The sequence below is a fragment of the Miniopterus schreibersii genome, assembly GCF_964146895.1.
Source record: "Miniopterus schreibersii genome assembly, chromosome: 9".
Classification (NCBI taxonomy): Eukaryota; Metazoa; Chordata; class Mammalia; order Chiroptera; family Miniopteridae; genus Miniopterus; species Miniopterus schreibersii.
Genome location: NC_138118.1, coordinates 16,342,935 through 16,413,871, shown reverse-complemented (window position 1 = coordinate 16,413,871; position 70,937 = coordinate 16,342,935). Strand labels below are relative to the sequence as shown.

Here is a 70,937-nt window from a genome sequence, read left to right as displayed (position 1 = left end):
GTAAAGTAACTATAAAGATAATCTTTTTAAAAAACCCTAGAACCCAGAGAAAACTTGGGGGGAAAAACCTCAGAGGTGCTTTCGTAAAGCAAAAATTAATTAAATTAAGTAATAAAAATATACAGCCCCCCCCCCCCCCCGAAATTAATCCTTTGGAAAACACTCCAGACTTCCATATTTCAGTTTTGCTTAAAGTAGACCTGATCTGGAGTCACTGCCACACTGGTGCTGGCAGCTGTGACCATTGCTGGCGAGATGTGAGTCAGAGAACTGAGCAAAGAACCTTTTCTGTAGCCCATGTTAGCCCAGGCCTGACTCTGGAGTAATAAGCTGGGAAACAGTGGTGAGGTTTTAGAGGCCTAGAGGTGATGATAAACGCTTCTTCATTGCAAGAGAAGTGGGCTTAGGAACAAAGTTGGTTTGGCTGCTCCAGTTGGGCTGCTGGGCAAGGGCCGCCTGCAAGCCCCCAGCTGTAAGAATCTACTGAGCCACAGGCTCAGGGATGACCTTGGAATGTGCTTCAAGGGTTAGCGGATTTCCCTCAGCCTCAGCTCTGGCCTCCCTCTCTCCCCGGTCCCTGTCAGCAATACAGAGGTACCTCGAATGGTCTTGTGGGACTGATTACATCTGAAAACCGAGGTACCACTGTATCTCTGCTTGTAGAGTCCCCGTAAGTCTCTTGATCACTAATGAGGTTTAATCACTAATCTCTACACTGGGACTTAACAAAACTCTGGTGCTTGCCCTCTCTTGAGGGCTCGCCATGGTTTTTGCTGTGTCATCACCAAATCAACATGAGGGAGTGGAAAGGGCAAGATGACTGGATAGAAGATGCCTAAAGTGACCACATCTCTAACCATGAGTTTAGGCTTGGACCTGGCAGAGCCAGGCAGGGTAAATCAGGGACTGGAAAAGAGTGGCTCTTTGCCTTCTCTCCAGCCCCAAGACTCAGCTCCAGGCTGTAGGAGAGGGAAAGGGACAGTGGATGGGGTGGCATTGGCTTTCCAGTGGAACTTTCTGTGTTATTTTAGAATTCCAAACTTAAGAGAGACTTACACCTTCCTTCTAGTTGTTTATTTGCATTATCACTTTAGGTTGGCCACCATATTTTGCACATCAGTGCAAAGTCCTTCATAGTTTGCCTGTGTTTGCATGTGAACACTAGTACAGGCCAGCAAAAACCAGAGCATCTGATCAAGGAAGGATGTCCCAGAGCTGTCTGATTTGTCTAACCCTTCCCTTCAAAGAATGAAGCAGACTTCCAGGTTGAGAGACCTGGGCTGGTTTCTGTTCACAGAGACATTCTCAAGCTTGTGGGGAGTCAGATGGGACAAGGTGAGTGGCAGAGAGAACTAGTCTAGGATCAAAATTCAGAGTGGGCAAACTACTGGAATAGAAATTTGCCCCTTTGAAACATAGACCTGGAAGCTCCAGAGATCAGTAGGTCTCCTGGTATTAATTCAAGTTTGATTTCACTTAATGGAATTGTGGTCCCTTTCTCGGGTCCTCTTTAAAGCTCAGGCCATGATGTCCTGGGGCTAGGGGTTGGGGAGTGGAGACTCTAAAAGTGGCATAGGAATGGTGTGGAGGGGCGCGGGGCAGGCAAACCCGAAGGATTCTCAGAGGGTGCCAAGATTGCACACTCTAGCACAGCCCATACAGAGCCAGGAGCTTCTGAGGCTGGGCTAGGATTTAAGGAAGAAGAAAGATCTCAGAAACAACAAAATAACCTTTGAAATGCAAGGAGGCTGGCAAATGCAAAGTGGCAGATTTTGTTCTGGGTGTTAAAAGTGCAAGTCTGATTCTGCATGGCATGGCCCTGCTGGTACAGGGACAAGCCTGATTGGCCAGGCTGCTCTCTGATAGCTCTGACCTCACCAGGACCCAGCTTCCTCTCAGTAACTGGAGGAACCAAAAAGGTCCTTCGTTAAGGACAAAAATATTTCCCATCACAGATCTGATGCTTTTCCTTAATGGGAGTGTTTCTGCCAAACCGGATCTAATGTCCCTGTTAAAATACAAATACATATTTGGAGCAGTGGTGGGGGGTGGGGGGCGGGTATAAACCTTAGCAACTATCAGTACTTTAGCATATATTAGTTTAGAAACAAAGAAATTCCCCTAAGAGGACAAGCGTGTGGGGTTTTGTTGTTGTTGGTGGTGGTGGTAGTTGGTTATTTTGGGGTGTGTGTGTGTGTGTGTGTGTGAGATGTGTGATGGGGAGGCGACAGGTTGAAGGAAAGCTCAGAACCAAAGTCGTGCTGAATAAGGTAGGAGACAGTCTGACATATCATAGTCCTTGCCCTCGAGAGATACATAATTCAAGCCCTAGTGAGACAAGATAAACCACTGACATCCTAGTTTCTCAAGGTAGTCGTTGGAAATGGAAGGAAGAGCCAGGATGTACTAGAGTCATACAGAAGGGGCCTAGTGGGTGAGGGGTGCTTGCTGGAGGAAAGGGTTGTAAAGTGGAGGTTGAACTCAGCAAGAAAAATTCTTGGGCCCGTCTCTATTTGCTAAATAGGGCCTACTGGCTTGGCCTGCCAAGCCCCATGCAGCCACGTCTCCAGGAAAATGCCAGGCTCCACTTCCCTCTGTTCCAAGAAAGAATCTGACATCTGTGGTCTCCCAGGCCACAGGGTTTCCTGATCTATTAAGAGACCAGCACTTTGTGAGTGGTCAGGCACTCACCCTTCATTTAACCAACTAACCACCACCAACCAACCACCTCTTAGAAGTGGTCCTCTTAGAAGAGGGAGGGGCTTGGAGTCTCTGGGGACAGGCAAGCTCAGCTCTGTGTTCCCCTTTGCTAGGGGAGGACAGGGACTGGAAAGGGGCTCTCCTCTGCACACCCCAAAATAGCAGCAGGGCTTATTAAAACCCACCAACTTGCTAATAAATTAGTCTCTTCTGGCTCTACAATTCCCCAAGCCATAAACCCTCAGAGCTTTAAAGGCCTTCAGAAACTATCAAGGCCAACCTCCCTGGGGAGCCTCAATGCCACCATTTTACAAAGGAAGAAACTGAAACACAGAGAAATTAAGGGGCTTGTCCAAGCCACACAGCTACTTAGTTGCCAGAATTGGAACTAGAACCCAGGCTTCACCTCCCACGCAATGTTCTTTCCTCTAGAATATAGCCTCTGCCCCCTTCTTATTTTCGGCATAAGATAGAAAGATTATATTTGAGGCTCTAGGAAAGCTTTGCTCTCGGATTGAATTCTGATTTTCTCCTCTCAAGGTTCATTGAGAGCCACATAAAAAATTTCGCCACTGGATTTGAGTTTCTAAAAAAATGAATCTGAAGGAAAAAATAGCAAATCAGGTTTCCTAATGAGATAATGAATGCACAAGTACTTTGAAAGAGGTACAGCACTACAGTGCTTTTCAAATATAAGGTATTATTATGCCCTTGAAAGAAATGCATAGGCCTTACTGCTGCGGGGGTGGGGGCCTGGTAGAGATGGTGAATCACAGACTGTGGGAAGGAGGGTTTTCTCCAGAAAGCTGACTCATTTCTGGGTTGTCCCCAACTTAGAGAGCCAAACTTCTTGGGGTTATTTCCCACCTCAGTACAGAACTGGTGGTGGGTTCTTTCTGGAGTCTAGCACCACAGGAAAAGCTGCCCACAGTATAGGGGTGTGTCATCTGCCTCAGGACTGCCCAGGCTAATTGTGGTTACCTGAGTTAACTGCACTTAGCTGTGGGCATCACTCGCTTTTGGGATCCACATTTTAAAGAGCCCCACTGTGCTTCTCTCTGCTGGAGCTGCTGAAAGGAGGTCATCAGGCAATGATCAGAGGCAAAGAAGTCGAAGGCTAAGCTGTAAAAACAGGCGTCCTAGATCTGGCTATATCACGGTGATTTTGGATGTGGGATGAATTCCTAAGAAAAGGTGAACATTGTTAATGATCACAGCTGCTGGGAAAATTTCCCAAGCTGTACTGGAATCAACCTCTGAAGGAAGTTGGGGCTGAGAGACCAAAACGAGGCTGACAACTCCAGAGTTAAACAAAGAGTTTATTAAGGAAACTTATGGTGAATCTTCTCATGGGGTTGCGGGCTTAATATATATAGCCTCCAGGACCACAGGCGCCTGTAGCCAAGTGGCAGGAGCTTGTTAAGAGCTGTATGTTCCAAAGCAGTAAACAACCTAATGGGCCTGCTTATATCTATGTAAGAGCCTACCTTTCAGGAGATATGGCTCACCCCTGGTTTGGGGGGTGGGGGTGCTGTTTGTCATGAGAGCAACTTGCTTCTTAAGATGGCATTGGTCACATCAAGCACCAGAAACCATTTTGCCTAACAACAGCACACAACTGGGCAGGATGGTGTGCCAGTCAGTACTTGTCTTAGCCTATTTAACTGTTATAACAAAATACCACAGGCTGGGTAGCTTATAAAAAAAGAAATTTATTTCTCACGAGGGAAGCCAAGATCATGGTATCTGGTGAGAATCTGCTCCCTGATTCCTAGATGGTTATCTTCTCGAGGTGTCCTCACAGGGCTGAAGAGAGGAGCTAGCTCTCTGGGGTGTCCTTTATAAGGACACTAATCCCATTCATGAGGGCTCCACGCTCCTGTCCTAATCACCTCCCAAAGGCCTCACCTCCAAATACCATCACAATTGGCATTACATTTCAATATATGAGTTTGGTGGACACCATTATTCAGTCTATAGCAATACTTTTTCAGTTGCAAGGTGACTGGAAATTCATTTCAATTTGACTTAAGCAAAATAAGTGAATTCATTGACTCACATAACTGAAAAGTCTAAAAATAGGGCTAATTTCAGGCACTGTGGGACCTTGGGGCTCAAACAATGTCATCAAGATTTAGTTTCATCTCATCCTTCAGCTATGCTTCCCCCTCAGTGTTACCTTCGACTGTGTGGTGGCTCGCAGCCGCAGCAGGTCACCTTTAGTGCTCGGGGTCCCAGTGAAAGAGAGAGGCAATCTCAGTAATGTTCCTCTCTCCAACCAAACTCCAGAATTCATTCTGGTGGGGACAACTTGGATCACATGTCCATCCTTGTGTTCCGATTGGCCAGAGCAGAGTCATCTACTACAACTCTAGAGCCCAAGAGTAGATGCTCCCCTTTTATACTTAACCTGAGACAGAAGGTGGGGTGCTTTCCCAAAGGAAATATAGAATGCTGGTATCAGCAGGGGAAATGAATGATGGACTTGAAAAAATAAAGGACAGGGATTCAGTTCTACTCACTTAAACATTTGAAACTCTTTCTCCCCCAAATCAGACTGATGGAATTTCAAACTCATGAGATTCTATCCCAGCTCTATCCTCAAGGCCCTGCTATTTCTTTGTCTCTCCTCCCCCCAAAAGGCACACCCGGTCTCATCTCGTCACCTCTGCCCATGCTGCCCCACTGAGTTCTACATGTTATATCTCCTCCACCTGCTGGGACCTAGAAGAATGGCATTGTCAGGTTGGCTACAACTGGAATTTTTAACTGAATTCTAAAGAACCTCACTGCTTTTGACTTCTCGAGTGAATACAAAAACCTGAAGCTTCTCATGTGCTGGTTTGTAGTCTTTCTGCTTAAAAAAGAACTCCAAAATCTCCCAGGACCTTTTACCAAGTCACATGTTCATCAGGACCATCTTTTTACCATTTCTACAACATGTTAGATTTTTTTCAGATTCTCCTATAACTTGTTTCTATTCTGTAGATCTTATCTCTCACTAATCTTATCCCCATTAACAACATGCTCCTAGTTACTTTGCATCTATCTTCATTGGCTTCTCATTGGCTCTATCCGCACAAATCCTATTTCTCTGTGTGTCTTGCTCTTCCTTAGTGAGGTATAGTTCTAGTACTGAGACTATAATCTTAAATGCCTACTGGGGCCAGGGAGGTAATGCAATGCTTGAAGCTGGCTGAATATATAATTAGGAGTGGTGGAGACTGTGGTTAACTGGAGAGGGTAAGTCAAAGCTAAAGGCATTCAAATTCCAAATTTTTAAGACAATGTGGGACGAGGAAAACTCACTTATTGTCCAAAGAGGCTAGTGTGCAAGCCAATGTTTAAGCTTGTGTTGAAGTCTTTCTGTTTTGCAAGACTTTTCCTGGGCCAAGCATTACCTTCTCACCTGGTGGAGTTAGAAGGTATTATTTACAAATCTTGCAGAAAATGGTAGCAATTAGAAATGGAGACTGGGGGTGGAGGTATGCAAATATTAGAATATTATTTCTTTACCTTTTTTTTTTCCCATTAGCAATATATTCTGTAATCATAAGTGAGCTATATGAAGACTTTAGTACAACCTGAAAATATTGCATATTTAATAGCAGCTTCCTTTCCATTCTTCAGAATTAGATTCTGGATCCTACATGGATTCAGTCAGTTTCAAGTACTGTATGAAGCCTTTAGCAGATCCCTATAGGTGAATCACAGCATAGAGACTTAGGACTTTGGAGTAAAGCTGTGTAGCCTCTGCAAATAACTACTCTCCTCTGGAAAAATAGCTCTGACTTACTTCTGGGCCACAGTAAAGATTGAATTCTTGATCATGAACTACCTGATCTGTCAATCCACCAAGCCATAAAGTTAGGTATACAGAGCAGTAGTCTATTAGCAATTGGAAGTGGTGTATACAAGATTGGGGGACTGAGCTCAAGCAGGTCCTGAAAATGCAAGTAATTTAAGTGAGCAAACAGCACAGATGCCTCTGCCCAATCTCTTACCACATCGCCTCCTCCTACTCTACCTGCATATGACTTCATGGGAAGTTCCCTATGACCAGTTCACTAAGGAATAAAACCTGGAAATATTGCATATATAGGGTTAGTTTAAAAACGGTCCTGTAAGATAGGCTAGCTCTACTCAAAAGTGGGCTGCACTATAGCCCATTCCAAGGTGGCCCTAAGAATAGTGTGAAGGAACTTCCTCCCAGTGGGCAGAACTGCAGTCAGTGTACCTGGTTATTCATTATGTCTGAAAAGAGAGATGGTCAGAGGTACATATATAGACTAACTCATGAATAGAGGCTAATGATTTGGCTGGATGGTCAGGACCATGAAAGTAACCTGATTGGAAAGCTGGTGATGAGGTCAGGGGAAATGTTATGTGGTTAGGGGTATATGTATATGGTTAGAGGTCACAGAGAGTGAAAGACATTTATGTTGCACATGGATGCTTACAAAGAGCAACCTCAGTAGAAGCGGGTGTTAATTTATATAATTAACTAATTTATTTTCTTTTTTTTTTTTTTAAATATATATCTTTATTGATTTCAGAGAGAGGAAAGGAGAGGGAGAGAGGTAGATACAAACATCAATGATGAGAGAGTCATTGATCTGCTGCAGCCCACAACCCGGGCATGTGCCCTGACTGGGAATCGAACCCCGATCGCCTGGATCCTAGGTCAACGCTCAACTGCTGAGCCACGCCAGGCCGGGCAACTAATTTATTTTCTCTTGCCCTCTCCCATTCGCCTACTATCTAACATAAAATGTGTTAATGGCCTTAGCCTTACATCTCAGTATTTAAGGTACAGAATATGAAGGGAGGATGTGAATCAGGTACAAAAGGAATAAACGATATCCAGAGATGGATGGACTTTGTATCCCTTTGGGGGAGAGGGTTAGTACATTTTCTGATGAGCATGAAATAGTTGTATTGTTAGGTAGAAGTATGGTTTTGCTTTTGTTCTTTATCTGAAAGTTAGATAACCAAAAGAGGTATATATAAATGCTTAGATGTTTATTATACATGCCATATGGTCAACCAAAAGAGGTGTGTATGGATGCCATGTACACAAGGGGTAGACTGTGGTGATGAATAGCACTTGCCAACTTCTCATTTAAATGCTTATTACAGATGCCATTTTGTCACATGGCTCTGTTTTCTGCAACAAAAATTCTTTACCCAAATAACCTAATAAAAATGTATCAATTTATATATCTTCTTATCATAGTTAACTGTCAGAAGTCAATGTTATCACAACTCAATCTATTCTGCTATAACAGAACAGTTCACCTCATTTATTCAACAACATTTCTGGAATACATAATATGTGTTGGAACAACAGAGATACAGGAATGAGCAAGACCCAGCCCTCATGTCTTACAAAACATACAGTTTACTCCCCTCTCAATTGGTTGAGAAGAGCTATGAAATGACCTCTTGAAGGGTAACATCTCAATGAGAAAAAAGGAATTGGGAATTGGAGAATTTCAGACTCAAAATAACAGCTTTCCTGCAGAAATTTCAATAATAAAAGTTTTTATAGTTATAACTGTATAGCTATAAAGTGTAAATACACCGAAAAAATCCATGGCTTGGTCACATTCATGGTTGCCTCTCTTTTCCTATCATCATCAGCAGGCACATTAGCACAGGCTTCAAACAGTCTCATCACCTTTTCGTCCATCATTATGATTAAAAGAGATCAGAGCTATTAAAACAAAGCCTCCGTGAGCTGATAGTAAAGCTCTTTTTACACACAGAGTTAGTTCCCAAAAGAGATCAGGTAATAAGTAACCGACAGCAGTTAACATAGTGAAAACAGTTTCCATAACTAATTGTTTCTATCATATGTAATGTGTGTAGTGGAAACTTACAGTGTAAGAAAAATGCCTGAAATCCTGTCTAGATAGAAAGTTCAGAATGCAATAATGATAAGTAAATATATAATTCAAAAATATCCTCATTTTTGACATGATACAATGTTTTAGATTTATTTAAAAATAAAATAAAACAGTGGTAGGAGGTAGTAAGTGGGAGTGGTGATGAAATAATAAGAGCCACAAGTTGATGGTTGTTGTAACTGAGTATTGGGTTTATGGGGGTTCATTGTATTATTATATTCTCTCCCCCCCTATATATATATACTATATATATGGAATATAATCATTTTTTAATTCACTTTTTAAATATGTTTTTAATTTATTTTTGAGAGAGAGGAAAGGAGAGGGAGGGAGAGAGAAATATCAGTGTGAGAGAGAAACATTAACCAGTTGCCTCCCGTACACACCTCGACTGGGGATTGACCCTGAAACCTGGGTATGTGCCCTGACTGGGAACCGAGCCGGTGACCTTTTAGTGCACAGGACTATGTTCAAGCAACTGAGCCACACTGGCCAGGGCAATATACAGAATATATTTTCTTTTATTTTTTTGGAATATATTTTAAATCAACTTTATTTTCCTACTTAAGCCTGTTTATTTGACTCAATGAATTCAAGTTGCCTATTATTTCAAGTTACTTTGATCTTATTTTGCTGTTCTTAGCTTGAATTTTACTATATGCTATGCTTAAACATGTAGAACCATGATGAAAAGAACAGATACACTTATCTTCTTACCCTAAGGACCGTTCTGGTGCTAATCTCCCTCGTCAGCCTTGCCTGCCACTCCTTTCACATTCCCTGTGCACTGTACGCTGCTTCCCAGTGAGCTTGTACTTTCACACCTCACCCATTAGGCGCAACAGGGCCTTCTGAATTAATTGAATTAATACATACAGACCTATTCTGATAGACACTCTGACGTATGATAAACACTTTGTGGCAGACATTGTTCTAGATCTCTACCCATATCCATTCTTCCCTTTTTTTTTTAAATCCTCACCTGAGGATATGTTTATTGATTTTTTTTTTTAGGGAGAAAGAGAGAAAGAGAGACACTGATGTGAGAGAAAAACATCAATCGATTGCCTCTTGTACACGCCCTGCCCAGGGATCGAACCTGCAACCTAGGTATGTGCCCTGACTGGGAATCAAACCTGCAACTTTTTTGGTGGATGGGACAATGTTCCAACCCCAACCAACTTAGCCACCCAGCCAGGGCTCCCCTTCCTCTTTAATAATTGAGTTTGCCCCCCATTTAGTTAGTACATTTAGTTAGTAATACTACTTTCCCAGACCCTTTGTAGTTAAGGTAGCAATGTGATCAAGTTCTGGCCTATAGATATTAGCAGAAGTTGCTGGTAAAGCACCTATGAACACTTTGTAAAAGCAGTAAATGTGTCTGACCTATATCTTTTGCTTTCCTCTTTCCCTACCTGGAGCGTGGATGTGATACTTTGATGAGCATCAGTCATCTTGTGACCATGAAAATTAAGGTTTTACCCTAAAACAGTCTACCCCCAGCCCTGGACAGTTTAACCCCACTGTTCTTGTTGCCTGAGATAAAAACAAACAAACAAACAAACAAACACTTACTTGTTTAAGACTGTTGGTGGTGTTTTATGTTACTTGTAGCTGAAGATAGTTTTAACAAATTGACAAAAGACTATTTTAAACTACAACTCATTTTTAAATTGTACCAGTTTTATTCCTAGATGAGGAAAGATACTAGGTTCTTTAGAAAAGTTTCTCAAAGGGTGGTCAATAAATAATCTGCATCAGAATTACATAGACTCCTTGTTTATGAAGATCAATTTCCCATGTGTTTGTTTGTCCAACCTGTCCTCTCAACCAAGAATCAGAATGGATGGGGTCGGGGCCTGGGAATCTGCTTTTTTACAAACTCCCCAGATGATCCCTGTGTTCAGGAAATCTCAAGAACCACTACCAAATAACCCACACAAGCCTGAGTCATTTGCTGGGCAGCAAGGTAAATGTAGCTGGTTTTTTATTTTGTTTTGTTTTGTTTTCAGTTCTGCACCAGTCCCCACATCTAGCAACCTTAACTTGAATATAATTAAGGAGGGCCCAACCTCCTTCTGGAAGGGGGATTATCCGTCAAGCTTCAGTAAGAGTACACAATTTCCTATGTGGTTTTCAGCAAATGTTCTGCTTTATCGAGTTTATTTTAACTAAATTTGCTAACACTGCCAATCATATTCCCATTTTATATGTGCAGTTGTGCTCAGTATCATATTTCAATTGTCTGGCAAATTTGAAATGAACATGACCCAATATAATTCTGATTTAATATTCCTTTCTCGAGTTTTTCATTCTTTTTAGGCTGGGAATAATCTTATCCAATTCTGTCTTTCTTATTGTACTAAAAGTTCTTGTATGAAAGAACACAGGTAGATACAATTTTAAAAATCCCAGATCTTGAATTCAAAGGTGATCAGAGGTCATTTATTGAGTAATAATAGAGATCCTTGAACAATATTGGACTCCCTAGGGTGATCAAAGGTCATTTTTTGAGTAATAACAGAGATCCTTGAACAATATTGGACTCCCTAAACCATTCCTGACCTTGTCTTCTGGAATCTCATTTCTCAGAGCACCCAAAGTGCATTCCACTCACTTGTCATGCTCTCCTCGGCTCCTTCCTGACTTCATCTTTGCTTGTGTTGTTTCGACATCTAGCCAAGCCCCACTTTCTCTACGAAGTCTTCCTCAATTGCTCCAACTCATTTAGATAGATCACTTCTCTCAATTCTTATTCTATTCACCATCATTACCAAGCAATTTTTTAAATCTTTCCAAAAGAGATTTATAGCTTGTTAGTCTCCAACTAAAAATCCTCCAATAACACCATGTGAGCATCCACACGGTACACTCTGCTGGGTGCCAGGGATACACAGATGTATAAAACACAAGCACTGTCCTGCAGGCGTTATGGACTGATGGGTTATCCACATCTGGGGCACACTTAAGTTCTCAAGTGCTCCACAGAGTGCACTGGAAACAACTTCAAGGCCCTCCATGACCTGTCTCCAATTGATTTTGCTTACTTTATCCCCCAATATTCCCTTTCTTTTGATCCAAATAGCTGGGCTAAGTACCACTCTCCAAATACATCAGCTACCTTTCAGTCTCGCTTTGATCTCACTTTGATCTCTGTTCCTGAAATGACCTCCTCACTTCTCTACCCATGTCAATTCTGACATATCCTTAAGGACCTAGTTTCAAATGACACCTTCTTCATGAAATGTTTTAATTGCTCATGAAGTTCCAATTAAGTCAGTTTTCTTAAAAAGAACCCCCATAACAGCAAATGCAATGAGTAGTTCTTGATTAAGTCCTGGTTTGAACAAACCAGCTCTAAGAGATATTTTGGGGTAATTTAGGAAAGTTTGAGTTTGAACTAGGTACAAAATGATATTAGGGAATTATTGTTAAATTTATCAGGAATTATAATCTTATTGTAATTATGTAAAAAAATCATTATTTTTAGATATAAAAAGTGTGTTGGGGTGGAATTTACCATGCTGTAACTTAAAAACGGATGAAGCAAACATGGCAAATTATGAAAATTTGGTAATGGGAATATAGATATTTTCAGATTATTTTTTCTACCTTTCTGTGTATTTGAAAATGTTTCTAATAAAAAGTGAAAACAAGAACTCCGAACATTTTTTTCCTATAGAAAGTAAAACGTTTACTAAAGAAAACTTAGGGAAAAAGAAATATAACACAACCCGGCTGGGCGTGGCTCAGCGGTTGAGCATCGACCTAGAATCCAGGTGATTGGGGTTCGATTCCTGGTCAGGGCAAATGCCCGGGTTGTGGGCTTGATCCCCAGTCGGGGGCGTGCAGGAAGCAGCCGATCGATGACTCTCTCATCATTGATACTTCTATCTCTCTCTCTCCCTCTCCTTTCCTCTCTCTGAATCAATAAAGATATATTTTTTTAAAAAGAAATATAACACAAATAAAAAGCAACGATTATCTTAACATACAGAGATAATCATTATTTATATTATAACACATTTGAAAATGAGTACCCATTTTTTGCTTGCCATTCACCGCTTAACCTCTCATAAAATGACTTCTGCCCACCCCACCCCTTTATACTAAAACTGATCTTTAAGTGGTCAATTAATCTGTTAATGGGTAATCTCCCAGCAACCTGGCCTTGGCTCACTTCTTTAGCCCCCACCTCTGGTGTTCCTTTCATACCGCCCCCACCATAGGCTAGCCCTAGAGATTCTATCTTCCCAATGACTATACTCCTATCATTTCCTATCAATTGTGTCCACTATCTCTAAATCAGATCCTAATTGCTGTTGTCTAGACTATTAATAGTGGTCTCCTAACAAACCTTTCTCTCTGCAGCCTCTTCCCACTCTAACTGAAAAATAAAGCAGGTCTTACATCATTCCCTTCTTCAAAACTCTTATTTCCCAATCAGTTAAGCACTAACTCTCCAATCTGATATTCACGTCCTTCCACTATTTTAACTCAACTCAACTTGCATTGACACCAGTTGGCATTACCTTCCACTGCTACATAAACACCCCCTGTGCCCCAGCCAAACCAGTCTGCTTATTTAAACACACAGTGTGCTTCTGCGCCTCCAGGCTTTGCTTCACCTTTTTGTCCACCTGGATTACCTTTCCCCTCCATCTCTGCTATTCTAGATCTTACCCTCCCAACTCATTCTACTAGCCCTCCACCAAATGTGTTAGAGTTATCTGTGCAGTTATCATATTTTGCTACTGGATTCTGAATTCTATTAAAACAAAATTTTGCATTTAGCTAGCCCTTCTGTGTGTCAACCTGTGCTAAGTGATTTGCATGCATTGTCTCATTCAATCCTCACATCAACAGCTAGTCCAGGACTCTGAGGCTCAGGGAGATTAAGCAGCTTGCCCAGGTCATGCAGCTGATGAGGGTGGAATCAGGGGTCTTCCTCACACTCATTGTCTTAGTCCATTCAGGCTGCTATAACAACAATACCGTAAACTGGATGGCTTATAAACAACAGAAATTTATTTCTCACAGTTCTAGAGGCTAAGTTCAAGATGAAGGCACCCATGGATTCAGTGTCTGGTGAAAGCCCATTTCCTGCTTCATAGGCAGCTACTTTTTCTCTGGACCCTCACATGGGGAAAGGGGCTAGGGAGCTCTCTGGGGTCTTTTATAAAGGGGCTCATCGCATTCATGAGGGCTCCATCCTCAGGACCTAAGCACCTCCCAAAGTCCTTATCTCCTAGTATTATCACCTTGAGGTTAGGGTTTTTAAAAAAGTTTTAATCCTCACTAGAGGGTATTTTTTCCATTGCTTTTTAGAGAGAGTAGAAACGAGGGAGGGAGGGAGGGAGGAACAATTGATGTGAGAGAGGCCCATCGATTGGTTGCCTCCCACAGGCTCCCGGACGGGGCTGGGGATCAAGCCTGCAACCGAAGTTCCTGCCACGTGCCCTTGGCCAGAATGGAACCTGGGGCCTTTCAGCTCTAACCACTGAGCAAACCGGCTAGGGCAGAGGTTCGGATTTCAACATATGAATGGGGGGGGGGGGGAGTAGGATACAAACATCCAGTCTACAGCATTCATGTTTGTATTACTTATGGTACCCAGCAGTGTCCACCTCCTACACTGCACTCAACCTGTGTGTGTGGGATCAACGTGTTAAAAATGGTGTCTGTGTGTAGACCAAGACTCCAAGGAAACGGGGAGTGGGGATTGCAACAGTCATGAATTTGGAAGGCAGAATTGTTTGTGATGTTTCCAAACGTCCACTGTTGGGTTATATAGCTTTAGAAATAAGCATTTAAAATGTATAGTTACCCCACAGGATTGCAACTTCTCTTAAATAGTCTCCAATTGCCGTTTGTAGGTTAGTTTTGTCTCGCTGCTTATTGTCACGCCCCCTGGACGGTCTCTCTACCCTCTGGTATTCCCACAGCCTGCTGTGCATTGTTCAGCTCGGGGCGCCCGGACTTGTTGATTTTAATGTACGTGTGTTGCCTGTGTGCACGGGAACTGGGCAGGGGCGGGTGCGCGGTGCAGGGCGCACCCCTCGCATCCTCCCCCCCTCCCCCCCCCGAGCAGCTGCAACCTGGGTGCCGGCTTTTCCCGGGGAGGAGGCACGGCCGCTGACCCTCAAGCAAGTTGTCCCTCACAGAACAGGTGTCTCCCCCTCCTCTCGGAGGAGAGGGGTGGCTGGACCCTCAGTGACATAGGCGACCCACCAATGAGAAGTCAGGATTCGGCAGCCGCACCAATGGGCGACCGGGGGCGGGCCCGTTTCCTGGGAGCCGGGCGGGCGGGACTGGTCCTCGGGCCGCGGCGGAGTCCCCCGCGCACACGCCGCCCGCTGCTGCTCGCGGCGGCTCCGGTGGCGGCGGCTCCGGTGGCTGCGCCGTTCGCCTCCCCGCGCTTCTCGCAGACGCCAGGCTCCCCCCCCCCGCCGCGGCGCAGCTCCGCGCGGCTCGGGCTCCGGCGGCGGCGCGGCTCATGCCCCGGGGCTGGGCGCGCGCAGGTGGGCCGGCGGCCGCGGGCGGATAGGCCCCCGGGGGCGGCGGCGGCGGGACCATGGCCCGGAGACCCCGGGCGCCGGCCGCGTTCGGGGAGGACTTCTCCTTCGTCAGCCCGCTGGTGAAATACCTGCTCTTCTTCTTCAACATGCTCTTCTGGGTGAGTCTTAGGGGTCGCGGGGGCACCTGGGCTGCGGGACACCCCCGGAGGAGGGGGCGTCCTGGGCCACCTGGCTCAAGGCGAGCCTGGTGCGCGCGCTGCCTGGTTCCTAGGCTGATGGCACTTCGGGGTGATCTATCCTGGGGAGGGACACCACAGTGTCGCTGTGTCTGAGGGGGCGTTGGGTGGAGGGTAGGTAAGGGATTCAGTAAAGACTTATGGGCATTCTCTGGGCATCGGATGAGGGTCAGTGCCAGGCCAAAGGGGTGGCTTTGCGCGGGAGGAGCGGGTTTTCCTGTTGGACCAAGATAGATTGGGGGACTTTCAAGCCTGGGGACTGAGAGGCCCTGCTGGCAAAGAAAAAAGAGGAAGGGAGGAAATTCAGACCTTCCTTCCCCTTGCCTCAGAGAAAATGGGTTAAGGGGCTTTTATTTCTGCCTTTTGCAGGCCTCTGGTGCCCCCTGTCCTCAAAGGCTGAGAAGGGACAGGAATGGCCTCCAGCTGCCACTGTCTTTCCCTGCACCGTCCCAAACTTTGCCCCACCTTTCTCAGGACCAGACTCCGTTCCCCGGGGTCTGACAGTCTTCAGCTTCTTTAAATAAGACCCAGTGTTGGACTGGAAGGCCAGGGGTCTTTTCAGAATCTTCTGCATGGGGGTGGAAAAGGGGAAAAAATATTGGACTGGGGTTACCTGGATTCTCACCCCCACTCTGCCACTGATTGTTGACTTGACTAACCTGTAGGCCTTAGTGTCTTCCTCCGTAAAATCAAACCCAGTTTGGTCAAGGATGGCAGAAATACTCTGCTGGAACTGAGAATCCAGCTGGACCAGATCATGAAATGCTAGTTCAATCCTGTTTCATGTCTAGAGAGTCCCCCCGCTCCTCTGAGTTTGACAATGCAGGGAGCTTCACCCCCATCCCCCTTTTCTCTTCCAGCTCCAACTACACAAGCGCTGCTGCTCGGGGTACCCATTATGCCTGCCCCTCTCTGCCTGAGACCTAAAGTGCAGACTTGCAGGAGGGAATAATTATGAGTCTAAAATATGTTTCTGAGGAGAGGGAGCAGACCAGGCATCTGAGCCAGTTGTTGTAAAGGTTCCACAAGGGCTGTGGTCTGAAGAATAGACACAGAGTACATAAGTGCTAGCCTGTTGGGACAAATGAGAGAAATCCTGGAGAGTGGTGATGACAGTTCACTCTCAGCCATTGTACTGGGAAAAATGAAGTTTGAGCTTCTAACAAATTCTCAGCTTTAGAACTGAAAAGAAAAAAAAAAAATTTAGAAGGCAGCATGTCCAGTACCCACACTTTATATATGAGAAAGCTAAAGCACAGAGATGTTCCTTGTTTTATCCAGGGTCCCAAGGGCTGGTTAGTAGGCTTGATCTGGCTATTTTTCTGCTGAATCACAGTGCCTCTAGGAAAAGTCCTTGGCCTGGATGGCTGCTACTGTTAACTGGTGTGTTAGCAGTATTGGTAGTTAACCAGTCAATCTAAGTTCCCACTAGGTTCTGCTTCAGCTGCAGATTAAAAAAGAACAGAAGAAAATCTCACCACCACTCTGCCAGGGCTTGGGGATGTCCTAAAGGGAACTTCCCACCTAAGGGCAAGTCCCAAAGAAGCCTCCTACATTGTCACAGAGTGTGCCAGGCTATTGACATCCATCCTCAAGGATAGCATGCCCGGCCGGGCGTGGCTCAGCGGTTGAGCGTCGACCTGGGATCCAGACGATCGGGCTTCCATTCCCGGTCAGGGCACATGCCCGAGTTGTGGGCTCGATCAATGACTCTCTCATCATTGATGTTTTTGTCTCTGTCTCTTCCTCTCTTTTCCTCTCTCTGAAATCAATAAAGATATATTTAAAAAAAAAAAAAAAAAAAAGGATAGCATGCTATCCTCAGTGCTAGCACTAGCATTGCAGGGACCTCAGATCCTCAGGCTGACTTCCTCTTATCAGCCAAGACTGTGGAGCCTCTGGTACCACACCCTTATCTGTGCTCCCTAGTGATAACAACAACTGGGTGCATTTGTTGCACTTGTGTTCATAGTCGTTTTCTTGGACTTCCCCACTCCACTCCACCCCCCCCTTTTACCAGACAAATGACTTTGGGACGCTGCAGCCAGGAAGAGAGCTAGGCTCCTTAGGCCCATTTACCTTGGTAAAAATGCTTCATTCAAGGACAGAGGACCTGGCTAACCAAGCTGGCATCACCACAAATTAGAGAAGAGCCCCTTCTTGGTCCTACTTTAGACTCCTAAAAAATGAGAGGCTCTAGAAACAGCACACTGAAGGACAAGAGGCCCAGTTTCTTTCTGGCACCAGCTTACTGTGTGACCCAAAGCCAATATATCTGTCTGTCTGTCCTTAATCTTTGTACTCTAAAGAACATTTTTCTGCTTCTGTGAACTATTTAAAGATGAATGTATCACTTTGGGGACTGTTTTCTTTCTTCAACACTTGGGGCTGGACCTAAGGATGCATCTCTCTGTGCCCTGGTATCCCTGGGACATTGACCTTCCCAGGGACAGCATTTTTTGGGTGTTCCTGAAGTATCACTTCTCCCCCAGGCCCAGAGCTGTAGAATTTCATTCCACACAAGTGAAGCTGGTGATGAAGGGCTGCTTCTTCAGATCAGGGTTATCTTTCTTCCCATCCGCCCTCCAGGAACTGGTTACTAGGTTTTCTTTGTTGCAGACTTCTGCCATCCTAATCAAATTCCCTTCTTCTGCCTGGGAGCATCCATGCATATGGGTGGTGTTTGTGTCTATGCCGGGAACACATTGGGAAGGTAGCCAGCATTGTCTGGGTTCATACTCAGACAGCAATGGTAGCTGTGGCTACCTCTGCTGCTGCGCTAGGAGCCCTGAATCTTGGAGCATTTGGAGCTTGACTCAGAAAGCTCCTTTGGGACCAGGACCAATTGCTCTTTCAAGTTTTAAACCTCACTTCCCCTTTGCCTAGGAGTTCTGATTTTATCCCCAGAATCATTGGGGTCCCATGGCTTGTAGTAGTTACCTCAAGATACCAAAAGTTGTATTTCAATCTTTCAGTCAAGAAATAGCTGATTTGCCCTGGCTGGTGTGTGTTGCTCAGTGATTAGAGTGTCAGACAGTGTCAGCCTGCGCACCAAAGGGTCTCCGATTCGGTTCCCAGTCAAGGGCATGTACCTGGGTTGCAGGTTCGATCCCTGGCGCCAGTCGGGTGAAGATTAACACAACGAAAAAAAGGAATAGCTGGCTTTCCTCACCTCCCCGTGTTGGACAGCTCTGTGCAGAGGGAAGACAGTGGGGTGGTATGGTACATGGGTGGCACATGCTTTATCAGCCTTGGGCATATGTTGTTATGAGCATTATCATACTGCTCACAGCAGCCACTTCCCTACTGGCTGGTCCTTTTCGCCCTCAGTGCAACAGTTGGGGTGGCTTTTGAGTCAGGCAGAGTCCAGAAGCCCAGACCTCCAGCCCCCGTGTCTCCGCGCAGGCTTCCTTGGTGTCCATGCCTCAGAGCTCCACGGCACCTTATACATACTTTGATTGTCGCTCCCTTATCTGAGCTGCAATTATGTGTTTATTTATGTCTCCTTCTCTAGACTTCAGGCTCCTGAGAGGAGACACTGTTTTATTTACTTCTGTATTCTCAGTGCCCAGCTGTGTTTGGCAAAGAGTGGGTACTTATTGAATGTTTACTGGATGGCAAATGAGAGAGCAGACTCTACAGGGTGGACATGCCCTTCCTTCCTCTCTCACGGACACTAGTCTGTCAATATGCAGCACAACCTGAAGTCCTTGAGCTTTGCTGTTGGGGGTTATCCAGCTGTGCTCTCCTCTGAAGTGGGTCCTGTGGCCCTCTCAAGCCAGGTCCAAAAAAATGAAAACCATCCCCCCCAGCATCTCCCTCAGGGCCAGGTATAATTACTGTCTACAGCACCGGGATTTTTTTTACTTCCAATGCAGCACATGTGGATCCCCCATTCAGGTTTTCCCTAGGCTGATCCAGGCCTCTGGTGAGGTATCTTCTTTCTTGTCCAGGACCACTGTATTGGAGTTCCCAGGGCACTCAGAATGCCCCAGACCACCTGCATCTCTTATAACCTGACTCAGAAGACATGAGGAAATACCCAGACTTCAAGCCTGGCAAAAACCCCTCCTGAATGGCAGGAGTCCCTTCCTGCTACCCAATACTCACCACCACCACCACCACCACACACACACACACACACACACCCCTAAATACACTAGGAGGCAGAGCCCACCTCCCCTCCCCCATAGACTAAGCAGGCTGCAATAAGTGAAGTAGTCACATTCTTTTTATTTAAAAAAAAAAGGCAAAAAATAAAATTTCATAGACATAGACAATAGCACAGTGGTTACCAGAGGGAAAGGGGGTAGGGAGAGGTAGGAAAGGGTAAAAAGGGGATAAATGGTGATGGAAGGAGACTTGACTTTGGGTGGTGAACATGCAATACAATGTACAGATGATGTATCATACAATTGTACACCTGAAACCTGTATAATTTTATTACCCAATGTCGCCCCAATAAATATTTTTTTTTAAATGCCAAAAATGAAGACCAGAACCACACCCTTTGCTGTCAAGTCACATGCATGCCTTCTTTCTTTCTTTTTTTAAAAATATGTTTTTATTTTTTTCAGAGAGAGGAAGGGAGAGGGGAAGAGAGAGATAGAAACATCAATGATGAGAGAGCCATTGATCGGCTGCCTCCTGCAGGCCCCCAACTGGGGATCGAGCCCTCAGACCGGGCATGTGCCCTGACCGGGAATCAAACAATGACTTCCTGGTTCATAGGTTGATGTTCAACCACTGAGCCACACAGGCCAGGCCATGCATGCCTTCTTAACTCTCCTAACAGCTCTCTTTGCCTTGTACCAAGTAGAAAATCACAAACTTCGAGCAGTCTTTGAAAAGGATTAAAGGAAACATGCAGCGCCTCTCAGGACCTTGATACCAGGTTACGCCTCAGGCTGGTCACTCCAGGGCCATGAATTTGGGTGTTTAGGCTACTGCTAGCCCTTGTAAACTTGGGAAACCAAAACCAGCCATGGCCTGTCAGAAGCTAAAGGGTTTACCCCAGACATTAGAGAGGAAAGAGCCCCAATCCAGAGGGAGAAAGCCAAGAGCCAGTTTCACACAGAGAGTTGTCTCCTCAGAAACCCAGGGACAACAGTGCTGGGATGGCCACAGAAGGACCAGTGTGTGCAGATCCTGAGCAACAAGAGAGAGGGCCCAGTTTTAGGTCTAGCAGGCTGTGACTTCCTTGACGTCATCCAGAAATAAGAGCAGAAAGAACTAAGAAACAGGAGTTGCAGACCCCTCCCTCCCAACGTCCCTGTGGGCAGGGACAGGATTTTGATTCCTACGAAGGGAATCATTCTAATCTCAGCTGTCCTCCGCATCACCTTCAAAAGAAAAGGGAAGGATATTTCAAAGAAGAGGAGAGGTCCCTGAGACAGATCCATGCACTTCAAGCAGACCAGACTTTAGAATGTGGAAGACAGATAAGGCCAGGACTTTCTCCCTGGGGGATGGGGGGCCCTCTGTGGTGATGCTGTGTCTTCCCCTTTTGGGGCACTGTTCCAGGAACATCCCTGCTGGCACCATCACCTCCTGGTGCTATCTTCCTTTCCCCTGCCTGAGCCCTACCCAGTTTGGAGACTACCAGCTGCTCCCCAAAAAGAACTGTAGGCAGCTTGTCCTAAGGTTGCTGTGAGGCAGAGAGAGGAAGGCAGCCATGTGGCTGAGGCCATAAGGCTCTGGAGACATATGGACCTAGGTTCCAGGTCCACTTCAGCCACTCACTCACTGAGTGAGCCAGGGAAAGTTACTTGAATTCTCCCAGCATCAGTTCTATAAAATTGAGATAGTAACACCCTCTTGGGGTTGTGGTCAGAATTCAGTGAAATAGTATGTATAAAGTGTTTAGACCAATGCCTGGCCCTTAGTACTCAACAAAATATAGCCATTACTATTGTTGTTAGAAATAGCCCCTAGAGGTCACCTGTTGGGGATTAACTTGAAGAGCGAGGATGAGTGCTCCTCCTGACAAGTGGCAAGTAGATGCGGGTTGAGCCTGACTTCCTCCAGCCCTAAACCCCCTTTGCTCACATTCCTACAGTTAGTCAGAGGGAGATGATTATTAATGATGTCTTTATAGTTTACAGTTTACAGAGAAGTTATATATATGTATATGCATATATACATATATGTGTGTGTATATGTATATATGAATGTATATATGAATATATACATATACACATATATGATCAGAGACACCACTGTTATCCCTGAGAGCCTTCCCTAGGTCCATGCTTCAGGGCTTGACACAATACCTTGGTTTTAGGGTGGAAATGGATTCCAAGAGCTAATTTGCCTGTGATTATTGGCACTTGAGCACTAGAGCCAGAAGAACTCTTGTTCAGGGCCTCAACTTGGGCCCCTATAACCCTTCCTCACCCTGCACGGATGGCCCTGAAGTAATGTCCTGGCGGCTGGAAAAAGGTTGTTTCTCACCAAGTTGTGGCTGTCTTTTCCCAATTTGCAGGGGGGGAAATCAAGATAATGGAGAGAATTTTCTTTTTTCTACCGTGAACATTAGTACCTGTGGCTGCTTATCTGACAGCAAGTACTAGCCGAAGGTGAAGGAAATAGGACTAGTAGCAACCAAATATCATGGAAAACTAGGAAACTGTTTAGAGTAGCGCCTATATTATTACTTTATGAGATGCAGAGACATATGTCTAACAGCCACATCATCTCTTGGTAAATCATTCCTTATTTCTATGATAGAAATTATGTGCTTCCTCACGTGACACACTGAGAAGGACACATTATTCCTGTCAAAAATGTGCCATCTGCTTTGAATTGTGAGGAAACAATCAGATAAATCCAAATTGAGGGACATTCTGCCAAACAACTGGACTATGCTTATCAAAAATGTCAGTGTTTGCCCGGCCGGGCGTGGCTCAGCGGTTGAGCATCGACCTAGGATCCAGGCGATCAGGGTTTGATTCCCGGTCAGGGCACATACCAGGGTTGCGGGCTCGATCCCCAGTCGGGGGCGTGCAGGAGGCATCTGATCAATGACTCTCTCATCATTGATGTTTCTATCTCTCCCCCTCTCCCTTCCTCTCTCTGAAATCAATAAAGGTATATTAAAAAAAAAAAAGTCAGTATAAAAAAAAAAGTCAGAACAAGTGTTGGCAAGGGTGTGGAGAAACTGGAACCTTCATACATTACTGGTGGGACTGTGAAATGGTGCAGCCACTGTGGAAAAAGAGTTTGGCAGTTCCTCAAAAAAATTAAACGTAGAATTACCATATGATTTGGCAGTTTCGCTCCTTGATGTGTACCCAAAAGAACTGAAAACAGGTATTCAAACAAAAACTTGTACACAGATATCCATAGCAACACTGTTCACAATAGCCAAAAGGTGGAAACAATCCAAAGTCCATCACTGGATGAATGATAAACACATTGTGTTATAGCCATATTATTAGGACATAAAAAGTAATCAAGTACTGATACATGCTGCAACATGGATGGACCTTGAAAACATGCTAAGTGAAAGAAACCAGACACAAAAAGCCACATATTGTATGGTTCCATTTATAGGAAATGTGCAGAATAGGCAAAACCATAGACACAGAAAGCCAATTGCGCTTGCCCGGGGTTGGAAGAATGGAGGGAATGGTGAGTGACTGTTTAATGGGTACAGGGTTTCTATCTGGGGTGATGAAAAAACCCTGGAACCTGATGGTGATGGTTGCACAGAAATGTGAATGTACTTAGGGCCACTGAACTGTATACTTTAAAATGGTTAATTTTTGTGGTATATGTATTTTACCACAATTTTTTAAAAGTCAGTGTCTTGAAAGACCAAAAACAAAGTAAAGGAAAAAAAGCTGCAAAACTGTTCCAGGCTAAAGGAGACTTGTTCATTAAATGCACGATTCTTGATTGGTTCCTGGATCCGAAAAAGAAGAAAACAGTTATAAAGGATATTATCAGGATAATTGGGAGAAGTTAAATATGGACTGTAAATTAAATAGCACCAGTAGCATATTAGAGTTTAAGAAAAAAATTTAACATATCAAAATTGTATAGAGTATACCAACAGAGCACTATAGCTTCTCAGTGCTCTGCCACCTGAACAATTTTTTTAAAAAAATATGTTTTTATTGATTTTAGATAGAGAAGAAGGGAGAGATAGAAACATCGATGAGAGAAATATTGATCAAGTACCTCTTGAACATTCCCCACAAGGGATCGAGCCTGCAACCCAGACATGTGCCCTGCCCAGACACCTGCGACCTTCTGGTGCATAGGAGAATGCTCAGCCAACTGAGCCACACCAGCGGGGCTGAATGATCTTAAGATGCCCTGCCTTACACTTTGGTGATTGCATGCAAGAGAATCCCAGTTTAAGAAAATATGATATAAAAAAATGAGGATTTACAAAACTAATAATTTTGGGGTGGCTATTTTAAAAATATGTATTTCACTTTTTAGAACAGTTTCAGTTTTAGAGGAAAATTGAAAAGGTAGTACAGAGAGTTCCCATATACCTCAGGTCCAGTTTCTCTTATTGTTAACATCTTACACAAGTATGATATATTTGTTAGAATTAATGGCATTATTGTTATCCATTAATTCTATTAGAGTATTCTATACTCTATTCAGATTTCCTTAGTTTTTACTTAATGCCATCTAGGATAAAACCAATTTCATTTAGTTGTCATATCTCCTTAGGTTTTTCTTGGCTGTGACAATTTCTCAGATTTTCCTTGGTTTTGATTACGTTGACAATTTTGAGGAATACTGGTTAGATATTTTGTAGAATATCCCTCTATTGGGACTTGCTTGATGCTTTTCTCCTGGTTATATTGGGGTTATGGGGTTTGGGGAGGAAGACCACAGGGGTGAAGTGCCATTTCCATCACATCATGTCATACACCAGTGATTTCGCTCTGTTGATGTTGGCCTTGATCACCTGGCTGAAGGAAGTAGTGTTTGTCAGGTTTCTCCACTGTAAAGTTAATCTTTTCCCTCTTTTCCATACTGCACTCTTTGGAAGGAAGTTACTATGTGCAGCACACACTTAGGAGTGGGAAGTTATGCTTTACCTCCTCGAGAGAGCAGTATCTACATAAATTATTTGGAGTTCTCCTACATAGGAGATTTGTCTTTTCTCCCCCATTTATTAAGTCATTTATATCAGTATGGACTCATGGACATTATTTTATATTTGGGGTAATAATTCTCTACTTCTTTATTTTGATGTCTCTTTGGCATACTCATATCAATGTGAGGTTTTGTTTTTGGGGTTTTTTAATTGTTTTTGATTATTTCCTTACTTTCTGGTACTACAAGATGCTCCAGGCTTATCTTGTATATTTCCTGCCCTAGTTCTAGAATCAGCCACTTTCCAAGGAGCCCAGGGAATAGCCATTTTCATTTTTAGGTGATTACTTACCTCACTTATGGATAAAGGTACTGGTATGTGCGAATTATTTTATATAATTTGATCGATAACTCTTCAAGAACATGCCTTTTGCTGGACTCAGCTATTTTAAAAACTGTGTCTAGTTTTTTAAAGTTTTCAGCAAGACTTTATTCTAACCAGAATATGAAAAGTCATTGTAAGTGAGAAGTATCTTTATCTCCATCCTTATCATGAGGGAGGTCATTGGTGATACTGTGGGGTATTATAAAGGTTTTGTGGCAAAGACTGATATAGTGGAAAGAGAACCAGACTGAGATCAGAAATTGGATTTAGTCCAGATATTGCCACCTATATGCACTTGGTCAGGTATCACTTTGCTCTTTGTGCCTCATCTATAAAAAGAGGTGAGTGGCCGACTCATTTCTAAAATTCTATTCAGGCCCCGCTGGGTGTGGCTCAGCAGTTGAGCATTGACCTAGGATCCAGGAGATCTGGGTTCAATTCCTGGTCAGGGCACATGCCCTGGTTGTGGGCTCCATCCCCAGTCCAGGGCATGCAGGAGGCAACCGATCAATGATGATTCTCTTATCATTGATGTTTCTATCCCTCCCTGTTCCCTCTCCCTTCCTCTCTCTGAAATCAATGAAGATATATTTTTTAAAAAAAAGATTCTATTCAGTTTCAAAATGCTCTGCTATTAACGACAGCAGCACTACTTTGGAATGGCAGGAGCTTTGAGGACTTCAGGGTGGGAGATCTGGGCAGGAAAAGAAGTGTGAAAGGGCAACTTGTGACTCCAGGAGAAAGAGGCAGATCAGTGACTAAAATGCAAAATTTTAGAGTTAGCTAGTGAGCACCAGGGTAAGTGGTCTCATTAATGATCGTATTAAATATTAATGATAATATTAAAGTCTTAATCTTGATTATAATATAGCCTGCAGCTGCTGCTCTAGGTCCTTGGCTGAGTATGCTTTAGGCTGTGGTTCTCAAACTTGGCTGCACATTGGAATCACCTGGAACACAGAGCTACTGTTGCCTAAGTTCCAATGCCAGAGATTCAGATATACTTATTTTGGGGTACAGCCTAGGCATCAGGGGTTTTTAAGTTCTCCTTCTCCACCCCATTCTAATGGCAACCAAGGTTGAAAAGCACTGCTTTAGGCTACAGATGCTCTTGCCCATCTCCCACATAACACATGGGTGTCCTTAAGGGCAGGGGCCACATCTTACTCATCTTTGCAGTCCTCAGAGTACCTTGTACATAGCAGCTGATTAATTCGCTTGGATAGTGTATTAGTTTCCTATTGCTGCTGTAAAAAATTACTACAAACTTAATGGTTTAATACAACACAAGTTAATTTTCTTACAGTTCTGGAGCTCAGAAGTCCATAAAAGCTCCACTGGCCTAAAATCAAAGTGTCAGCAGGGATGGTTTTTTCTGGATGCTCTAGGAGAGAATCCATTTCCTTGCTTTTCCAGCTTTTAGAGGCTGCTTGCATTCCTTGGCTCATGCCACCACATCACTCCCACCTCTGTTTCTATTTGTCATACGTATCTCCTCTGACCCTGACCCTTTTGCCTCCCCCTTTAAGGTCTCTTGTGATAATATTGGGCCCAACTGGATACTCTTCCCATCTCAAGATCCTTAACTGCATTACATTTGCAAATCCCCTCTTGTCACATAAGGTAACATATTCACAGGTTCTGGGAATTAGTACAGAACATCTTTGGGGGGACCCTAGTCTATCTACCACAAATAGAGACAGAACGACTGCTATAGCTACAGGACCACACCTGAAATTAAGTTACCCTGTGATACATGGTAGCTCTTTACTTTCCCTGTCTTGTTTTAGCTGTGTTAGGATTTTATCAGAGACCATCTTTGTGGAAAGTTATACACTCTCGTGAAATTTTAACATGTGAAAAAACAGTGAGGCACCTGAAAGCAACAAAAATAAAGAGCAGATACATATTTTTAAATGAGTCAGTAAAGTGATATTCAGAACTGTAATTGCCTGTGGTGTTTTAAAGAGCAGGCAGAGATGCTCAGTCACTCTGGCAAAGAGCTATGCTTCTGGGCCTGGGGATGACTGGATTTCTGTCATGTGGTTTCCTTGCCTCCCACCTACCCCATTGATCCCTGGGCATGGTTGTGCTTGGGACAAAAAGCCAATTAACACCTCCAGCCCCACCCTCAGCTCTACAAGCAGCTCCCTGAACAAAGATAACACATCTGGCCCAGAATCAGAGACAGTGTCAGAGGACTGAGGGATAAGGAGGGGGACCGTGTATATATGCAGAGATGGGTCCTGGAAGACATGGTTTTAGGTAAGGGTTTCCCATTTACTGCCCAATACTCCAGATGGCAGAAGCCCCTGAGGAAAAAATGTCTTCCTACTAAGGGCTTAGCCTGACCCTATTACATGCTATAGGGAACCAATTACCTTCTCCCAGGAAAAACCCCAAGATGGCTCTTTTAAGCTGGTGTCTGTCTTGCGGGATAGTGGAGTCTAGCCAGCCATCTCCCCCCACTGAATTGGTCAAGTCCCTGCTGCTGAGAAGTCACTCCAGCCAGAGCTTGGCCCCACTATTGCCGTGGTGACAGCCAGCTGCTGCTTAGCACCAGCCTGGGGACTGGGCACAAAGAAAGGGTGGCCTAGGGATGTGCAAACTGGGCAGCCCTGCACTCCTAGAGGCCTTGGGAGGTGGCAGAAAGGCCCCTTTGGGGACCCTGGTAGTCTCTGATGGGTTTGTTCTCTTGGGGCAGTCAGGAAGTTTGAAAGGCCTACACTCCTCCCTTCCTCCACACTGTAATCAGGGTTTATAAAGATAAAGGTTCCTTTGCCAGGGAGTTCTGCTGTTTTTACACACACAAATTCATGCATGCATTCTTTCACTTTGGTATGCACTTTCATTCTTGCATTTGACACCATGTTGACCTTCAAGAGAGTTAGAGACCTGGGAGTGAGCATCTACTCGAGCCTGCTTTGACTTGAATACCTGCCCGTTGATGTAGCTGGGGTAGAATTCAGAACTTCATGGGGTTACTATGTGACTCAAGGCAAGTTAGTTAACTTAGTAATGATAGGTCAGGCACTGTGGTGCATACTTTCCATACATTATTTTATTTTCATCTAATTTCTTTGTGTGTTTTTTTAAATATATCTTTATTGATTTCAGAGAGAGGAAAGGAGAGGGAGAGAGAGAAGCATCAATGATGAGAGAGTCATTGATCGAGCCCGCAACCTGGGCATGTGCCCTGACCGGGAATCGAACCCCAATCGCCTGGATCCCAGGTCAACGCTCAACCGCTGAGCCATGCCCGGCCGGGCCATCTAATTTCTTTTAATGTAGTTGTTTTTAATTGTCATCTTCAGATACAGAAACTGAGTCTCGAGATTTGTCCAGCGTGCACCCAGATCTGAGTCACTCTGAAGCCCATGCTCTTAGCCATTGTTCTTAACCTTGTAACCTATAATTTCCTCATCTGTAAAGTGGGGATAATAGGTGCCTCACAAGATAACTGTGTTGTGAGGATTGAATGAGATAATCTTGGTAAAAGCTTTTCCTGGAGGTAAAGCACAGATGGACACTATCAACTGTATCACTGGGGAAGAGAAAGATGCTTATCTCTGGGTCCTGGGAAAGTCTTCCCACTCTCCTGTAAGGTTCAAAATGGCAATCAGGCCTCTGGTTTCCAAAATCTCAGGGTCTGGCTGGTTCCCTGTCTCCATAGGTGATTTCCATGGTCATGGTGTCCGTAGGAGTCTATGCTCGGCTGATGAAGCACGCAGGTGAGCTATAGGCCCCCTCTGCCTCCCCACAACTCTTGCCAGGCCTCTCCTTCCTCTGTCTCCTTCAGCCCTGTACAGCTCCTTTCCACATAAACTATGAGGCTAAAGGTGGCAGCTGCCCTCTAGCCAAATCTCGGCAGCTTGTTCTCACACGAGTTCACCTGGGGTTCCCAGAGCTACCATGAATCTTCAAATATGCGTGCCTTTTAGGCTTAGGGAGTTTCAGGAAAGAAGGTAGGCCTCTGGGAGCAAAGTAATCAGAGGCTTGAGCCCCTCCCTCACTCTGTCCTGGAGTAACTCAACCTCCTTTCCTATTCCAGTGCACAAAGTCTCCAGGAAACAATCGGTAAAGCTGGCGAGCCTAATGCCATTCTAATTATTTTCTGGAGCGAAAGTGGTCCCTCCTCTCCTGAGCCAAGGAATAAAGCCTCTTACTTTGTTAATTCCTCAAAGTAAATGCTACAAACCCTGCTGGGCCCTTTTCGTTCTCCCCTGGGAGGGGGGTACTGCATCCCCATAACCTTCACCCAGCCACACTGGACACCCCCCCCAGGAGAGGAGAATATTTGGGGGAGTACCCCCACGTATTCCTGGGTGCTACCCTGAATCGGCAGCAGGCTCAGACTGAGAGACAGCCCCTTCCCTCAGAAGCAGTCTTGGCCTACCTGGCAGTGGACCCAGCCAGCCTGCTGATCGTGGTGGGCATTCTCATGTTTCTGCTCACCTTCTGTGGCTGCATTGGATCCCTCCGTGAGAACATCTGCCTCTTGCAGACGGTGAGTGCTCAGGGGCCCCACTAAAAAGACCCTGCCCCCCCTGTGCTTCTCAGCTTCCCAATGCCATTTCTACAACCTTTCGGTTTCCTCTGTTCCACCCTACCCCCAGGGTCGGTGCTGTCCACTCCTCACTGCAGAGTTCAGTCCAGGTGACCCAGCACAGGGTTACCACCTGCAAGACAGCATCCCAGAGGCGTCAGCCTTTACCATGTGGGGGGTCATCTGGGAGAAGTACCTCATGGCCCCTCAGTACTTCCCATGGCCCTGGGAGGGGCTACTGTCCAATGTGCTAACAGACTTCCCTTTTCCTGCCCACTCCCCACAGTTCTCACTCTGCCTCACCATCGTGTTCCTGCTACAGCTGGCTGCTGGGGTCCTGGGCTTCACCTTCTCAGACAAGGTAGTGTTGGGAGCCAAGGGCCTTCTCAGGTGTGAACCAGAGGAGGAAGGGAAAGTTTCTGCCTGTGCTTAGCCTGTTTAATTAACCACAGCACTGAGAAGCATCAGCCTTTCAAAGGTTCTCCTTAGGAATGGATGAATGGCTTTTAAAGTCACTGTATTTAAAGAGGATTTCAGGAGTGTAAGGTGTTCCCCTCTGACAGAGAGGCCAATAAGGAAGTAAATTCTATGAACACAATAGTCAAAATAATCTGCAAACTTTAATGGCAAATGATTGGACCACAGACAACATGAAGAGCCCTTTACGTCTTTTGGAAAGATTGTTTATTGGAATAAACAGAAGGAAGGAGGAAAGCAAACAGGATTTTGAATGGTGTTTACCATATCTGGACGTGATCTGCCATTCAGTGATAGTTCCTTTCATTAAGAATCAGAATTCCTTTCTCAAAGGGCAAATGATTGTAGGGGACAGAGTATAGGACTATGGATAGGACACTTTGGGAAAACTAGTGGAGCAAGAAGGAAGCAAGCATGGTAGAAACTATGAAGTTGAGAGCCCCTATATTCATTCAGAATGTCCTAGACCTTCTGGCTTAGTAAAATCCTAAAATGATAAGCGTAGATGTTTTGAGTCTAAAGGGATGTAATTCTCTTGTGTCCACTAGAGGTCAGTGCCTCAGCTCAGTAAGCCTTTTTCTACTGAAAAAAATATTTCTCTGCTTGGCATCAATCAGCAAGTATTTTGTGGTAATAGTATTCAGAAGTAGATAAATATTTGATTATCATGAAGTGTGGCTCTGTGAAGGACCACTGGTACCTGAGGACCCAGGGATGGATGGACTTCAGAACTAGCCATCTTCTGTCACTAGGGCTTGGTTCTGGTCTCAAGGCTCACATAAATAAACAAGGATGACCAATGCCTACTGTTATTTCTGCTGGGAGGGGCAGGTTAGGGTTTAGTTCTGTGTTCTAATTCCCTACTTTGTCTCTGGCAGGCACGAGGGAAAGTGAGTGAGATCATCAATAACGCCATTGTACACTACCGAGATGACTTGGACCTGCAGAACCTCATTGATTTTGGCCAGAAGGAGGTATGGGCTAAGAGGTGGGCATGAGCAGCTAGTGGTCCGGGGGGCTGTGAGCAAAAGTCAGTGCCTTCCCGAGAGGCCTCACCCTCTAGGCCTGTGGGCTTTTTCATTACCTGCCAGTGTAATGTAATCTAGGAAGGGGGTTGGAAAAAAATACATATGCAGGGTGCTTTAAAAGTACTTTAAGGGCACAGAACAGTATATATAGTAATCTACCACTTGTGTAAAATAAGAGGGAGGAAAGAACGTGTATTCATATTTGCAAAAGGAATCTGAAAGTATATGTAAGAAACCATTATAAGTGGTTGCTTTTAGGGGGACGAGGAACTGGGAAGATTTTTTAATGTTAACTTCCATTCAGAAATTAATTTTTTTAAATTGTGATAAAATATACATAACATAAAATTTACCATTTTGACCATTTTTAAGTGTACAGGTCTGTGGCTCTAAGTACACTCACATTATTGCACAGCCCTCATCGCCATCCATCTCCAGAACTTTTTCATCTTCCCCAACTGAAACTCTGTACCCATTAAGCAATAGCTCCCCATTTCCCTCTCCCCCATCTCCTGGCAATCGCCATTCTACTTTCTGTCTCTATGAATCTGACAATACTAGTACCTCTTATAAGTGGAATCACACAGTATTTGTTCTTTTGTGACTGGCCAATTTCACTTAGCATAATGTCTTCAAGATTCACCCATATTGTAGGATGTGTCAAAATTCCCTCCCTTTTTAAGGCTGAATAATATTCCATTGTATGTATATACCACATTTTGTTAATCCATTCATCTTTCCCCCCCCCCCCAAAAAAAATATCTTTATTGATTTCAGGGAGAGGAAGGGAGAGGGAGAGAAAGAGAGAGAAACATCTGAGAGTCATTGATCTGCTGCAGCCTGCACGACCCCTACTGGGGATTGTGCCCCCAACCCGGGTATGTGCCTGACCAGGAGTCAAACCTTGATCTCCTGGATCCTAGGTCGATGCTCAACCACTGAGCTACACCCGGCCTGGCAATCCATTCATCTTTTGATGCACACGAGTCACTTCCAACTTTTGGCTATTGTGAATAGTACTGCTATGAATCAAAAGCTAAATTTTAAATAAAAATGCTTTTGAGATCAGTGCTGAGTTCCCCTTCCTTGGCACAACAAACACTCACTACTTACTTTCATGGAATAATTATGGGCCCATGATATTGAAAGTTCTCCTCCTGTGTTTTCTGTACAATAACACAAATGCTTGCAACACTGAGCCTTTTATTTCAGTCAGTATTTTTGAATGCCTCCTTTTGCCAGGCTATGCAGGACTGCAAAACCAGAAACTGCCCTCAAGGAGCTCATAGTTTAATCTGTAGAACTTTGTCACCACTGAGAAACTTGAGCTCATGTTTCAAGGTTGTGTTTAAACACAACCTGAACTTACAAGTGGAAACTTGCCATAGACTTTTTGGCTGCTCAGAGAATTCTCCTGGTCACCTCATTGTGAGGGTGGGTGATTCTTAACCTCTGTGGTGGGCTTTGTTGCAGTTCAGCTGCTGTGGGGGCATTTCCTACAAGAACTGGTCCCTGAACATGTACTTCAACTGTTCAGAAGATAACCCCAGCCGTGAGCGATGCTCTGTGCCTTATTCCTGTTGCCTGCCTACCCCCAACCAGGTGAGCACACTTCACACCTCATTTACTCCTGGGCAGTGATCTCAGTTACTTTCTGATTAGGGCAGCAGCAGTTGGGAAGCCCCGTTCCCTAGCTAAACCAATCAATTTGGGGGGACAGCTGTCAGATGTTTTTCTTCACCCCTATCTGATGGCTTTGTTAACCTTTTACTCCTGTAGCCCACATGGGGGTTCAGAAGGGGCAAGTCTCTAAAGCAAGGAAGACTGGACTTGAATCTCTTGGAGGAAGGGAAACCTGAATTTAGCAACTTACAACCTAGCATCCTCCACATATATTCTCTAACAATTTAGAAGTTTAAGAAAGGTAGGAAGCCCATCAGGTAGGGCCTGAAAAAAAAAGTTATTGGAATGAGAGTCCCATTTGGCTTTTTAACTCTCTCCTCAGGCAGTGATCAACACCATGTGTGGCCAAGGTATGCAGGCCTTTGACTACTTGGAAGCTAGTAAATTCATCTACACCAATGGCTGTATTGACAAATTTGTCAACTGGATACATAGCAACCTCTTCTTACTTGGCGGTGTGGCACTGGGCCTAGCCATCCCCCAGGTAACTTACCCTGCAAGACTTGTGGGTCCCACAGTTCTGCAAAGGCTCCTTTGTTTTGGGGAGGGCACCTGGGGATCAGCTAGGATGTAGGGCACTGACATTGCTGAGGAGCAGGGGATGAGATGGTGCTGACCAAACTGGGAAGATTGAGTCAGGGAAAACAGGGGCATTGCTCGTTGCTGAGGGCCCAATCCTTCTTGCCTCTGCCAGTTGGTGGGAATCCTGCTGTCCCAGATCCTCGTGAATCAGATCAAAGATCAGATCAAGCTACAGCTCTACAACCAGCAGCACCGGGCTGACCCATGGTACTGAGAATCCATTTGCACCTCCTCACCATGGCAACAGGGAGCCTCGTCACTGACAGCAGTGGGTACAGCTCTCAACATCCAATGGAGATTTGTATTCCAGCCCCACCCCCACCCCCCAGCAGCAGCGCAGTGGGAAGAAGCAAACTCCAGACAGGCAACAGGCAGGTGCACAGGTGGCTCAAGACTCGGGAGGATACACCTCCTCTCCCCTTTCTAGCCCTCAGCATTGCTAGAGAGTTATTTTGTATTGTTTCTAACCTTCCCCCTCTGGGTTTATGTTTTTTTAAGTTTAATCTGGGCAAAGATGTTTGGGAACAACAGTTGCACAGAGTCGTGGGGGTACAGCTGCTGCCTGTCACAGAGGCACTGTAACTGACTGCTCTACTAAGGCTGCTACTGAGGTTGAGGGACACACTCAGATTCCAGCTGTTTCCTGCAAGACCTGGCTGGAGAGTGGACCCAGCAGCCCTGCCTGGAGTCCAATTGCCATGATACCAGCTCCAGAGGGAAGGGAGTGGAGCAGGCAGTGAGCTTGGGGGTCAGCTGGGGACAGTTGTATGTGTTGGGTAGCAATGGAAGGCAGTGTGTTTACTAAATGCCTGCCCTGCCATCCTCCAGGTAGTCAGAGTGAGGTACATCCTGTTCCTCCCTCATTTCCATGGAAACATGGCAGCAAGGGCAAGGGGGACAACAGCAGCCAAATTCATCCCTCTCTCCCCGACCCCCTTTGAAAAATGTTCTTCGGGACCATGGTCTCTATATTCTGCAGCCAGAAGAGGTGGAACTGAGCCATACATGCTTTTGAATTCCTTCGGTCTGGCCCTCCCTCTCTAGCAAGTGGGGTTTCTTTAACCTTGGCAGTGTGCAGAGGAGGTGAGGTAACACCCCCACCCCCACCCTCGCCCCAGTTCCCCTGCACCAGAGCTCAGTATTTCTACAGTGGAAGAAGCAGGGACCTTGCTGGGGCAGGGGGAGCCAGAAATGGCAATAAAAGTTTGTTGACCTGGGCTAAGCTGGACTCCATGAATTTTCCATTCTGGCAACTAGAAGAGGAAGGGTAGAGGACCCAGCCGGTGGGCCCCTCCCTCCAGGAGGGGACTAGAAACTCCTCTAAATGTCATAGTACCTCCATCTCCCTCAATCAGATGCACTACCCACCTTCCACAACCTGCTCTCTGCCTGAATTAGGCTGAAAGATCCCAATTCTGATCTGGAAATCGCATTAATTTTATCCCTAAATCTGATGTTAATTTTTTCCAAACCAAAGTGAACTAAAATTAATTTGCCACCCAAAATTTTTAGGAGAGGGGTAGGTAAAGATGCGTCTGGAAATCACGGTCTTAGCACTCTCCCTGGGGGAGACGGGCGAGGAGGAAAGACTGCCAGCCTTGGCCCTCTAGCCTCCTCTTGCATCTTTATCTGAAAGCGCTGGTTGCCACAGCCCATCTTAGGGGAAGACTTAGAAAACCTGACCTGGGAGTGGGTCTTCTTCCAGCCCAGAGGAGCCTGCGCGGGCGGCGAGCCGGGAGGCCGGCGGGGGGCGGGGCCCGGGGGCGGGGCCGCCGTGGGTGGTCCTCGCGCGGCCAGAACCCGCTCCTCCGCCCGCAGCCCTGAGGAGCTGGGGGCTGGGCTGCGCGGCCACACTGCGCCGTGAGTGTCCCCCGAAGTCTTCTCGCCCCCCCCCCTGCTGTCCGGGGGCTCCGACTAGGGGGCCCAGGAAAGACTCAGGCTCCCTCCCGCGCTGGGGAGGCAGAGGCGGAGCTCTCCCCCCGCCCCCGGTTTCTCCGAGGCGAGCCTTCTGCTCCTGGGAGGGCGCCTTTCCAGCAGCCGCCTGGGGCCGCGGCCAACATTTAGTTCCAGCTAGTAACAGAACGGAAAGAAAAAACAAAATCATCACAAATAAAAAATGAAAAGTAAGGGCCTTTTATTCTGGGGCAGGAGAGTAAAAAAGCACGCTTTCTTAGTGCTAAAGACCTGCGTTTTATGCTTTTTCTTGTTTTGGTGACGCAGACCCAGAGGCCGTGTTTTGGGGTACGAATTGGGGTGATGAGTCCTTTCAGTTCACTGGCCTTTGAGGAGCACACCTGACATGGGCTCTTTTAGGGCCTCTTGGAGAAAGAGACCAAAAATGGTGGTCCACAGAACCAGGATTCAAATCCAGATTTTTTAAACTCCAAGCCACATTTTTACTTAAGTCTCTACTATCTCTCAGTATCTAGGCTCCTGGGCTTGGACAAAGCATCAGGAATTTCTGCCCAAGCCCTAGGTCTTAAAACACCCTGAGCAAATAAATGTTCAGAAGCTTGTATTGTGGTTCAGTGTTTCTAGCTAGATTGTTTCACAGTGTCTCTGGTTCTCAGTATCTCTCTAGCTTGCTTTCTCTTTGGCCTGATGCTGGGAGGAAAAAAAGCCCCAATTTTTAAAGGACTTTTTTCATTGTTATGTCATGTTTCAATTTAATTTGCTCCCTGGATTTCCATGTTTTTAATAACCCTAGTTTCAAGCATGTGGGGTTAACACCAGTATCTTAGAACAGCTATTAACTCTAGGTTCAGAGGTAGGTAAATGGAAGAAGATTGGTGGGGCAGTGGAAATCAGGCTGGATGGATAGAAATGAAGAGAAAAGGCTTGAAGGATGGTGAAAATCTGGTTGGGGTGACATGGCAAGAAAGGTACCACTAGGTTCTGTAGTAGGGCCTTAAACCCTACAATTTAAACAAGGACTGGAGTCCAGGAGTGCCAGTTCTGCAGAATGTTCAATGAAATTCTGATGCCCTCTGTATTCATTTTCTGTTGCTGCTGTAGCAAATTACCACAAATTTAGTGGCTTCAAACACCACAAATTTGTTATCTTACAGTTCTGGAAGTCAGAAGTTCAAAATGGGTACGAGCAGAACTGAGTTCCTTCTGAGGGCTCTAGAATATCCATTTTTCAACTCTGGAAGCCACTTGCAATCCTTGGTGCCTGGCCCCATGTTCCACCTTTCAAAGCACATCACTCCAACTTCTGCTTCTGTGGTCACATCTCCTTTTTCTCTCTGACTCTCCCATGTCCCCCGATAAGACCATTGTGATTATATTGGACCCATCCAGATTATCCAGAATAATGTTCCCATTTTAAGATTCTCATTTTAACCACATCTATAAAGCCCCTTTTACCATGCAGGTTTCAGGGATTAGGACATGGACATTTTGGGGTGGCCATTATTTAGCCTACCACATCCCTTTCCCACTCTCATGTATGACTTAAGGTGGGGAGATGTAGGAATAAGCAATTGTTGGATACTGGTAAGAGTTTGAGGTAGGTGTTATTTGGCCTTCTTTCTAATAATTACTTAACATTTATTGAGTGCTTACTGTGTATCAGGCACATGTATCTATTACAAAGTTTAATAGACCAGTCTTTGGTTTTTCTGATGTGTCCCCATCCCTGAGACAAGATATGTTAACAGTGTCAGGGACTAGTTTCAAAAAGGGGACACAGAAAGGGCACAGTTTCTTCCACCAGAAGAGTTCTCCTGATCCATTAATCTAAAATGGTTAGGAAAAATTTGAAAGCCCCACCTCCTGCCCCCTAAAAATAAGTTGAGTAATTAGATGCTCTAGCCATATATAAAACTCTTAGAGGAGGGAATAAAGCGAGGGGTAACCATGCTCTAGAACTCAGGTTGGAAGTTAAACCTCCAGTCTTCTCACAGCCATGTCAGGAATCTGGTAAATCAATCAGATGGATGGAATAGCCTAGAGATTCCAGAAATATTTTCAATTATCAGTACACGGGTGTTAGGACAAATGGATTACACTAATTACGCTATGGAAAATAAGTAACTTAGTTTCATTTCTCACCTCATACACTGAAATGCTTTCCAGAGGGTAAAATAATTAAATATTTTAAAGCAAAACAAACCAAACAAAATGAGTCAGAATGTCATACTTGTCCTAGTTGTAGAGAGCCAGAGTGGACAGTTTTCAGTGCATCTGCCCAGCTCACAATGATTCTTCCTTTTTTAGAAACTGGCATCCTCAAGCCATAGGGGTATATCTTGAGGAGCCATATTTGTACTACAAGCGGTGGTCTCCTAGATGTAGCTGACTGGATCAGGCTTGGGCACTATATTAGTTTCCTGGGGCTACTGTAACAACGTACCACAAATTGGGTGGCTTAAAAGAACAGAAACTATTGTCTCACAGTTCTGGACCCCAGGAGTCCAAAGTATTGGTAGGGCCATGCTCCTCCTGGTGCCTCTAGGGAGGATTCTTCCTTACATCTTTCAGCTTCTGGTAGCCCCAGGCATTCCTTGGTTTATGGCAGCTATCTGTGATCTCTGCCTTCATCTTACCTCTGTGTCTGTGTCCTAATTTCTTCTTCTTATAAAGACACAAGTTATATTGAAATAAGAGTATCCTTTAGTATGACCTCATCTTAACTAATTACATGTGCAATAATTCTATTTCCAAATCAGGTCACATTCTGAGGTACTGAGGGATTAGGAGTTCAACATATCTTTTTTGGGGAGACACAATTCAACCCATAATTGGCACCTAGCCCAAACTGCCAAGCAGTTCCTTCTGTGGGACTTCAGAATTGAGAATGAGATTCTAGTCACAGCCTGGGCTGACTGGTCTGATGAAGAAAGACAGAGGGGAGGCTGAGGCTCAGCCTTCTTACACCTATGGGCTAAGTAGCAGAGAGGGCCTGTTTACAGAAAGAGGAGAATGGAACAGAATGTGGGGAGGCAGAGACAAAAGGGTCAGAGGAAGGATACTTCTGGCGGGCAGCTTTCACTATGGTCCTTCAGTCTTTATGCAGCTCTAACGGCTATCCTGACTTGGGCTCCCTGAGACACTGCTTACAGAAAACCTTGCTTTGTTTGCTTAAGGAAATTCAACTTGATTTCTGTTGCTTACAAGCAAAGCTAATGGAAAAGCTATAATCAGAGTAAGATACTATATTAGTTTTCTATTGCTGCTGTAACAACTTATCACAAACTTAGTACTTAAGACAACAGAAATGTACTATTATACAGCTCTAAGTCAGAAGTCTGCTATGGGTCTCACTGGGCTAAAATCAAGGAGTTGGCAGGGCTGCATTCCTTTCTGGAGGTTCTAGGGGAAGATCTCTTTCCTTGCATTTTCCAGCTTCTTGAAGCCCCCTCCTTCCATCTTTGAAGCCAGCAATAGCAGATCAAGTCCTCAGGACACCATCTCTCTGGTTCTCTGCAGACAGGAAAGGTTTGCTGTTTGTAAGGACTGCTGTGATTAGATTGGGCCCACCCGCATAATCCAGGCTGCTCTCCCCATCTCAAGGTCCTTAACCTTAATCCCATCCATCTGCAAAACCCTTTTTCACACGTCCTGGGGATTAGGACATGGACATCTTTAGGACCTATTATTTTGCCTCCCACAGATGCACAATAAAATATATCACGACCATTTGTAATAAGATAGATGGGGAAGAGTTTAATGACCTTTCTTTGTACTGCTTTTTTTTTATAAATTTGCTTCATTCTATGTGAGAAACTCACTCTGAAGCCTTGACCTCCTAAGGATCTTTATGAGGAACACAAGGTCAACTTTGTTAGATTCAAGAACCTTTATTTTGCTGCCTTCTCGTAGCTGAAGGTTTGACTATCCCAGAAAAACACTAAATGAGGACATATTCCCAAAGGCCTGATTGAAGCCAGGAAGGAGTGAATAGAATGAGATCAGATGCCTATTCCCTGCTAGAGAATTGCATGTACTAAAATGTTCTTACTGAAAAAAGGCAATTGAAATTCTTCTGAATGGAGAGTCTGGGGTAGATACCTTGATAAAGGTGTTGTTTCTGGCAGGAAGCTGTAAAGGCCAATTTGTGTATATATACAATAAACGAAATGTACACCTACAGGCAGGCAGGTTCATGTGTTCACTCAACAGGGTGCCGTTCTGGCGCTGGTCATACAGTGAAGAGCACAGCAACTTCCTGCCTTCCTAAGGGTACTGAGGGAGGTAGATTTATACAAAACATGGTATACCTTATATATTACATATATTATTTTGTCAGGTGGAGATATAGGCTTTGACGAAAAACAAAGCAGGATATGAGAGTAGAGAGTGACAGAAGAGGTGCTATTTTGGATGAGGCAGTTTTTTAAAATGCCTTAAATTTAAAAAAAGTTTTTTTGAAATAATTTTGGGCACACAGGAGGTTGCAAAGAAATATACAGGGAAGCCCCACACATTTTTTTCCTAAACTTTCCTAAATGTTGACATTTTATGCAATTATAATAAAATATGAAAACCAAGGAATTGACATCACCAGTTATAAATGCACTCATTTGAGTATGTGTGTGTAGCTCTATGTAATTTTACCGTACTTGTAGCCTTGTGTAATCATCACTACAATCAAGGTTTTGAACTGTGCCTATGAATTATACTCAATAAAGCTATGACAAAAAACACTCAACTGTGCCATCAACACAAGAGATGTCAGTGTTACCGATTTATAGCTACACCCTTCTTTCCCCACCATCACTAACCCCTGGGGTTACATGAATCAATGATTTTGTTCCTTTTCATTTCTCAGTAGTATTCCATGGTATGGATGTACCACAGTTTGTTTAACCATTCACCCCTGAAAAGATGTTTGGTTAGTTTCCAGTTTTGAGCTATGACAAATAAAACTGCTATGAACATTTGTGTACAAGTTGCTGTGTGAAAATAAGTCTTCATTTCTCTTGGCTAAATGCCCAGGAGTGTGATTGCTGGGTTGTATGGTAAGTGTATGTATGGTTTTGTTTTGTTTTGTTTTGTTTTGTTTTCAGAAACTAACAAACTGTTTTCCAGAGTAGCTGTGTCATTTACATTCCCTCACAATGTATGAGTGATTCAGTTTCTCCATAGCCTTGCCAACATTTGGTGTTAATCACTGTTTTTCATTTCAGCCATTTTGATAAGTGTGTTGAGATATCTCGTTGTGGTTTAACTTGCATTTCTCTAATGACTAAATGATGTTGAATATCTTTTCAGGTATTTATTTGCCAACTATATATTCTCTTTGGTGAAGTGTCTGCATGCTTTTGCCCATTTTCTAATTGTATTGTTTGTTTTCATAGTGTTGAGCTTTGAGGGTTCTTTATATATTCCAGATACTAGACCTTTGTCAGTATGTGCTTTGCAAATACTTTCCCCCAGTCTGTAATTTGTCTTTTCGATCTCTTAACAGTGACTTCTGCAGAGCAGAAGTTTTTAAAAATTCAGATGAGGGCCCTGGCTGGTGTAGCTCAGTGGCTAGAGTGTCCGTCCGAACACTGAAGACTCAGAAGGGTCTAGGGTTAGATTTCCAGTCAAGGGCACATACCTGGGTTGCAGGTTCATCCCTGGTTGCAGGAGGCAACCAACCGATGTGTCTCTCACATCGATGTTTCCTTCCTCCCTCTAAAAATCAATGGAATAAATATCCTCAGGTGAGGATTAACAAAAAAAATTCTGATGAGGTACAATTTGTCTATTTTTCCTTTTATGGGTCATTCTTTTGGTGTCACATCTAAGAACTCTTTGTCTAGCCATATAGGTTCTGAAAAATTTCTCCTGTGGACTTTCCTAGAAGTTTTATAGTTTCTGTTTACATTTAAGTCCATGATTCACTTTGAGTTAACTTTTGTATAAGGTGTGAAGTTTAGGTTGAATTTCACAGTTTTACCTATAGATGTCTTATTGCTCCAACACCATTTATTGAAAAGGTTATCCATTGAATTTCTTTTGCTACTCTGTCAAAAATTAATGAGGCATATTTGTGGTCATGTTTCTAGGTTTTCTATTCTATTCCATTGATCAATGTGTCAGTCTTTCTGCCAGTTCTGCACTAGCTTGATTACTGTAGCTATATAGTAAGCCTTAATACTGAAAAGTGGTTTCTCCTGCTTTATTCTTCTTTTCCAAAAATTATGTTGTCTATTCTAGTGCCTTTCAGTTTCCATATAAATTTTAGAATAAACTTGTCTATGTCTACAGAGAAACTTGCTGAGATTTTGATAGGAATTATGTTAAACTGGGAGGTTTAGGGAATCAATTTATGGGAAATTGACATCTTCACTACGTTGAATCTTCCAATCCATAAACACAGTGTGTCTCTCCAAGGATTTAGGTTGTCTTTTATTACTTTCATCAGCATTTACTAATTTTCATCATAAAGATCATGTACATATTTTTGTTAGATTTAAACTTAAGTATTTAATTTTCTTTGGAGCAATTTGTAAGGAATGCCTTCTTGAGGAGGGATATTTGAACATGAGTGCAAAGGTCTTAAGGCAGGAGCTTGTCGGTGTGTGTAAGGATCGGCAAAAAGAACAGCATGTCTGAGATGGAGTGAACTTTCAGAAAAAGAGTAGCACCAAATGAATCCAGGAAGTTGCTAGGGGTTGACAGGGCCTTTGTGAAGTCATGATGAGATCTTGAAGATTTATTCTCAGTGTTATGAGATGCCATCAGAGAGTTTTGAGCACAGGAATGATATGATAGAACATATTTTTAAAAGATCACCCTGGCACCTGGCTGGAGAATAGGCTGTAGGAGAGTAAGGGGAAACAGGGAGCTCTGTTAGGAAGCTCTTGGAGTGGCCCAGGTGACAGATGATAGCAGCTCAGACCAGGTTGGTAGCTGTGGAGGTGATGAGTAGTAGTTAAGAGTGACGGGATTCACTAATGGATTGCGTGTGGGATGTTAGAGAAAGAGAAGAACCAAGGATGACTACAAGGTTCTTAGCCAGGCCCAGTGGTTGAGCATCGACCTATGATCCAGGAGATCGCGGTTCAATTCCCAGTCAGGGCACATGCCCGGGTTGTGGGCTCCATCCCCAGTGGGGGAGGGGGGTGCGGGAGGCAGCCAGTCAATGACGCTCATCATTGATGTTTCTCTCTCTCTCCCTCTCCCTTCCTCTCTCTGAAATCAATAAAGATATATATTTTTTAAAAAAGTTCTTAGCCAGTGCAGCTAGATAAATGAAATGATGGTGCCATTTACTGAGAAGAGGAAAACTCTGTTCTTCAGTATAAAAACATAACCCAGAAAGTCTTAAAATCTGATTGTGCAGTCACAGGCTGGAGTGGGGTAAGATTACTCTTTCCCAAACCAGCCACATTTCTACAATGTTGGCTACTAGTTGGACTTCCAAAAACTATTAAAATGGCACCATACAAAGGATGTCAGAGATAAAAGAAGGGAAGTGAAACTGACAAGTTATTTAGCATTTAGGGACCAAGCTTCCTCATGTTAATATTAATCTCATTGGATTCCTTTAATCTAAGTAGTAATACACTTTTCTCTTTTTAAAATTAATCCTCACCTGAAGCTATGTTTTTATTGATTTTTTAGAGGTGGCGGGGGAGAAAGAGGAACATAGACATGAGAGAGAAACATTAATCGGTTGCCTCCTGCATGCACCCTGACCGGGGAGCGAACCTGCAACCTAGGTACATATGTGCCCTCAGCAGGAATCGAACCTGCAACCTTTTGATGTACAGGACAACACTCTAATCAACTGAACCACCTGTCCGTGGCTCTCTCTTTTTTTTTAATTGCAGAAAAGTATGCATAACATATAACATAATGGTTATCATTTTAACCATTTGTGAGTTTACAGTTCAGTGGCATTAAATATATTTACAGTGTTGTATAACCATCACTACTATCTAGACCCAGAATTTTTTCATCACCCCCAACAAGAACTCTATACCATTCAACAACTCCCCTTTCTTCCCTCCCCTTAGCCTGTAGTAAACTATATTCTATTTTCTGTATCTATAAATTTGCCTATTCTAGGTAGCTCATAGAAGCAGAATAATTCAATATTTGTCCTTTTGTATTTGGCTCATGTCACTAAGCATAATGTTTTCAAGGTCCATCCATATTGTACAATGTATCAAAATTTTATTCAATTTTATGGCCAAGTAATATTCCGTTGTATGTATAGACTACATTTTGTTTACCCATTCATCTATTGATGGACACTTCGGTTGTTTCTACCTTTCGGCAATTGTGAAGGGCTTCTATGAACACTAGTGTACAACTTTCTGACTTCCTGCTCTCAGGTCTTTTGGACATATACCTAGGAGTAGAATTGCTGGGCCGTATGGTAGTTCTGCATTTAGCCTTTTGAGAAACCATCAAACTTTTCCACAGAAGTTGCACCATTTTGTATTTCTGCCATCAATGCATGGAGTTCCACATCCTTGCTAACACTTATTTTTCATGTTTTTTTAATAGCCACCCTAGTTGTTGTGAAGCTGTATCACATTGTAGTTTTGATTTGCAATTCCCTAATGACTTATGATATCAGAACTTTTTTCATGTGTCTATTGGCCATTTGTATATCTTCTTTTTTTTCATTCTCACCCAAGGATATTTTTTCTATTGATTTTTAGAGACAGTGGAAGGAGAGAGAGAGAGAGAGAGAGAGAGAAACATCAATGTGAGAGAGACACGGTGATTGGTTGTCTCCTGCAGGTGCCCCAACTGGGCCAGGGACTGAACCTGCAACCCAGGTATGTGCCCTAGACCAGAAATCAAACCAGGAATTTAACCCACGACCCTTCGGTGCACAGGTCAATGCTCTAACCACTGAGCCACACAGGCCAGAGCAAGTCTTTGCCCCTTTTAAATTGGGTTGTTTGTTTTGTTGTTGAGTTTTAGGAGTTTTTAAAAAATATATTCTGAATATTAATTTCTTATAAGATATGTGATTTGCAAACATTTTCTCCCATTTTATAGGTTGTCTTTTTTAAAAAATACGTCTTTATTGATTTCAGAAAGAGGAAAGGAGAGGGAGAGAGAGATAGAAATATCAATGATGAGCCTGGCCGGCGTGGCTCAGCAGCTGAGCATCCACCTATGATCCAGGAGATCGAGGTTCGATTCCCAGTCAGGGTACATGCCGGGGTTGTGGTTCCGATCCCCTGTCGGGGGCGTGCAGGAAGCAGCAGATCAATGACTCTCTCTCTCATCATTGATATTTCTATTTCTGTCTCCCTTTTCCTTCCTCTCTCTGAAATCAATAAAAATATATTTTTAAAAAAGAAAGAAAGAAACATCAATGATGACAGAGAATCATCTATTGGCTGCCTCCTGCATGCCCCCTACTGGGGATTGAGCCCAAAGCCCAGGCATGTGCCCTGGCTGGGAATCAAACCGGGAGCTCCTAGTTCATGGGTCAACGCTCAACCACTCAGACACACTGGCCAGGGTTGTCTTTTTTAATAGTATCCTTTAATGCACAGAAGTTCTTAATTTTTAGGAAATCCAATTAATCTATGTGTTTTTTTTATTGCCTGTGCTTTTGTTTTTATATCCATGAAATTGTTGTCAAATCCAAGGTTGTGCATATTTTTCCTCAATGTTTTCTTAAGAATTTTTTAGTATTAGCCTTAAACTTAGGTCTTTGATCCATCTTGATTTAATTTTTGTATATTGTGTAAGGTATATGTACAACTTTATTCTTTTGCATATAAATATCTACTTTTCCTATCACTATTTGTTGAAAAGACTGTCTTTCCCGTTGAATGGTCTTGGCACCTTGTAAAAAGTAGATTGGCCGTATGTGTGAGGATTTATATTTAGGCTTTCTATTCTATTCTATTGGCTTATATGTCTGTCTTTATGCTACTATCATAGTGTTTTAACTACTGCAGCTTTGTATTAAGTTTCAAAAGTGTGAGTCGTCCTATTTTATTAATCTTTTTCAAGATTTTTTTGGCTATTCAGGGCCCCTTGCAGTTCTATATGTATTTGAAGATCAACTTTTCCATTTCTGTGAAAAAGGCTGTTGGAATTTTTATAGGGATTGCAGTGGATCTATCGATCACTTTGGGTAGTATTGATATCTTAACAATGTTAAGTTTTCCATCCATGAACATAGGATGTCTTTTGACTTATTTAGGTATTTTAAATTTTCTTTCAGCAATGTTTTGTAGTTTTAGGTGTACAGGTTTTTCATCTCCTTAGTTAAATTTATTTCTAACTATTTAATTCTCTTGTATGCTTTATAAATGGAATTGCCATCTTAATTTTCCTTTTCAGGTTGATCATTTTTGGTCTATAGGAACACAACTGATAACATCTAATTTTTGTAAAGGAAGAAACAGGGGCTTAGAATAAGTTACTCAAAGGTTCTTGGCTAGTAAGGCCCAACTCAGGTCTCTAACTCCAAATCTATCGTGCTGCCTTTCTGAAAAGGTAGCTTATCTAGCCCCTTTTCCACTTTGCCCATTCCTTCTGACTTGATGCTCTTAGTTACAAAATAAGAAACACTGGAAAAAGAAAGAACTGATAACAATTATGCTCCACATTCTTAACCAGTGTGACAACTGAACCATAAGAAGACAACCAAGGCCTCAAGGATACCCGTGGAGATCCCACAGATACTTTCGTGTTCATTCTTTTTGAGTGGAGTCCCAGAGGCAAATCACAAAGATTCAGCATTGAATGTGTGACTTCAAAATGCCAAAATATTTTATGAGAATGACTCAGAAATCAAGAAGCTACTTGTTGTAAATCAAGTACTGTAATACATTGTCAATACAGGACAGCTTCTCATGGCCCTGACAAAAGGACTGTGTTATGACATGTAGTGGTGTTAAGACTCTTGAGGAACTGGGTAGGGAGGTGGCTCAAGCTCAGGGGAGGAGCACTTTGCTGCCTTCCATGTGTTTGGAGACCAGGAGTGTGTCAAATCACTCTCAAGAGTCTCTAAAAGACACTGGCAGTCTTGTTATGCCTGTAGAAGGGATCAGCTTTCTCTGGGACCCTGACTGCCATTCAAGAACCACCAGGAAATTCTCTCTTCCTCAGTCCTCACTGAACACTTTCCTTCCCAAACCTGCTTTCTGACAGGATTCCTGAATCTCTACCTCCTTCTGTTTCTGAGGAAACAGACACTTTAAATGAGTAGCCATGGCTGTTGTTGCAGCTGCCACTGATGGGAACCTGGCCCGGCAGCTATGGACAGTACTATGAGAATTTTCTCAGTTTGCCTTCCTGCTGGCCTTTGTGTAGGCCAGCAAGATTCCCAGAAAGGAATGCTGAAGCCTAGAGAACAAAAGTGGATGTACACACACACACACACACACAGAGGGAGGGAGGGGAGGAGGAATTAGAGTATCTTCTCTTTCCTTTTAAAATGAAGGAAGACAACACCTTAGGATCTCAATCCACCCTATTTTATCTCCAGTGTAAAGATACTATGTTACAATGAAATGGCTATTCCTCATATCTCCCAAGAAATTCCAGACAAGGAATGGTAGAGCCTTCATACTTGAAGAATTTTTAGGCAGAGAAGGTAAGGGGCTGCCTGAGCACTTATGTAGGTTCCTCCCTAATACTCAGAATACTGGGAAAATTCCACAGGGCTTCACAGCTGCCACAGCAACAATCAGATAGAAAAATAAGAGGCGAAAGTTCACAGAACGAAATGCCAATGTCATATCAGACAGCCTTCTCTATGGCTCAGACCTTGGACATGTTATAACAGTAATTTAATAGAAAAACAAACAAACAGAAAAAACAAACAAACCTGAAGTAGCTCATAATGTTCCAAATTATTTTTCCAGTGGGAATACTATGCCCTGATGACAGTCTATTCCCACTTCTTCCATAAGTCACCAGCAGCTTCCTTCAAAGTGGTCCAGCCTCTCACCTTCATAACACCTTCAAGTTGCCAGATTGTCCTTTAAACATATCACCCCTCTGATCAAAACTTTGCGCTGTTTTCTTATTGCCAATAGAATTAAACCTTAATTCCTCTGTATGTTAGCCTAGTTTTCCTACCAATCAGTTTCCCTGTTTATCCTGTACTATGTCCTGATTGCCAGGCCAGTCCTGCTTTGAGCCATAGTCATAGTTTCCTTCACTTGTAACGCCAGCTCCACGCGCCTCTACTTTTCTTACTCCTCCTACTCACAGAGATTTGAGTGAACTTGAGAACCTGAGTATAAATGTCTTAAGGCAGGAGCTTGTTGGTGTGTGTAAGGGTTCAGGGCCGGATTCAAATGTCACCTCCTCCACGTCTACCCACTCTCCCTGCTATAAATTCCTATAGCACACTCGCTTCACTGTACACCTTGGTCAGGCAGCTTATTTACTGAGTGATTAAAATGCACGCCCTACTGCACTAGATGCTTTGTGGATACAGAGAATAGAATAAAGTCCCTGCCCTGGAGGAGACTTTGCTGTGTTGTCATCACCTATCATTGTTTCTTGAGGGAAAGCCTTGTCACCACAGTAAAATGCACAAGTTCTGTGAGGATATCATGCTTGTCACAATGCTGTGTATATCCTAGGATTTCAGAAGGACTTGCTAAATTGAATTAAATTCTCTCCCTCCCTCTCTCTCTCTCTGGCTTCCAATTGAGGATGGTAGCTGAAATGCAATCACTAATTTGCTATTAATGGCCAAACCTAACAGAACTAACTAGTCCATTTCAGCTGGGCTGAAGGGGTCAGGGTAGGGAGTGAGACAGGAAAAGCCACCCTAGTGTGTTGCCCCATCAGCAACACAGAAAAGTTGCTCAGTGCAAGTCCACTCTCCTGGCTCTAGGTGTAAACTGACATCAAGTGTGGTGACTGGCACAGGCAAAGGGGCAGGAGCGAGGAAAGGCAAAAGGAGCAGAGTAAGGAAGGAGAGCAGCCGAAACTTTCTGGGCCATCCTGTGAGCAGCAAGGCCATCAAAGATGGACTGGCTTCTTCTGGACATAACCAAAGACACGCCAGGGCCAGTCGTTGGAAACCACAATCCAGGCTTCACCCATTTGTAGTAATCAAGTCTTGACGTTGGCACGTTTGGTTCCCAGACACCTGCACCCACAGGGAACAGCAGCCGAGGCAGCTGCCTGAGTGACAATGAGGTCGCCTCTGACCCAGGTCCTGAGCTGGAAGGATCTGGACCAGCGGGAACCCCAAAGCCTGGTTCTTCTCCGTGGGGCCCCGGGACAAGCTGAAAGATCTAACCACAAGCAGAAAAGATTGGCGAGTTGGGGAGCGGGGCGGGATGCAGAGATTTCCGCTGACTTCAGGCCCCCCGTTTCCCCACCGTAACCCAGAAGAGTCCATTCCCTGCAGCCGACCAAGTGGCACCATCCTCGGGTTAATCAAGGTGCCCGCCGGGTCTCGGTGCAGCGCCGGGACGCGCCGTCCGCCTACTTCCAGCGGCGGGGCTGCAGGCGGGGTCTCCAGCGCCCGCGGCCCGGCCCCTCCGCGCGCAGGGTCGCCGCGCCCTCGCTCCTCCTCTCTCTCGTCCCCTCCCCTCCTCTGCCCTCCCTCGGCCAGTCCCTCCCCCAGCCTCGGCGGCGGGGGGGCGGGGGGGCCGGGCTTGGCTCGACGAGGCCCGTGCATTCCAGAGAGCCTAGCGAGCTAGAGCAACAAAGGAGCCGGGTAGTCGGCGGGGAGGAGGCGGGGGGCTGCGGCGCGCTCCCGCTACGGTGGCGGCTGGGCCCCCGGCTGGTGCGGGGGCGGCGCCGGGGCCCTAGTCCCGCACCTCCGGCCCGCGCCTGGCCTCCATCGGGGGGCCGGAGGTGGTTTTTAATGGTGGGAGAGGGGATGGGGCTGGAGCTTGGGGGCCCAGGGGGCTCCCGGGGCTGAAGACAACTTGGGTTGCCAGGGAAGGGGTAGGGAGCCGTGCGTCCCCGCCCGGGCCTCCGCTGCCCAACATGGGCCCCGGGCTCCAAAGTTTTCGAAGTTGGGCGCCGAGGGCCCGCGGCGCGCGGAGCATCCGGGGGAGCCCGGCACCGGACTCGCGGGGCGCGCAGGTCGCCTGAGTCGCCTCCGCGGCCCCAAGGGTTTCGCGCGTGCCCTGGGGGCTCCGGGGAGCGGGCGGGGGCTCGGGGCTTCTGCTGAGTTGGCGGGTTTGGCCATGGCCGCTGCTCGCCTCGCACGGGGGCCGGAGCTCTTGCTTCTGGGGCTGCTGCTGCTGCTGGGGGGCCCGGGCCGGGGGATGGCCTTGAGCGGGAACGCGACCGGGCCTGGGCCGCGGAGCGCGGGCGGGAGCGCCCGCAGGAGCGCGGCGGGCACCGGCCCCCCGCCGCCGCTGAGCCACTGCGGCCGGGCCGCCCCCTGCGAGCCGCTGCGCTACAACGTGTGCCTGGGCTCGGCGCTGCCCTACGAGGCCACCTCCACGCTGCTGGCCGGGGACTCGGACTCCCAGGAGGAGGCGCACGGCAAGCTCGTGCTCTGGTCCGGTAAGCGCGGGAGCCGAGCCCGGGACGGCGGCGGGGGACGCGGGGCCCCGGGGAAGAATAGGCTCGGGCCTGAGCTGCGGAAAGAGCGGGAGCTGCGCCCGGGTGCGCTGGGGGACAGGGTCTGAAACTCCGGGGCGGGCGGGCTGAACGCAGGATGGGACCCTGGGTGCCGAGGAAGCGGGTCACCGGGCGCCTGAGCTGGGTGGGTGAGCACAGGACGCGGGGGAGCTCGGGGCCCGTCGGGAAGGGGCTCCGAGCCACGGGAAAGGACTTTATTTTATTTTACTTTTTTAAAAAAGAGGAGATGCTCCACTTAAGTGCCACTCAGAAAGCTGGGTGGGTGCTCAGTGAGTCAAGGGGATGTTTAGACCTGGAGAAGAGACCAGGAAATCGAGTTGGAAAGAAAATAGGGAAAGATGTGGGTAGAAGATTTAGGCATGGGGGTGGGGAGTGGGAATTGAGTGAAATTTGTGAAGGATTAAGGAACCCCCTGAGGATGAGTAATTAAAAGGTAACCAGAAATTTTCAGAAATATTGTTTTGGGAGACAGGAAGTCCAGAGAACCCTGATCTTGTTTGGCTTGCACAGGAGATTTCACAGTTTTCTCACCTGAAAAATGGGGATTCTGATTTTTGTCTGAGATTGTGAAGGGATGAGACTGTTCTAAAGATTATCTGTGTGTTCTTTGGAAGTTTGGGTTCTCAGGCTGGTCAGGGCTGCGGAAGGAAGGACACTTAAGCCTGGGATGTTGAGAGCCCGTGGATCTGAAGCCCCAGAGCCCTCACCTCAGGATGGGATTATGGTGGGGCCTGAGAATCTGCAGACTGAACCCAAACAGGTCCTTAGCAGTGTGGAGTGAATTATGTCCCCACCTGTCACTCTTCTGAGCTGGGGGCTTGAAGGGTGCTCAGGAAGATAACTGGCCTTGTCATCCTTTCCTTCTAGCCAGTGTGATTCAAAACTGACCTTGAAAAAGAAAAGAAAGGAAAAAACCAGGAGCAGACCTGGCAGCCTCCTTTTGACAGACCTCAGTGCCCCACATCTCAGGTCTGCCCTGGTACCCCACATCTCCCGTCTCCATTCTGTCCTGGGTGCTGCTGGTGATGATCCTGATGCAGACGCCCATGTAGGTGGCCTGTCATTGTCAACTGGGCCACTAGAGTTCTCAGAGTTTTTGCGGAATGTTGTTGGTTGGACAAAACCATATCATTCCTGGCTTGGTGAAGATGCCAGATGAGGAACTTGGAGGATGGTGCCCATGGTGGAGCTTCATCCTTTGTGGGTGTCAGGTCAGCATATTGGCAAAAACTATGTGTAATCAACAGTAGCTTTCAAAAATCCATAAATCACCATACCATAAGGCCTGTGTAATTTTGCATATACACTCTTTTTATGGTAATATGTTTGTATAAATGTGTCACAAATAGTAATGTACAGTATGTAAAAAGGGGCATACATAGAAACTATCATTTTAGTCTTTAAAGTATATAAATGTAAAGCAGAAGGCTGAAGGAATAAAAAAGCAACATAAAAGGTATAAACAATATTTCTTTGAGCACTACCTGAAAAGAACCTGAGTCTCCAGCTGTGTGGACAATCCAAATACATCTCTCAGCACTAGAATCTCATCCAATTCTGAGTTGCTCACACTATGAGAAGAAATTCTGTTTCTCTCATGTATTTTACAAGGGCTGATGGTTGAATTCTCCTAAGTTTGATGCATGTGTGAGGCTGCCCTTCTGTTGCTACCATCAAATCAAGGAGGAAGAGTATGAACCCCTTTCCAGCCCCTACTCCCGAGAGCAGCGGCTGAGTAGGCAAAAGTGGTTTTGGCAGGAAAGTTTAGGAGTTAGAACCATCTGTCGCCTTTGCAGGTTCAAACCTCACTAGCTGTGCCTCTGGTGGGGTAAGTTCCTGCAGAAGTGCTAGCGCTGAGCCCAGATCCTTAGTTCACTCTGAGCTCTTCTCTGTTGTCACCCGTCATCCCTCAGCTCAGTCCCATTCCTATGTGTTTTGGTTGTTCTCTTTCTGCTTTGGGATGGTCTTTGAAGCAGAGCCAGAAGCAGGTGTTGGTATGAGCTGAGTCAGGTGGGGGGGGGGGTAGAGTGAACCTGAACCAAGAATGAGAATCACAGACAGGCCATTAGCTGGGAATTGTGGCTAGTGGCCAGTGATTGGTCCTATCCTGAGTGAGTGGTCTTGATTTGGCATTAGACATGGTCAGTGTCACCTAGCTCTTGGAGATATTTTTGTGGCTGAAGAATGAAGATGATCTAGCCCAGTCAGTGTAGCTTAGTGGTTGAGCACCAACATATGACCCAGGAGATCGAGGTTTGATTCCCAGTCAGGGCACATGCTGGGGTTTCGGGCTTGATCCCCAGCAGAGGGCTTGCAGGAGGCAGCTGATCAATGACTCTCATCATTGATGTTTCTATCTTTCTCTCCCTCTCCCTTCCTCTGAAATCAATTAAAAAAAATTTTTTTTTAATTTAAAAATAAAAAAGAATGAAGATGATCTAGGTTGTCTTCATATGTAAACTTTTGAAAGTAGAGGCTTGTTCTGCACTTTTTTCTGAAAGCCTCTGAGTTCTGAGTGCACACACCCATCCAGTCATCTATTCATTTAGGTATTGGGTGCTTGCTACATCAGGTTGTGAGGCACATAAAGATGAAGAACGCAGGCATGAACCCTGTTATCAAGGGCAAGGCAGACAGCTAAACAGGCTTTAGCAATATTTATGAAAGGTATTGTGACAAAGTAGGGTGCTGAAGGCACATAAAGGACTTTGTGGAGCAAGAGAAGACCTCTCCCAAGAACTACCGTTTACCCCATGACTTGAGTAATAAGTAGGAATTACCTGGGCCAAGGAAGGGTCGGGTGGGAAGGGATTGGAAGAGGAAATAGCATGCACAAAGGCAAAGAGGTGGGAGGGCTTGATACTTTTAAGGAAGTTTAAGAATTTTAATAGAGCTGGATCAAAGCATGTGAGAGATAGAATTATAAGAGATAAGACCTAGAAAATTAGAAAATGAAGGGATTCATCCCCCATATTAAGAAGATTTTATGTTGTCCAGAAGATAATAAGGAGCCACTGAAGGCTGTTAAGCAAGGGAGAGATGTAATCATATTTGCATTTTAGAAAGACCTCTGAGTACTGTGTGAAGAAGCCGTGGTTGGAGGAAAAACTTGGAGGCTGGTTGCTTGTTTAGGGGATGGTTGAAGGGGTCCAGGTATGAGATGATGGTGGTCAGGATTGGGGTAACAGGCCATAGGAAGTAGACAGATCCCAGAGTTTCAGAGCTAGAACCAATGGGTCTTGCAGATGAGTTGGATGGAGGGCTTGAATGGAAGGTGGGACCTTCCCTTTCAATAAGCCAAACAATGCTAGGGGAGAAGTAGGTTTAGAAGAAAGCCTGGGTTCAGTTTTGGCCTTGTGAATTAGGGTGCTTATTGGACTTCTTTGTGGAGGGTCCAGCAGATCTGGACTAGGAGTTGCTGAAGAGAAGTGACCACTATGTGCTTCTTCGGCTCAGACTACTGAGCCTTTGGAAGTATGCCACCGAGTGAGCAAGTTCTTAGCTCAGGTTGGGCCAATTTCTAGGTTTGAATAGAACTCGGTCTCTCTTATATCTTTCAACTCTCTGGACTTGGGATTTTTCAGGCACTGAGCATCTTCCTTATTATAGCTTGAAATGCGTCCTCTCAGGCATTCCAGGTTGACCAGACAAACATAATATCCAGGTCATGGTCCACCTTCGGCCAAATCCAGGCTGGTAAATGGGGCAAGAAAGCAGAGACTGGCAAGGGAAATAGGTCCCTGAGCGCCAGCACGTAGCCTCTTTGACCACTGCTGTGCTCTGTGTGTGCACAGGGGTATGTGGTCCTGTCACCTGGCTGGGACAGCCAGTAGGAAAGAGCCAGAGAAGCTGGGAGAAATTTCTCATTTGCCTCTCAGACATCTAGTTGAGAGATGAGAGGAGGGATGTTGTCCGTGATGGTGAGTTATTTGCAGGGTCAGATCAGGAAGAACTTGAGAGCTGTTCCCAAACCTGGCTGGCTGATGATCAGAACCAGTTTAAAAAGTATATATTTTGGGAAAGTATAAAAATATGGAATAACACCCACAGGCCCATGTTTTCATTTTTGCTTCATATTTTAAACATTTTCATTGTAAAATGTAGCATGTATACAGAAAGTGCATTAAACACAGAGGTACTAAATAAGAGATCATTATAAAGTGCCACCTGGATCAAGAACTAAACCATGATGGGGCCTCCAGAAGCTCCCCTTTTGTCTTTTCCAGTCACATCCCCCTCCCTCCTTTTTTTTTTTTTTTTTTTAAGATTTTTTATTGATTTTTAGAGAGAGGAAGGGAGAGGGAGAGAGGGAAACATTGATGTGTAAGCAAAACATTGACTGCTTGCCTCCTGCTATTTGGGATTGAGCCTACAACCCGGACATGTGCCCTGACCAGGAATCGAATCAGCAACCTTTCGGTGCACCAGACGATGCCCAACCAACTGAGCCACACCGGCCAGGGCATCCCTCCCTCCTCTTTTAGAAGTAACCACTACTCTGATTTTTTGACAATTATTTCCTTTTTTCTCTATAGTTTACCATCTAGTGTTGGAATCCCTAAAAAATATATTTCAATTTTGCATGTTTTTAAAATTTATAAAATGGAATCATGCTGTGTGTATGATTTTATGTCATGTTTCTTTTGTTCTACATTACTTTGTAAGATTCATGTTATCACAGCTCATTTTTTTCATTGCTGAATAGTATTCCATTGTAGAATATATCCCAGTTTATCCATTTTGTTAAACATTTCAGTTGTCCCCAGTTTGAGGCCACTGGGAATACCATTGCTGTGAGTGTTCTTTTATGTATGTCGTGGTGAACCTGGGTCAAGATTCTCCAGGTACATATGTGGAGATAATAGGATGCATACCTTTAGCTTTACTGGATAATAGCAAACAGTTTTTCACTCTCAGTAGCACTGTAGAATAGTCATCATCGCTCCTCATGATTCCTGACCCTTGGTATTGTCCACCTTTGAAATTTTGCCAAACTAGTGGATAAGTTGTGGTGTGTATTTGTGGGTTTAATTTGCACTTCCCTGATTACTGGTGAGGTTAAGCACCATTTGAAATGTTTCCTGGCCATTGGAGTTTTTCTCTTGTGAAGTGTTTGTCCAAATCTTTGGCCCATCTTTTCTATAGGCCTAGCTGTCATTTTTATAAGATTTGTAGATCTTCATGGATGAGTCCTTTATTGGTTGTATGTATTTAAAATTTTCCTATTCTGTGGCTTGCCTTTTCATTCTTTGTGTCTTTCACTGAACAGAAGTTCTGAACTTTAAGGTAGTCATTTATCAAACTTTTTAATGCATAGTATTTATTGTGTCTCATTTTAAAATGTCCTTTCAGCCCAGCCGGGCGTGGCTCAGCGGTTGAGCATCGACCTAGGATCCAGGCGATCAGGGTTCGATTCCCGGTCAGGGCACATGCCCGGGTTGCGGGCTCGATCCCCGGTTGGGGGCGTGCAGGAGGCGGCCGATCAATGACTCTCTCATCATTGATGTTTCTATCTCTCTCTCTCCCTCTCCTCTCCTTTCTCTGAAATCAATAAAGATATATTTTTTAATAAAATAATAAAATAATAAAATAAAATGTCCTTTCATACCACAAAGTCATGAATTTATTCTCATGTTATTTTCTCAAAACTTTATAGATTTTTCCTTCCATGTTAGTTATATAAATCACCTGGAGTTGATTTCTTTAGAACTCCAATTTTATATATAGTCTCAACATCATTTGTTAAAGAGAAGTCTATGCTCTTCCATAAATCATCAAAATGTATATTTGTTTCTGGAATCTTTATTCTATTCCATAAGTCTATTTGTCCATCCCTTGCCAATACCACACCATCTTAATAATCGTATCTTTATAGTATGGTTCTTCACCTTCTTTGAGCTATGAACCTATTTGTCAGTCCTATAAAACCTTTGGGCCCCTTCTTGGTATATTTTTAAATTCATAAAGTAAAACACATAGAATTGACAAGAAGCATTTAGGATTATTAAGGAAATGAATTATATTGAAATATAGTTATCATGCCCGGCCGACGTAGCTCAGTGGTTGAGCATCAACCTATGATCCAGGAGATGGAGGTTCTATTCCCAGTCAGGGCACATGCCCAGGTTTTGGGCTCAATCCCCACTAGGGGGCATGCAAGAGGCAACCGATCAATGACTCATCATTGATGTTTCTATCTTTCTCTCCCTCTCCCTTCCTTTCTCTGAAATCAATAGACATATTTTTAAAAAAATAAAACCAAAATGTTAAAAAAAGAAATGTAGTTAAATATTTTAAAGGTTTGTGATCTAACATATATGTGTTTCCTTAGTAATATGCTGTAAGATCTAGTGTGGGTTTAATAACCACTATAACATCAAGGTGGTGATGAGCAGTCACAGTATTTTGAGATATCTCCAACAAAAATATCAGATTTCCATTTGTAACAAAACCACAGATATTGCTCACATTACTGTGGTATGTTGTTTACATTTATAATGGAAGGAAATGCTAAATTTCAGTTAGATGTAATTTTTCCCCATCCAACTTCATGGATCCCTAAATTGTCTTCAAGAATCCTTTGTGAATTCAAGGCTAAGAGCCTCCACTTTATAGTACAGCAGTATCTAATAGTGAGTCTAGGCTATTCTTTTTTTTTTTTTTTAATATATCTATTGATTTCAGAGAGAGGAAAGGAAAGGGAGAGAGAGAGATAGAAACATCAATGATGAGAGAGTCATTGATCGGCCGCCTCCTGCACGCCCCCAACCGGGGATCGAGCCCGCAACCCGGGCATGTGCCCTGACCGGGAATCGAACCCTGATCGCCTGGATCCTAGGTCGATGCTCAACGGCTGAGCCACACCCGGCCGGGCTAGGCTATTCTTGATCCTTTGAGCTTTGATATAAAAATAATTGCTGGTGGTTTTGATTACCATTACATCAAGTATATAGATTAATTTGAAAAAAGGACATCTTTACAATATTGAGTATTTCAATCATCTCATTATATATTTCTATTTAGAGCTTTCATTTTCTCTATTTTTTTACAATTTTTCTGCAGGGAATTCTTAAATATCATTTGTTAGATTTATACCTAGATATTTGATAATTTTATGCTATTATAAATGACCCTTTAACATTTTATTTTCTGATTGTTGCTGGTATATAAAAATACAGTCGATTTTGAATCCAGTAAACTGGCTAAATTTATTCTACACATAGTTATCTCATTTGTAAATAATGCCTTTGTTTCTCCCTTTTAAAGCCATATATCTGTTAATGTTTATTGCCTTGTTGCACTACTTAAGACTTCCAGTACATTATAAAGTAGAAGTGGTGATAGTAGCAGCATCCTTGACTTTTTCTGCATTCTAAATAGAAAGCTTTTCTACCTTTCACTATAAAAGGTGGTGTTTGGTGTAGTTTTCTTGTAGTTACATTTTATCAGGTTAAGGAAGTTTTCTTCTATTCCTAATTTGCCAATTATCTTTTTATTATGGATGGATGTTGATTTTATCAACTACTTCTGCATCTTTTGAGATGACCATATGATTTCTTCTTCTTTAATCTATGAATGTAGGACACTACATTGATTAAATTTTCTAATGTTAACCCAACCTTCGAACAATGGTTTTCAACTTGACTTCTCATCAGAATCACACAAACAAAAAGTCTTTTTCAAAGTTTAAATTGTGGCAAATATTATTTTTAAATTCTCTGAATGTAGAAAATGTGTCCCTATTTTTTCTTTTTGTTTCATATTTTATTAAAATAAAAAATAAAACAATACAGATAAAGTTGATGTCCCCTTTCTTCCTGTTACCAATCTCATTCCCTTCTCTTTGGGAAGCTTCCCTCATCTCAGTAATTTGCATATTTTTTTAAACTTAATTACTTTAAAAAATAGGTAGTATATGTACATAGCACAAAATTCAAAAGCAACAAAAGTTAAAATCCCTAAACTTGTGTTCTCAGCTCCCCGTTTTCCCTTCTCAGAGGCAACCACCGAAACTGGTTTTTATGTGTCCTTCTAGACATTACCAACATATGTACAAATGTAGGTGTGTCCTTAGTTTTTTCCTTCCCACAGACAGTGGTAGCATGCTCTCGGTGCTGTTCTCCACTCAGCTGCATCCTTTTAACAAGATCTATTGGAGATAGTTCCATTTCAATGCAAATAGTTCAACCCTGAATAATGTCCTATTATATTTTTAGCTTGTCCCCTACTGATGGATATACATTCAGGTTATTTCTACTCTTGGCTATTTCAAACAATGCTGTAATGAATAACCTTATAAATTATCTTTGTGAACATGTGAAATAGAATTGCTAGTATAAAATTTTGATAGGTAATGCCAAAAAGTCTCCACAAATATTTACTAATTTTTATTACTACTAAAAATATACAAAAGTGCCAGTTTCCCCCACACTCTTGCCAATACAGCATTTTCAAATATTTTATCTTTCTCACTCTAAAGTTAAAAATGGTGGGTGTGGATAGAGTGTCGGTTTTGGGCTGGGCATGTACCTGGGGTGCAGGTTCTATCCCTGGCCCTGGTCGGAGCTTGTGGGGGAGGCAAACAATCGATGTGTTTCTCTCTCTCTCTCTCTCAAAATCAATGGAAAAAACATCCTCAGGTGAGGATTAGCAAAAAAACAAAGTTAAAAAAAATTTGTATCTCATTACAGTTTTCTTTCACATTTATTTTATTAAGTTAGATTAATTAGCCCTGGTTGAGTAGCTCAGTTGGTTAGAGCATCATCTCGAAATGCCAAAGTAGTGGGTTTGATCCCTGGTTAGAGCATATACAAGAATCAACCAATGAATGCATAAATAAGTAGAACAACAAATCGATGTTTCTCTCTCTCTCTCTCTCATTCTCCCTTCCTCTCTTATCTCGCAAAATCAATAAGTAAAAATTAAAATAATGTAATTATTTTGATTCATCTGGAATTTATTTTTATGTAAGAAATGAGGTAAGGGTCCAGTTCTCTCCCCCCAGATGGCTCCTCCATTGTCATTTAAGATTTATTTAATAATCTATCTTTTTCTTGGGGAGTTTATTTTTAAAGAATGGAAAAACATTATTTATTTTATTTGTTAAAAAATATATCTTTATTGATTTCAGAGAGAGGAAGGGAGAGGGAGAGAGAGAGTTGAAACATCAGTGATGAGAGAGAGTTACTGATCAGCCTCCAGCATACGCCCCACTGGGGATCGAACCTGAAACCCAGGCATGTGCCCGACCTGAATCGAACTGCGATCTTCTGGATCCTAGGTCAATGCTCAACTGCTGAGCCATGCCCGGCCGGGCTGAGAAAACATTTAAAGTGAGAAAACAAAAAACAACAAATTACATATTTTTTAAAGTTGGTAATTTCCACGAATATCACAAAATCCTGAAAAAATAACCCAAACTTTATTAACTTCCTGCTGCTTCTCTAGAACACATTGTACTCTAGTGAGGCCCCTCCATTTTAATAAATATCCCGTAAAATTCACTTTTCCTTTGTTGTGTAGTTCTATGGGTTTAGACAAACACACAGAGTTGTATAAGCAGCCACTACATTCAAGACAGAGAACAACCCCATTATCCCAAATAGTCCCTCATCCCACCCAGCCCCTGGCACCCACTGCTGTGTTCTCCACCCATACCCACTCCGTCAGAATTTCTGAGAGTGGGTTTTCCACCCAGAGTGACAAGGGTTCCCCAAATGATTCTGATTTGAGTCAGGTATGGGTACCACTGCCTGAGATCATTGCTTTCTTTTTTTTTAAATTAATTTGAGAGAGAGAGAGAGAGAAACATCGATTTGTTGTTCCACTTATTTATGCATTCCCTGGTTGACTCTTATATGTGCCCTGACTGGGGATCGAACCCACAACCTTGGCATATTGGGGGGAGGATGCTCTAACCAACTGGACTACCTGACCAGGGTGAGATCATTGCTTCTTAAGTGACAGGAACTTGCTCTGTGCCCTGGGAATAGCTGTGTCCCAGTGAGAGCAGTGAGTGGTCAGAAGCTCAGGTAGGTAATAATTATACCTAACATTTCCTGAGTGCTTACTATATGACAGGTACCTTGCTAAGCAGTTAACTCGTTAGCTCATTCTTCACTATAGTCCACGAGGTAAATGTATTGTCCCCATGTCACAGATGAGGAAACTGAGGCTAGAGATAGAGATTAAGTAATTTGCCCAAGATCACACAGCTAGGAAATGATAGAGCCAAGATTTGGGCCCAGGCAGGCTAGTTGCAGTGTCCAAGCTCCTTACCTCTCTATTATATTGCCTCCCCTCAAAAAAGAGCAGTTCTCCACCTACCCCCATGACCTCCCAGCCCAGCAGTGTGGCCAGCACTCACGTTGGCTCTCACGTACTCAGAAGCATATCCTAATTCAATTTCTTGTTTGGGAAATAGGTGTTCCTGAAGCAAGGATGATTCAGGAGGGGCGAAGCAGGCAGAGTGCTGAGTGAGCCCAGCCACTGGGGCAGCCGTTTCTGTTTTGGTGGCACCTCCTTTCCCCTCTCTGCACTGGATACAGCCTCCTCTGTTTCTCTCCACCTGATTTCCTGTTTCCTCCTTGGAGTACCTGGCTCCCTGACTCCCTCTTCTTAGCTCCTACCTGTTCTCTGTCTCACCTCAGCTTGGTAAGAGGACCAGGGGTCGTGGGATCTTGGCAAGGGAAAACATCTCCTGGTTCTGCAGCACGGGCCATGTGCTGGGGTTGGGGGTGTCCCACCACTCTCCTGGAGCAGGTTTTGAAAATGCCCCTGAAAAGGCAAAAGATAAATCAACCTGGGGTTCTCAGCCAGAGGTGCTTATACTCCCTAGCAGGGCATTTGGAAATGGGGGCTGTTTTATAAAACTTTAATTGAATTATAATGTACATATAGAAAAGTGCGCAGATCATAAGCTCGATATTCACAAGGTGCATATGCCCAGGAATCCAGTACCAGATCAAGAAATAGGACACGAGTAGCACCCCAGAAAGTTCCTCTTCTAGTCACTACCCCTGGGATGGGGCGTGGGAGGGAGCAGTTTTTGGTTGTCAGAATGACTTAGGGGTTCTGTTGGCAGTTAGTGGGCAGGGTCCTGTGTTGCTAGATGCCCATCAATGCATGGAACAGTCCTGAAGCACAAAGAAGCGTCCTGCCCAAATGTCCCACTGAGAAACACCTTGCCCAACAGCTCTGAGCAATAATGGCCTGTGGCGAGGCAAAGAGAGATGCCTCAGGCCTGGGGAGCAGGGGTGCAGCTGTGTCTGTGGATCTGAATGAAAAGGGGTCTTCACTGCAATGTGTCCACACTGTCATCACCCGCAGGCCTCCGGAACGCCCCTCGTTGCTGGGCAGTGATCCAGCCCCTGCTGTGTGCTGTGTACATGCCCAAGTGTGAGAACGACCGAGTGGAGCTGCCCAGCCGCACCCTCTGCCAAGCCACCCGAGGACCCTGTGCCATCGTGGAGAGAGAGCGGGGCTGGCCTGACTTCCTGCGCTGCACCCCCGACCACTTCCCTGAGGGTTGCCCGGTGAGTGCTCTGGGGGGTGAGGCCCATGCTTTGGGAGCTGGTCAGGACCAGGCATAGGGCGGCGCCTGGCATAACGGGTCACAGGGGAGCCCAGAACCTTGTCCCTGGGTAACCCCAACAGGCCACAAACCCCAACTGAAGCTTGTTGGCTGGGCCCATCTACCAGGGATTATCTTTTTTTTTTTTTTTTTTAATAAAAAAATAACTATTCAACAAAAATTTTTTGAGCACCAGCTCCATCAGGTGTTAGGGAGTTATGGGAGTCACAGATGGCAGGAACCTATCCTGAGGACATTTGCTCTATATTTATGGAGTCAAGGCCCATGTACAACAGCCAGAGACACCAAGATGGGATGTCCTGGGTAGTGATGGAAAGCTCGTAAGTGATAAAATAATAATGATAATAATAATGGTAGTAACACTACTTATTATTTACTACCTGCCAAATATTATTATAGCATTTTACATCCATTTATTCATTCACCCTTTAAGCCCTACCATGAAGTAGGTGTGTGAGTTACATGCTGTTGAGCCAGCTCCCACTAATGGCGATGTCCACTTATGGGTGGTGCCCACAATGTCCTGTCCTCAACAGCCTGCTCCACTGCCGTAGACTCACGCCTAGGGTTCTTTTATAGAATCAGCCCATCTCATACTTGACCTTCCCTTTTCCTGCTGCCTTCTATTTTTCCCAGCATTAATGTCTTTTTCAAAGAACCCTGCCTTCTCATGATGTACCCAAAATAAGACAGCTTCAGTTTTGTTATTTTTGCCTCCAGCCATGTTTCAAGCCTGATTTGCTCTAGGACCCACTTATTTATCTTTCTGGCGGTCCAGGGTATCCATAGAGCTCCCCTCCAACACCACATTTCAAATGAATCCATTTTTTTCTACCTTATAGATGGGGAAGCTGAGGTAACAGAGAAGTCAGATAGTTTGCCATGGGTTATCTCCAGCATCCGTGCCCTCAGCCACTCTGCCATGTTATCCCTGTACCTCTTATTAAACCAGAGGCCGCCCCTGAGCCCCCTGCTCCCCTTTGCACTGTCTTTCTTCTCCCCTTCCCTTATGCCAGAACGAGGTGCAGAACATCAAGTTCAATAGTTCGGGCCAGTGTGAGGCTCCTTTGGTTCGGACTGACAACCCCAAGAGCTGGTATGAGGACGTGGAGGGCTGCGGGATCCAGTGCCAGAACCCCCTCTTCACCGAGGCCGAGCACCAGGACATGCACAGCTACATCGCGGCCTTTGGGGCCGTCACAGGCCTCTGCACGCTCTTCACCCTGGTCAGCCGAGGGCAGGCCCGCATGTGGAGGGTTCAGGCGGACGCGGGTGTCCCGGGCACTCAGCTTGTAAAGTGGGAAGGGAGCTGGATTGTCAGTGAGAGAGGCTGGGCTCTGGGGCAGAGAGGGAGGTGGGGAGAGGACACCTTGGCGGGGGGGCTCCAGGGAAGGGTCCTAAGGGTGTCTGCAGCAGCAGAATAACCCCAGCCTCACGGAACGGACCCCACTTCTCTCTTCTAGGCCACTTTCGTGGCTGACTGGCGGAATTCGAATCGCTACCCTGCAGTCATTCTCTTCTACGTCAATGCGTGTTTCTTTGTGGGCAGCATTGGCTGGCTGGCCCAGTTCATGGACGGTGCCCGCCGGGAGATTGTCTGCCGTGCAGATGGCACCATGAGGCTTGGGGAGCCCACGTAGGTGTCTTGGGGGCCCAGAGGTGAGGGAGGAAGGCTGAAATGTGTGAAAAGGGACAGGTTGCACTTGAACCTGAGATTTCAGGGTAGGATTCAGCTCTGCCTTGTTGCCCCGAGGTCTCCAAGCATTAGGACCTTGGTTTCAGTGTTAGGACCTTGATTGTCTGCATCTGTTCAAAAGGGCATCTTCTGTATACTTTTCAAATCTGACTGGGTCCTGTTTCCAAGCCCTGACTCCTAGGGAACCTCCAGACCTTAGAGCCAAGGGTCTGGAGACAGGGTGAAGAGAGCTGGTAGAGGGAGCACAGAATGACCTCCCCAAGTGACACCCCACATGTCTGCGTAGTTCCAACGAGACCCTGTCCTGCGTCATCATCTTTGTGATTGTGTACTACGCCCTGATGGCTGGCGTCGTCTGGTTTGTGGTCCTCACCTATGCCTGGCACACCTCCTTCAAAGCCCTGGGCACCACCTACCAGCCTCTCTCTGGCAAGACCTCCTACTTCCACCTGCTCACGTGGTCACTCCCGTTTGTCCTCACTGTGGCAATCCTTGCTGTGGCTCAGGTATAGTAACTGGTAGGGGCCTGGGGTCCTGAGTGGGGTGGACTTGGGTCAGGGGCCAGTGACCGAATCTGTCCCTCCCGCCCCTTCCTGCCGTAGGTGGATGGGGACTCCGTGAGCGGCATCTGTTTTGTGGGCTACAAGAACTACCGATACCGTGCTGGCTTCGTGCTGGCCCCAATTGGCCTGGTGCTCATTGTGGGAGGTTACTTTCTCATCCGAGGTGAGTGACGAGCCGACCAAGACCAGGGCAACAAGTACTCTGAGCACCAGCTTTGTGAAAGTAGGAGCTAGATGCAGCCAGCAGCCAGCTCTGCTGCTTTTGCAGTGGGACCTCAGCTGGGTCACAATTCGTCTTGGTGCTCAATGGAAGGTGCCCCCTCTAGGCAGACACAGTACCTTGGGTACTTGGTGTAGGACGACACCTTTGTGTTGGCCAGAAAAATGCACCCCTCTCTTTAGAGCCTTGATCCACAGCTCATGGCATGTTGAGTGGAACCTGGGCTGGTTCCAACCTCCCCTCGGCCCTTTTGCCAGGTGCGCTAGTGTGGTGGGTCACCTACTCTGTCCACATGGACCGAGTTGGGGCCTTCAGTCCAGTGAGCTTGCTCTAAATTTACATATACTGTCAATGTTTTGGAGCTTGGTTTCTCATCTCCCTCCTGCCACAACACACACTCACGCACAGTTTTCACAACATGCACAGATTCTCTGTTCCCTAATTTCCCTTTCGCAATCTGCCACCTCCACAATAAGCCTTCTTAGCTCATTTTTGTTGCTTTTGTGTGTGTATAAATTTCAGTTTCCTCCCTCTGCCTAACAAAGGTCATCCTTCTGTTCAGCCCACCTCTTTCCCCTCTTTTTGGCCTTGTCTGGGCCTCTGATTTATGTTTTGTATCTGTGCTGTCCCGTTTGGTAGCGACTGACCACATGTGTTGAAACTAGTCCAGATTGAGATATGTCATAAGTGTAAAAGACACACTGCATTTCAAAGACATAGCACACTCATTAATAAGTTGTAATATGGGTTATATGTTGAAATGATAATATAATAAACAATGGTGTACCATTTATAAAATACATTGAAACCATTTTCACTTGTGTCCTTTTACTCTTTTAATGTGGCTTCTAGAGAATTTGAGATTATGTATGTGGCTCATATTGTATTTCCATTGGACAGCACTGTTCTCAGTCTCTTTTTTTAAAATATGTTTTTGTTGATTTTTAGAGAGAGGAAGGGAGAGGGATAGAGAGATAAAAAGATGGATGAGAGAGAAACATCATCAATCAGCTGCCTCCTGCATGCCCCCCTCCAGGGATTGAGCCAGCAACCTGGGCATGTGCCACAACCAGGAATCGAACCCATGACCTCTTGGTTCCTGGGTTAGCTCTCAACTGCTCAGCCATACCGGTCGGACTCTCAAGTCCCTTTTTATGCCTTTTTCAGCAGAACAGCTTGGATCTGGCTGCCTTACTTAGGGGCGGCCAGGTTAGAACCAAGGTGCCTTCACTCTCCTTTCTACTGTCCATCTGTGCTCTGCCCCAGTCTTTCCCGTCCATGACACATCTGCCACTAGCTGTGCTCCATTTCTCCAGTGTCTCCAGTTCCCCAAGCTTGGCGCCAGCACAGAAGTAATCAGACCCCGACTCCAGGGCCATGGAAGCCTCCCCTGCCACATCCCCTCTCTCCCAGGAGAGTGGCCTCAACCCCCTAATATCTGAGGTGTCCTTTCTGTTCAGGAGTCATGACTCTGTTCTCCATCAAGAGCAACCACCCCGGGCTACTGAGCGAGAAGGCTGCCAGCAAAATCAATGAGACCATGCTGCGCCTAGGTGAGTGGGTCCCCTGGGCCCTTGGCCTGAGGTACTATCCAGCCAACATTGCACCCTCCTGGGGCTGTGGGACCTGCAGGACAGGGTCTTGGAGGATGTACTCAGTCAGTGGCACAAGTTAGCAAGACAAGGCTGGTGTGTTTGGGGGAGGTAGCAGTTTAAAAGAAGGGGACCTTCTCAGGTGGGAGAGTTCAAGTTCATGACAAGACTGCTTCCTCATGCCTGCTTCCCTTCCACTGGGGCCTCCTACAGTTGCCTCAAGTTCCCATCCTGCCCTATTTTGGAGATTGTAGTTCTTGAACTGAGCCCAGCATGAATTCATCCCAGACTCAGCTGTCTTGCAGGCCCCAATGGGGCCTTCCCCATTTGCTCCCACAGTTGCTCCTTCCCACAGTTGCTCCCACACCCGGGGTTGGTAACACCCTGCCCACCCCTGTCCCTCCACAGGCATTTTTGGCTTCCTGGCCTTTGGCTTTGTGCTCATCACCTTCAGTTGCCACTTCTATGACTTCTTCAACCAGGCTGAGTGGGAGCGCAGCTTCCGGGACTACGTGCTGTGAGTGCGGGACGGGAGCTTGGGGACTTGGGGGCAGCCACGAGGGAGGGGAGAGCCGGAGCCAGGACTTCAGGATCAGCTTTCCTATGCCGTCCAGCAGGGGTCTGCCCATCTTGCGCTGGGCACCCACAATGTCAATTGCTCTGTAATTTGCCAACATAGCAAACAGCCCTCAAGTCCCTGCTCAGCTCTGCACCCCCATGGCGATCTGGCTGGAGTGTTTGTAACTGTTGAGAAGCCATCTCATGTTTTGACTTCTCTGACCAATTCTGTTGGCCACAGAAGTTGCTGTCTCCAATTTTCACACACTCTTACAGAGCTTATTGGAGAGCCCTGCACAGTAGTTACCTCTCTGTGATAAGTTAACAGCCCGTTAATGCCTGCTAATTTTCCTGTGCTTTTTGTGTCACAATGAGGACGAATCTGAGAGATTAAGACATCTCAGCTGTTGAACGAAGTGCAGCAAATACACCAGGAGCAGCAGTTAAAATGCTCATTAAAAGGAACACCAGTTCACACTGACGGCTTCAGACTCCTTCAAGTCTCCAGCTTGCAGTCTGGGAAGCTCTAAACTACACCCATGCCTGGGTCTCTACCCCAGAGATTCGATTTAATTGTCTGGGGTGTGGCCCAGACATCAGTAGTTATTAAAAGCTCCCAGGTGGCTCTAATGAGCACCCAGGGTTGTGAATCAGTGCTGTGGGGCTTAGTGATTGTCTGGGTACCCACCCAGGAGACCCAGAAAGCCTCACCCGTCTACCATCCTTCACCATAGGTGCCAGGCCAATGTAACCATCGGGCTGCCCACCAAGAAGCCCATCCCTGACTGTGAGATCAAGAATCGCCCTAGCCTCTTGGTGGAGAAAATCAACCTGTTTGCCATGTTTGGAACCGGCATTGCCATGAGCACCTGGGTCTGGACCAAGGCCACGCTGCTCATCTGGAGACGCACCTGGTGCAGGTGGGGTCAGCAGCCAGCCCTTTCTGACTCCGAAACCTTTGTGTCTCAATCTAGGTGTCCCATCATTAGGCTTTGTCCAGTCCCATGTCTCCCAAAACAGTCTTGGGCAGGTGTGATTTCTAAGGGTCTGTAGGGAGCCACCTGAAGCTGACTTCTCTGTGGCTCACCACTGCCCCCTGGTGACACCTCCTGTCCTGGGAGCACCGGCTAGGTGCTGAGCCCACTGCCAGCATCTTCTAAGAGTGGAGTGATTTGAGAACTGGGCACACAGGAGCCCTGCATTTTAGGCCGCCTTCTTTGCAGACTAGGCCTCTGTTCCTCAGAGTCCCTGAGGGACTCGCCCTCTGGAGGCCCCTGCCCTAGAGGAAATGGATTCACTGGTCTTTCACGAGATTTGATGGGAAGCTCCTCCGCTTTCCCTCCCCTACCCCTGCTGCTCTCAGGTTAACTGGACAGAGTGATGATGAACCCAAACGCATCAAGAAGAGCAAGATGATTGCCAAGGCTTTCTCCAAGCGGCGCGAGCTGCTGCAGAACCCAGGCCAGGAGCTCTCCTTCAGCATGCACACCGTCTCCCATGATGGGCCTGTGGGTGAGCTTCAGCCCCTTTCCTCCCCTGGCGCCACTTAACCCCTGCAGCACCTGGGCCCCATCCCCCTTCAGGCTGGTATGGACATGTGGACTCTTCAGAAGGCTGTAGGGCAATACAGTGCCCTCTCCCCTCCTCACAGTCATTCTTTTCCAGTACCCTACCCATCCCCAGCAACTCTCCCCTTTGTATTTCTGTCCTGGGTTCAACAGTTTGTTTTGGTTCCCAGAGGACTCGTCTCCCTTCCCCTTCTCTTTTCTCCAGTTGTTCTCCCTGGGCTAGTGTAAGTCAGGCTTTCAGAAACTGGATTTCTGCCCTTTAGTGAGGTCCCACTCTTTCTCTGGGTGCCCCAGATGTCAATTGCTCTGTAATTTGTGGATGGGTAGAGAACACTGTGATTACCAGGGTGGAGTGGGAGCCATCGGCTGGGGGAAAGTGAATGGTGCTCAATAAGGGAGGAGCGCTTGACTGCAAGGGACCAGCAGTCATGATTCCTTACCCTTTCCTTCCATCCCCACAGCGGGTTTGGCCTTTGACCTCAATGAGCCCTCCGCTGATGTGTCCTCTGCCTGGGCTCAGCATGTCACCAAGATGGTGGCTCGGAGAGGAGCCATACTGCCCCAGGATGTGTCTGTCACCCCTGTGGCAACTCCAGGTATGGGGTTCAGGTTTCTGCAGGAAGGTGGGGGACATAGAGGCTGGGGGTTACTGGAACTGTAGTACCAGGGGTTGCCAGAAGGCGTGGGGGAAGGAAAGGCTGTAGAAGATCCAAAGTGTGGGGCTGAGGCCTTAGAGGTCTATAGTTGTGGGTCCCAGAGCTCAAAGTGGGGGTCCTAGGAGAGAAGGGTGATGGGGACAGAGTCAGGGTCCCAGGCTCATGTTCTCTCTCCCATCATCAGTGCCCCCAGAGGAAAAAGCCAACCTATGGCTGGTTGAGGCCGAGATCTCCCCAGAGCTGGAGAAGCGCCTGGGCCGTAAAAAGAAGCGGAGGAAGAGGAAGAAAGAGGTGTGCCCGCTGGTGCCACCCGCCGAGCTTCTCCACCCCGCCCCTGCATCTACCGCCAGCGCCAGTGCTGTTCCTCGACTGCCACAGTTGCCCCGGCAGAAATGCCTGGTGGCCACAGGCGCCTGGGGAGCTGGGGAATCCTGCCGACAGAGAGCCTGGACCCTGGTCTCCAACCCCTTCTGCCCAGAGCCCAGTCCCCTGCAGGATCCGTTTCTGCCTGGCACCCCAGCCCCCATGGCCTGGGCCCAGGGCCGCAGGCAGGGACTGGGGCCCATTCACTCCCGCACCAACCTGATGGAGGCGGAGCTCATGGATGCAGACTCAGACTTCTAAGCCAAGAGAGCAGGACCTGGAACAGTAAACAAACAAACAAAAACACATTCTGAGGCTTGTCTTCCTCCCTGAGAGTGCTTCCCCAGGATCTCATCTTCTGGAGAACCTGAGAGCCCAGTGCCCTCCCAGGATGGTTCTATATGTCTGGCTTATGGCAGAACTGTGGGAAAGAGCCTTGACAAATCCATGGGTGGGCCTCACCCAGCGAACAGCCCTGAGCTCCAGGGCCCTGTTTCTGCCCCACCAGCTGGAGTCTGGCTGGCAGCCCCAGTCTGCGACAAGGTTATGGGGCATGCAGAGTTTCTGGTGGGGCGGTAATGGTGAAGGTAAGAGTGACAGTACCCGGAATGGGCTTTGGTGGCCAGGGAGGCGGCCAAACCCATGTCTGACAGATGAGGGCTGGCTGCCCTTTTCTGTACTAGCTGGTGCCAGGAAAGGGCACCCTCAGACCAAAAGTGTTTATTGTATCATTAGCCCTTTGTCTAAGTGGGAACAGGGCTCCCTTCTCCCTCTTCCAGGTGGTTGTGGGGCTAGGAGTGCCTACTCCTAGAAGGGCTATAATCTCTTTTTACTGATGTCCAGCTGGCCCCACCCCAGCCAGTAACCCAGCCCATGTTCTCCTGCACTCTCCTTCCCTTTCCCATTTCAGTTCAACCAGGCCAACCTCTTCCTGTTTCCTGTTTGTTGATTAGGACCCAGAACTGCAGTCTCTCCATCCCACCTCCACTCCTGTTGCTGGACTCCATCTCCAAGAAAGAGATTGGTTCAGCTATAGAGCCTGGCGTGCTATAGAAGCAGTGAGTGGTGGGGAGTCTTTGGGTCTCCGAGACACATTGTCTCTTCCTGTATCCATCCAGTGGGGGATGGATCCTCTGACTTGAGGGGCTACCCTGGGAAGCTACTGGAGCTTCCGGCAGGCAGGAAAGCTTCTTTCAACTTCCACAACTGGTGGGTGAAGAGATTTCTGACCTCTTAGAGGCCTCCTCCATGTCCCCAAGGCCCCACTTTCAAGAACCAGGCAGCAGGAAGTCTTAGGAGCTGGCTGGGTTCCAGATCAATAGGGATGGGGAGAAGAAATATAAACAGTAAATAAAAGGTTTTTGTATAAACTCCTGGTGTGCTTCTTTTCCATAGGCCCCAGTCGCCATCAAACTGTTTACCTGGTCTTGATCTCATTTGTGTTCCACTCCCTCCTCAGGCTATCCTGAAAGGCCAAGAGCTTGGTGCTGAGGTCATGACTGACAGATGTGCTGGCTGCCCTTCCTGACTAGTTGGCTCTATAAGGACAAAACTCTTCTTTGGCACAGCTGCTTCACTGTGCACTGATCTAAGATGAATGATTATGAACACACAGCTTGCCTCTGAAATGACTATTGGAAGCAAGCGCCCCCTGCTAGTGCAGATGAGCATGGATCCTTGTGGCAATCCTGGGCCCCACCTCTGGGGACCTCTTGCCTTCTACAAGGGATGTCAGGGGGACCAAGTGCATTCTGATGCATAACTTCCTCTCCTGGGCAGTCAAAGGAATTCAGACTTCCCTGAGGGAAGCCTGTTAGCCCCACTTCCTCCAGAAAAATGTCAGCAGAAGACTGGGAACTAACTGGGTTGCAAGGACTCAAGATCATGTGGAAAGGAGATCTGTGGAAGAAAGGGAGTGATACCCACATACTGGGAAGGTATTGTGGAGTATTGACCAGACTTGTCTGGATTGTCGCTCACATGATGGGGGCATAAGCATTTTACCCAGAGCCAGATTGCAGAGGAAGGGGAACTAACTTTACTGATCTCATCATATTCTAGGTGCTTTACATGTGTATTATTAAAACAATAATAACAGCTAACTCTTTCTTCTTGAATGCTTGCTAGGCTCTCTAGCAAGTACTTCTCATGCATTAACTCAAATCTCACAACAGACCTTTGGGGTACTGTTAACACCCCCAAGGTTCTGAGACACAGAAAGTTTCGATAGTTTGCCCAAGGCCACACAGTAAGTAGTAATGCTTGGATTCCATTCCAACTCTGGCTCCAGAGTTGGTTCTTGGGCACTGAGGGCTGCCTCTTAATTCAGAGGGATCACAGGAGCTAGTTTTTTTTTTCTAGAAACAAGCTCAGTGAATCAAAATGACCTGCTGTCAACCTCACAGCTAGTAAGTGACAGACACCGGGCCAGGGTCTTCCTGACTGAATCCAAACTCTCCACTCTGACTGTTGACTTGTCCTTTTACCCAAGTTTCCTGTATTGTGTTCCC

The 70,937-nt window shown here is 45.5% G+C and overlaps 2 protein-coding genes across 4 annotated transcripts; both read left to right on the top strand.

Annotated features, from left to right (window-relative positions):
• The first annotated feature begins 14,953 nt into the window (after nt 1–14,953).
• On the top strand, nt 14,954–34,344 carry TSPAN33 (tetraspanin 33). Of its 2 annotated transcripts, none has more exons than XM_081146345.1 (8): nt 14,954–15,285; nt 28,485–28,542; nt 29,191–29,318; nt 29,644–29,718; nt 30,713–30,808; nt 32,336–32,464; nt 32,868–33,029; nt 33,240–34,344. In XM_081146345.1, the coding sequence occupies exons 1-8, from the start codon at nt 15,184–15,186 to the stop codon at nt 33,339–33,341; spliced, it is 852 nt and encodes a 283-aa protein (XP_081002471.1). In that variant the 5' UTR covers nt 14,954–15,183; the 3' UTR covers nt 33,342–34,344. The 2 variants fall into 2 exon arrangements, with proteins under 2 accessions (XP_081002471.1, XP_081002472.1); XM_081146346.1 differs by having other exon boundaries at nt 15,094–15,285; nt 29,194–29,318.
• Nucleotides 34,345–48,903: 14,559 nt separating this feature from the next.
• SMO (smoothened, frizzled class receptor) lies at nt 48,904–69,797 on the top strand. Of its 2 annotated transcripts, none has more exons than XM_081146335.1 (12): nt 48,904–49,540; nt 60,947–61,152; nt 62,228–62,437; nt 62,675–62,847; nt 63,194–63,413; nt 63,510–63,633; nt 65,151–65,243; nt 65,691–65,799; nt 66,575–66,760; nt 67,204–67,352; nt 67,870–68,004; nt 68,249–69,797. In XM_081146335.1, the coding sequence occupies exons 1-12, from the start codon at nt 49,216–49,218 to the stop codon at nt 68,686–68,688; spliced, it is 2,370 nt and encodes a 789-aa protein (XP_081002461.1). In that variant the 5' UTR covers nt 48,904–49,215; the 3' UTR covers nt 68,689–69,797. The 2 variants fall into 2 exon arrangements, with proteins under 2 accessions (XP_081002461.1, XP_081002460.1); XM_081146334.1 differs by lacking the exon at nt 48,904–49,540 and adding an exon at nt 50,691–50,829.
• Nucleotides 69,798–70,937: the final 1,140 nt, after the last annotated feature.

Coding starts and splice junctions, on each gene's coding strand:
- TSPAN33 (XM_081146345.1), top strand. CDS start 15,184: ATGGCCCGGAGACCCCGGGCGCCGGCCGCGTTCGGGGAGGACTTCTCC. Junction 15,286..28,484: donor TCTTCAACATGCTCTTCTGG/GTGAGTCTTAGG, acceptor CTGTCTCCATAG/GTGATTTCCATGGTCATGGT. Junction 33,030..33,239: donor TGGGCCTAGCCATCCCCCAG/GTAACTTACCCT, acceptor TGCCTCTGCCAG/TTGGTGGGAATCCTGCTGTC.
- SMO (XM_081146335.1), top strand. CDS start 49,216: ATGGCCGCTGCTCGCCTCGCACGGGGGCCGGAGCTCTTGCTTCTGGGG. Junction 49,541..60,946: donor CAAGCTCGTGCTCTGGTCCG/GTAAGCGCGGGA, acceptor CATCACCCGCAG/GCCTCCGGAACGCCCCTCGT. Junction 66,761..67,203: donor TGGAGACGCACCTGGTGCAG/GTGGGGTCAGCA, acceptor TGCTGCTCTCAG/GTTAACTGGACAGAGTGATG.